The following is a 72,089-nucleotide window of genomic DNA, read 5'->3' on the forward strand; positions in this document are numbered from 1 at the left end:
ATGACACAAACCATATCCAGGTGACAATAGCCTTTGCGCATGGCAGTAGCATCAGTAAGGTGACAGGTGTATTGTATGCACCGTAGAAACAGCACCACCAGATAAGACTTCATTTTTTCCCTGCCTTTTTAGCTAAGCCACAACCACAAACTAGTCCAGGCTCCATTTGTACTGATGCAAAAGACTGTCCCAAGGACCTTGTTGGTATATTCAGGACATAGCAATGTCCATGTTGCCTCACCTCTCTCAGCCACAAGCTGTTGGTGGTTCAGAGGGCAGAAGCCAAGGCCTACAACATTCCAGTAATGCTGCTATTTGACCTGCACAGCTGCAGACTGGAACCGTGGCTAAGGTTTTGCTGAAAATTTGGCCCCAAATTCCAACCCAGCACTTATTTTACACTAAATTTTCAGAAATCTTCCTGTGGTGACTAAACACAGTGATGGTTTGTGAAATGAGAGGTGATAAAGGCATAGATGGGAAATAACTGGGGGTGGGGGGAAGGAACCACTATTACTGATATTGTATAGGAAGAAACAGGAAGATTTTAACTTGACCTGTATATTGGGATTTGGAAAAAGAATGCACGTGAGAAAAAAAAGGTTATGCAATGCCCAGTGGCAGAGGAAAGAAAGAGGACGTCGGGGGGGGGGTACTAAGAGCTCCATTTTGTCTGCGTTAAGCTTATGCTGATGGTTTCAAAAGCATAATTGCTTCTAAAATAGTCAAATTATGCATTATGAATACATTATCTCATGCATTTAGACCTCTTTTTCTGCTGACAAGTAATTCACAAAACAATCCTGATTTCTGCAAATGTGTCTACTTGAAGCTTAGAAATTGGTCTAAAACCAGATCTTTACAACACTGAGAGAAACACCTCAGCTAGTTCAGCTACATTGCTAGATCAGATAGACCTTCTATTAGACAGTCTTTCTCACACACACATACACACACAAGTCAGTACGTACTATCCAGTGTCTATATTATGGCAGCCTCCTGAACGTTTCTCAGCTTACAAGAGCAATTGCCATGGAAATGTTGTGACAATCCCCTCGAGGCAAATGAGTGGTCTACACAACAGCATTTCTGAGCTCAAGAGGTCCCTTTTCAAGGCTATATTGAATTGAGTAAGTCACACCATTACGGAGGCAGTCTCAAGACTGGCAGTGCAAAACTATACAGTGATTTGCCAGCCTTAATCGCTTTTCAGCTCTATGCAGCAGCCCTCTGGAAGTCCCAAGACATGCTTTTCCAACAGTTGCGCAGTATAACTGAAGCATCCATTGTTAAGAGGCTGTTTTCAATTTTTCTTAGCAGTCCCTTTTGTAGCAGGGTCAGCTTTTTAAGGAGGGCTAACACTCCTTCAGTGTCAAAAGGACCCCGGTTTCCAAGAAAAAGATCCCACAAAGTAAAAAGAATTAAACAGATTATTTAAATAAAGTAATATGGCATTATCACAGCTCAGATTATTTCTGCCCTCATTCTTCAGCACAGCTAAACTCCTCTATCATTTCATATAGCTTTCAGGTATGAGCCTTTTAGGGTTTTAGGATTCACTTTATCCTTTCCATTCTTTACCTCTTCACATTTTTTCTCCTCCCAGGGTTTCTCTGTCTCCTATCATTTGTGTGATACATAGTTATTGAAAATTACTGCATATCATGACCTGCCGTGTACCATCATCCTCCCACTGCACTAGAACTGATATAACCTACCCCAGTTGAGAGTATTGTCCTATATGGATGCATTTTATATAGGAGAGACTTAAACTTTCAGTGAATGCTTCTAACCAATACTCCTAGTAGATCAAAGTTCAGGAGCATTTGAACTGAGGAAGGGGAGCTTGCTGGTTGTATAGACTCACCTGCAAGCTCTAAATACATGTTTGCTTACACTTCTATCCACCTCCCAGAATGGAGGATAGTCTATGTCTCAGGCTCAGAGGCCATCTCTCTCTATAAGGGGATTAACTGCTTATTAGAAGTGTGAGAATGGCAATCTGGGAATTTAGGAGACTTGCTCAGGGACAGAAATTACATAGCATAAGTAGGAACATGACAAGGACTTCAGTTCATGGTATGTGTCAGTGCTGAGTTTGAGGGAACATGCCCATAGGAATGATACACTTTCATTCTGCCCTGACATGTTTGCTAATGTGACCAACAGCGCAGAGCATTATGGTGACAGCACTGATGTGGGGATAACCATCCCTCTAAGAGCCAGGCTTAAAGAATTCATTTCCCATAATCTGACAAATGGCCATTTCCACAGTCACAGCCCATGGCATGTACATGGAGGGCTTCATAATCAAAACACACTTACAAACAAACACCCTGCTCATACCTGATAGGAAAATATATACTTTCCCTGTTTTAAGGAAAGGAATAACAATGACAACAAATGCAAATAAGCTGCCCACAAGGAATTTGTTCTCATAATTCACTCTCAGTATCTGCCTCCTGCATTGTCAACAGACCAGTCTCTCCTCACCAAGTGGCAATGACTTCCAACATCACAGCCCAAGAAAGACCTGCCTCCCCCTTCCCACTCAGCAGAGATATGCAGCAGACCCCTCCAGTGTCTACAAAGCCCCCCTCTGAGGTGGGCAGACCTGAGACAGTCATGACAAGCTCCATGGTCCATGTGCCCTCCACCAACACTCATAGAGGTGGTCTCAGCTCAGCATATCCAGCCTCTGCTTAGCCAGCACCAAACTCCAACCATTCCCTGTTGCTCTGAGCTGTCATATGCCTGGTTCCACTGTAGGCAGACTCATGAGGAAAGCATGGGTCCATCTTAAAGCCATGAGCCTGCTCAGCTGTCCCTCCCCAGAGAAACACATATCACAGAATCAGAGAATCATCAAGGTTGGAAAAGACCTTGAAGATCATCTAGTCCAACAATTAACCTAACACTCACCCTTCTCAACTACACCATATCCCTAAGCACTATGTCAACCCGACTCTTAAACAGCTCCGGGGATGGGGACTCCACCACCTCCCTGGGCAGCCCATTCCAACGCCTAACAACCCTTTCTGTAAAGAAATGCTTCCTAATATCCAGTCTAAACCTTCCCTGGTGCAACTTGAGGCCATTACCTCTTGTCCTATCACTTGCTACTTGGTTAAAGAGACTCATCCCCAGCTCTCTGCAACCTCCTTTCAGGTAGCTGTAGAGGGTGATGAGGTCTCCCCTCAGCCTCCTCTTCTCCAGACTAAACAACCCCAGTTCCCTCGGCCGGTCCTCATAAGACCTGTGCTCCAGACGCTGCACCAGCTTTGTTGCCCTTCTCTGGACACGCTCGAGTAATTGAATGTCCTTTTTGTAGTGAGGAGCCCAAAAATGAACACAGTAATCGAGGTGTGGCCTCACCAGTGCCGAGTACAGGGGTAAGATCCCTTCCCTGTCCCTGCTGGCCACGCTATTTCTGATACAAGCCAGGATGCCATTGGCCTTCTTGGCCAGCTGGGCACACTGCTGGCTCATGTTCAGCTGGCTGTCAATCAACACCCCCAGGTCCCTCTCTGACTGGCAGCTCTCCAGCCACTCCTCCCCAAGCCTGTAGCACTGCTGGGGGTTGTTGTGGCCAAAGTGCAGAACCCAGCATTTGGCCTTATTGAAACTCCTACAGTTGGCCTTAGCCCATTGCTCCAGCCTGTCCAGGTCTCTCTGCAGAGCCTCCCTACCCTTGAGCAGATCAACACTCCCACCCAACTTGGTATCGTCTGCCAACTTACTGAGGATGCACTTGATCCCCTCGTCTAGATCATCAATAAAGATGTTAAACAGGAGTGGCCCCAAAACCGAGCCCTGGGGGACACCACTCGTGACCGGCTGCCAACCGGATTTAACTCCATTCACCACAACTCTTTGGGCCCGGCCATCCAGTCAGTTTTTTACCCAGCAAAGCGTGTGCCCATCCAAGCCTCGAGCAGCCAGTTTTGCCAGGAGAATGCTGTGGGAAATGGTGTCAAAGGCCTCTCTAAAGTCGAGGTAGACAACATCCACAGCCTTTCCCTCATCCAGTAAGCAGGTCTCCCTGTCATAGGAGATCAGGTTTGTCAAGCAGGACCTGCCTTTCATAAACCCATGCTGACTGGGCCTGATCATCTGGTTGTCCCACATGTGTTGTATGATGGTACTCAGGATGAGCTGCTCCATCAGCTTCCCGGGCACCGAAGTCAAGCTGACAGGCCTGTAATAGAAACATTTCTTGTTATCCTTGATTGCTCAAGCCATATTAATTTCTAGCTGGACTTTAGACCTCCTGATTTCCGCCCTGCATAGCCTCACAGCATCTTTGTAATCATTGTGAGTGGCTATCCCCTTCTTCCAAAGGCTGTAAACTCTCCTTTTCTCCCTGAGTTGCAGCCAAAGCTCCCTGTTTAGCCAGGGTGGTCTTCTCTGGCGCTGGCTTCTCTTACAGCACCTGGGGACAGACTGTTCCTGTGCCATCGAGACTTCCTTCTTAAAGAGCGCCCAGCCTTCCTGGACCCCTATACCCTTCAGGACCATCTCCCAAGGGATCCTGTCAAGCAGGTGCCCAAACAAGACAAAGTCAGCCCTTTGGAAGTCCAGGATGTCAGTTCTGCTTCCCCCTCTCCTGGCCTCCCTAAGAATAGAGAACTCTATTATTTCATGATCGCTGTGCCCTAGTCAACCTCCAACCACCACATCATCCACCAGTCCTTCTCTGTTCACAAAGAGGAGGTCCAGCAGGGCACCTTCTCTGGTCGGTTCTCTCATCAGCTGTGTCAGGAAGTTATCTGCCACACATTCCAGGAATCTCCGGGACTGGTCCCGCTTTGCTGTGTTGTATTTCCAGCAGATGTCTGGGAAGTTAAAATCTCCCACAAGAACAAGGGCAAGCGATCATGAGATTTCTCCTAAGTGCCTATAGAATATTTCATCCACCTCTCTGTCCTGGGTGGGTGGCCTATAGTAGACTCCTGCTACAACATCTGCCCTGTTGGCCTTCCCCCTGATTCTAACGCAAAGACACTCCACCCTGTCTTCACTGTATTTGTGCTCAAAGCAATCATAACAGTCCCTAACATACAGCGCCACCCCACTGCCTCTCCTTCCTTGCCTGTCCCTCCTAAAGAGCTTGTAGCCATCAATTGGCACACTCCAGTCATGGGAGACATCCCACCATGTTTCTGTAATAGCCACGACATCATAATTTTCCTGTTTCATCATGGCTTCAAGTTCCTCCTGTTTGTTACCCATGCTGTGTGCATTGGTATACATGCACTTCAGATGGGTTGATGTCCCCAGCACCTTTTCACATTTAGAGGTCTTAAGTCCAGCCTGACCTTTCACAGGTGTTACCACAGTTACTGGTCCGTCAATATTCCTTGTATCTTTGTTGTGCTGCATGTCTCCATCCCTTGCCTCCACTGGGATAGCAGGGTGAAGGGCACAACAGCCCACAAACTGTGGTAATCTACCCTGGGACTTATGTCTGGGAGTTCCAGTTTTGTCCCCTTCCCCCTTCAAATCTAGTTTAAAGCTCTCTCGCGTAGCTCCACTTTCTGACTATAAACAACATGCATGAAGAGGGAAGTGGAAACCAGTTCAGACTTCTGTGACCAAGCTTGGACTTGCTCTTTTCTGATGTTTCAAATTTGCCTTGCCTGCCCAAATCCAATATTGTTCTTGCTGAGAGACCCATTGCTAGTGTTATAAACCACACTAGCAAATAAATGTACACATCTCATTAATTACTAGAATGACTGCAATGAAACTGCTTCCTCACGTCTTTCTGTCGTCTTTCTTAGCTCTGCACATGTAATTTTCCATTCTATTGTACTTGCTCTGAACTCCACTTTGAAGAGCTTTTCCATTTACTGAAATACTAAACAGTCACAACAATTTATTTGCACTGCTATTGTGCCTGCCTCCCCTCAGAGAATATCAGCACAAATTACAAACATCAGTGATTTTAGCCTCCATTCATTCCAGCAATATAATCCCTAGCCTACAGATGAGGAAACTAAAGCGTGACTTGTCCAAAGTTGTATAGGAAACTCACTCCAGAAATCAGTGGTGTCTTGAGGATGCTGAAGGCCATGGGTACTGTGAGTATGTGCAGCAGAGACACTCTGTGTACAGGCAGTGAGACCAGCTCCCTGAGCAGGAGGTGTGCATTCTCTCCATCTGAGTCTCCAGACTTGCAGAGCCACTGCCCAGAAAGTCTGACCTATTTGGCTGCAGGGTGGCTTTTGAAGGAAAGGCCCAGAACCTGAGCCATATGGTGTCATAATTTAAGACAGCACTGCTAAAAATAAGAACTTAATTTCTGCACAGGTCCCTGCCTGCAGAAGTTTTAGGCCACAGTTAAGAAAGTGGTATGCACATCAATAGAAACATTTCATTTCAGTTTCTTTTCCTGCTATATGTGTCTATAGTCTTTCTATCCCTGATACTCACCAGTTGGCTGGAAACAATGTCGTTAGGCTATTAAAATAGAATCTAGCTTGCTGATCTTGGCCCCTAATTTAAGCTTCAAATATTAGGCTTATGATGAGGCATTCCTCCTAAACTAAGTGTTTTAATCCCTACACAGCAAATACGGAAAAGTAAAGGCTTTGATAGGGACATGATGCATCCAACTCAGGTGACCAAATATAGATGAACTACATAACTTTTTAGAGTTTTTTCAGAAACACTCATCATTCCCAAATATCAACACAGAGGGCACCCATATAAAAACATAGTTAATTACTACAGAAGGATCATTTAACAAGCGGCTTGAAATTTAAACTAAAGTTAAATACGTAAAGTAGGAGGACTAGACCTTGTAAGCCAAGTTGAGTTTCTTTGTGTTTTCAATTCAAGCAAAAAGTTCAAAATTATTTCTTTAGAAATTAAAATTAGTTTCCATTCAGAGTCTTTTCAGTAAAAATAATTATATAGCCAACCTTTTTAACACAAATATTGTGGGAGCTGAATTTTCAGTCGTTCTTTTACCATGTTGAGAGTCACAGAGAATGAATTATCATCTTCTTCTTACGACTGAATTCACACTGTGCTAGTTTTATAAGTTGTCTGCTCACACACCAGACATAGAGCTATCCTGAAAATATAGGTGAATAATAGATTTGATAAACTATGTTGTTTTCACATGATAGAAACTATCTAAATTTGATTTGCATTTATTTGACATTTCATTTGAAAAAAACCAGGAATGAAACTTTCAAAATGGCACAACATTTCATTTCAACATTTTCAAAAGGAATCTTTTGCATTTTTTATTTTGAAATGCCTTTTTCATATCAAAATTGACCTCATTTAAAAATAAGGGGATTCAACCATATACGGAACATGTGGTTTTAGCTGACTAAACATTTTAGTTATGCCAGTAGGGAGCAAATCATGTTATTTTCCATCCCTGCATCTCCCCCCCAAAAAAGGAGAGATGCTCCAGTTTCATGTGAGCTGAGCTAGGATTTTTTTATCACAATTTTTTGTCTCAGCCCTCAAATTGTAAACTCTGCTACTCATTAGAAACAAAATCCTTGGGTCACATTCATCCCATCCAACTTGATTCCCCCCAAATGCAACAGTGAAATTCAGATACTTACATGTAGATGTCCAGCATGCAGATCTCTACACACAAGGTGCACTTCCTCTACGAGGCAAAGTGACTACAGCCAACAGAGTCTAGAAAGCACAACCTAGAGTAAACACATCTGATCAGATAAAGAAATCTCTAGTTTCATTGACCATGACAACTGAGGGACACACATTCAGGGATTCAGTTGCAACACACTATAAGCACCTAGGGCCATTTGAGAAGCCCTAGAAGAGGTCCCTATGACACAGGGGCTATAGGAAATGTTTCTCACTAGACCAGATATATGCAAGACAGTATACCCTAAGGCACTTCAAATGGCCCTAAAAATATCAGGGTGGGCCACAGAATTAAACCCACATGTTTAATTTAATCCACTTAACATGCAACAATACTCCAGAGTGTTATCTAGCCTACCTATTTTTACTATTTCATGTTTTTCCTTAAGGAGCAGGTGAATCAGAGTTGGTCAGTGCCTAACTCTTTCTATGGATAGTGCCTATACAACTAGCTTAGAGTAAATTCATCTTACAGATTGATAGAGATGCATAAAATAAATTCCGTTCCATCTGATTCATGTGGCTTTGCAGTATAATAGCAAGTGTGAACTTCAAATATTCACGACAGACTCATCACACTGAGAGGACCATGCATGAAACACAGCCAGTCACAAAAAGTATTTCATGAGCTATTTGCTAACAGTTTGCAAAAAGGAAAAGTGAGTTCAGTTCTATAATTAAAGCATCCATGCCAAATCATTTGCTCTGTTAAAATAAAACTACTCGTTATAGTGTCATAGACAGCACTTAGTTTCACTTGTGGAAGCCCAGGCAGTGTTCTAACTGGCACTTGGGGGATTCACATTGCCAGCTTTAGGCATCCCAATGAAGTACCTAAATTAGGAGGCCAATTTCCCTGGGCTCCCTGCATAATCTACAGAGAAAGAACAAAAGGAACCGATCTCCCTAAACGCTACCTAAATCTCAAACAGCAATCCATTTTGTAGACTTTAGACCCCTCCCAGCCCTATAGATGCTTAAAATCATTAATAAATTAGTTTTTGGTTGTTCTTACGTGTGTATTTAGGACCATGTAAGATATCATGGGGTATCATGGCTATCACATAGGAAGCACAGACGCCTCTGGAATGGCTGTGGGGACTAGGCGTAGCACCTTAGACAGCTCTAGACCTACACTGCATTAAGGTCTAAGTGACTTCCTACTTCACCTCAAAATCCCCAGTTTATCTTTAATTACCCATGCACCCTGAAAAGGACCTCTGTTTTGACGCTAAGCATTTACTGACTGCCTAAAGCTCTATTTCAATCCAGGATTAGTCAGACAGGTGACATTCAAGAGACTAAGTCTCTTGGAAAAGCTCAAGTTTATTCTGGTCTGGCAGAAATTCCATGGGAAGCCAAACGTCCCTCTTGCTGAAAAGGCTTTTTGGTGGCAGCCGAGAAAGGTAATGTAATGATTTAACGGTAATATTTGAAATTCTCTTCACTGTGTTTGGACTTGTTCCACCCACAATTGCCTCCCCCTTGTCTGGACTGAACAATCCCCCCGATGTGACTATGGAGGTCCTTGAGATGTGCACCATATTTGGGACGAAATAATGCTATTATCATACAAATGATGCTGAAGAGCTGCCTCTGTTGTGCAGGCTACACTGAAAAATGAATGAAAAAAAGATTAGATTCTGTGAGATCCTTCCTTGCAGGAACAATGTATTGTAAAGCAGATTTGCTTCATTTCCTTCAAAATCCCTCAGATAATGCAGGACAACGCTTTTCAATGGTTCCCACTATAAGCACTGCGTGTCTAAGTAAATGGGAACATGGTACACTTCAGAAATCATTGTAAAGAATTACTGTTTATCTGGATAAGGAAGGGTAGTCTTGAGACCTGATTATGCCTACTGATCCAAATGCATTGAAAACCCTGTTCTCATTTTCACATTCTTCAAGTAGCAAAACTTGACATCTGTGCAAAAACTGTCCTGCTGAACAAAAAATATGGCTGCTGGTGCAACTAAAAGGGCTAGAGTTTGTTGCTAATGAAACTTTCACCACATTTTTATCTGTCCTTCAGAGGAGTTTGTGGTTATTGTTTTTTTAAAGTTCCCACAGGAAATCTCAGCGGTTTTATCTGCACTTTGAGGGTCATGTAAAAGGTTGGGGCGTGTTTGAACACTGAAGAAATTATTCAGAATGCAGATTTGTAAACGAGAGCGATTATTTACTCAGAACAATTGAGCCCGGGCTTAAAAGCCAGGAAGCACATATACAGTGAGAGGGCTAGATGCCAACTCTACGTGCTTGCTGCCTATCTGGGTTTCTGAGCAGCCGTATCTCTCAGTCAGTGACACTAATGAGGGATGAGGATTTTCAGCATCTCACAGGCTCTGACTGCTGCAGGGCTGTTTGCATGGACCATCCTGGGGTTTGCATGCTTGCCATAGTTCATGGAAATACGGCAATGGGGATATATCACCTTGCACCTGGACCTCTGCTGTAGCCTTAGATACATGGCACTGGTTCTGACTGCTGTTATTTGCTCATCTCTTTAACACTAGAACTGCCACAGTTGCAGTTATCCTGTATAACTTGACAGTATCCTGGCAACAATTTTTGTTAAAGGACGACAACACTGAATTTTCCTAAACAGCCTTTCCATCCTGTAAAACCTCACACACATGCACAGGACACAGCTGATATCTCCCTGAAAGATTTGTATCTGTTTCATGTAGAGAAATGCTGAAGTCAATCATTTGGTCATTTGTGTAGTGAAATCAGTTGTCGACCGTAGTAGGGAGCTGGCTGCAAACAGTGCTGTTTTCATTATGCACAACAAGCAGGTATTGAAATGATGGAGCATTCAGCTCTGCCTCCTAAAGATTCCCCACCACACAAAGCAGAGTAATATAATTGTTAAGAATGGAGGGGTACATTTTCAGAGTGCTTTGCTCAGCAGTTTATTCTCCTGACTCTGATTAAAGTTAATGGGAGTCATGCAGCTGAAACCCCATGGATTGCCCATGGTTTGATGACACAATACAGCTGCAAACGAAGGCAGGATTGTGAAGAGTCAGGTACAAAATGGCAATTTTTGCTCCATTTAACCATCATCTCTTTTCCAGCTCTCAGCACATTAACCACTTTTCCGCTGATCATGTCTGCAATCTCTAAAACTAAGCAATGCTCTTTGGAGCACCCTGTTTCAGCAGTAAAACTGAGACCTTGTCAATACAGCCACTAGCACCTATGGTAACACCTATCTTGTGTTTTTTTCCCAAAATAGACTTTTTTTACAATATGGGCTAATGCAGGATGGTTTTCACCCTGTTGAAGATTACTAATAATTCCTCACCAAGATACATGAAGGAATAACTACTGGGAATGCTCCACAGGTGCTACTGCTAAACCCTGTTCTGTGCATTGTTCGATTAACAGCATTTTTCATTGTATGAAATAAACTTGTGTGATTTATGGGTACAAAATAATTCTTGGCCAAAAATATATTGTGAACATATTTTACAAGCTGTAAACACGCACTATTTATTTAAAGGAAAAATATGCTAAAAGCTTACTTAATACAGTATTTAAGTGCCAGGAAATTTTGATCAAGCATTATTTCTATTGACAACTAGAAGTCCAGAAACTCTGTGGTCTGTCCTTGTTATTTGCTCATCCCCAAATCCTTTCAAAGTGAAGCCATTCAAAACCCTTCTTTCTCTTTTGGTAACATCTCGGTATTTACAGCTTTCCCTTTTATCCTGTTAATATCATCTTCACAATACCTTGGACATACCACTTAGGACATCCTGTCCAAAATCCCACCATAGGCTGGCAGTGGAAAAACTTCTAGCTCTTGTTTTCTAGATATATTTCATACTGAACTCAGTTTCCCAAGCTGAGAAAAAGCGTATCCATGATCTGCCTGTGAGTCAGAGAAATCCCCATGCTGGAAGCTGAAGCTATGCACTAAGAGAAGATCTATACTAGTAAGTAATGGAGGATGAGGAATCATGATGGACTGCTGATCATCCATATGGTGTTTCCTCACTCCCTGGCTCTGCGCTGAACCTCTCTAACTACATTTCTTCAAGACTTAGCTATGAAAGAACTGGGAGCTCTCTCCAGTACGGACTAGTGTCAGTCTGTGCCACTTGGACTCTATTTCCCTTGCAATATAGACAGTGCCAGTTATTTTTCTGAGGGTTGCAAAAATGGATTTTTGTGATCTGCTTATGAATCCACAATTCCCTTCCCAGGACATGAATATGTGCACTTAAAAAGCTATTGATTTATGAATCTAACTATATTAAAATGCTTTTAGGAAAGCTAATTTGCAAGAGAAAGGAGTTACTTACTCATATTTCTCCATAGGGAAACATGAAGAGTTAACACTCGGATAAGCAAAAAATCAACAGAAGATCGTTCTTGTAATTTAAGATTATTATGCTGTGACCATCACCCCAGATTCTGGACATCACTCCAAAAGATCAAAAAAAGAAAAATAATTGCCATCCTCCCTGAGCCTGATTCTGTGCCTGCAGACGCACCTCTGAATTTCTCTGGGCCACTTCTCTTACTGCCAATACAAAGGGAAAATCAGAAATTAGTCAGAGCTAGGGAAAAGAGAATACACTTCCCATCTCCCACAGACACACAATTAAAGCCCCCAGGCTCTCAATAAGAAGACATCAAAGAATCACTTCCAAAACATAATCCGGTTCCCAAAGATTTGCACTAAGAAATCCCTGCAGGAGCTGGCAATGCCAGAAGCAGTACCAATCCCCATCCCAGTTCCTCTCCTGCATGACAAGACGCAGTGTGAAGCTGCACAGATTGCACCCCAAAGTTTTGAAGGGAGTCAGGTTGCTTGAAGGGAAAAGACCCCAGTAGTCAACATAGAGACAAAAGCCCAGATGTACACATTTCATTTGACCTACAGAATCCTGACTGTCCCCCATTCTGCAAAGCTGCAGATTCCTCAAGGGGAGGGAAGCTGTAAAAGGAATGCTCTTCAGATAAAGAGAGCTTTCACAACTTCCAGCTGACTTTTTCTCCTTCCCCATTTATAAAAGCACGGAATTTAGCACGAATATGAGGAGTATTATTTTATCTTCCCCTTCTTCACATTGAGGTTTCCATGCTAAATTACTGTTAGTGAAAGACTCTGTAGCCCACAGATAAAAGACACTATATGAAGAACTAACCATTATTATTCCCATTTAAAAAGCCAAATGAATCTCTTTACCCTTTAAAACACACCAAAGAGGGAGATGCAAAAAATGTTAAATCAAGGTGCATTTGATCACTCCAAACTTTCCTGAGTTCCAAAGACGCAGCATCTTTAACGTCACTGTTTCTTGGGGGTATTTTTCATTGCAATAAAATGATTCAGCAGAGAATGTTTCCATTCAAAATGTTTCAAATTGCTTTCCTGTCAAATGTATAAAATGTCCTGCATTATGCATAAGAAGGATTTGTACCTCAGCTTTGCTAACATAAACAGTATTTCTAGCATAGGCAACTAATAGAACAGGTTAATGCTCTGGGGTTTGTTCATAATACAGGTGGTAACAATAGAACAACCTGGTCTAGTGGAAGGTGTTCCTGCCCATGGCAGAGTGGTTGGAACTAGACAATCTTTAAGGTCCCTTCCAACCCAAACCATTCTATGATTCAATGATTTGTGCAGCTTATGTATGTGCTTCCCACATAAACATCAAGAACCTGAGTTCTTTTATGCCAATCTTTCAAACACTGATCTACCATCACACAGGCAACAGCAGCAATCCTCCATCACCTCAGTCTTTCCAGAGTCTTCTTTGGCCCTCCCTGATTACAAATCAGGAGATAATTAATTGAGTCACACAGATGCACATAAAATCAGCCAAGAACCCAGTAGGTTAACAAAGCTATGGCTCAATAGGCAAAAGCACAAAAGGCATTCCCACATCCAGTTGCAGAGTGCCCAGCAGTGAGGAAATTGCCGGTCGATGTACCCACACCACACTGCACAGAGGAGTTTGTCAGGTATTTCCAAACAAGCTGGGTCATTTCTGTGGCACAGTGCTTGCACTCTGGAATCAAGTTAGTCACATTAGCATAGCCTGCTAGCCAAGTGATCATGTTAGCATCGTGCTAAAACAGCTATCCTGTTTTTCAGCTTAAAGAAGCTGTCTATACTGCCAAAAGAAAGATGGCAAAGAGATTTCTGTCCTTGGTCCAAGAGGCACTGGCAGCTTTACATCATCTCAGCTTAGTGACTCAAGTGTCACTGTAAGAAGTTGCACCACAGGGCACAGACATATCCTCAGTTCCCCATACAATACAGTGAGAGACCTGCGTTCTAAGAGGAGGATGCAGAACAACTGACACACTGAGCCAGCCAGAAGGAAATGCCAAAGACTGAAATCTCCTAGTTAGTTGCCATTGCAACATTAGGAGTCAGAGCCAAACCCTGTACAAATCCATATATCCTTCAACTCTCATTACAGCACCAGCAGGGAATAATACAGGGGCTGGGCTGTGAGATTTGGGTGCAAATTCTCCATCCCTCCTCTGAAAACTGTATCACCATGCAGGCAGGAATTCAATATCCCTGAAGCCTGAAGGATATTGACAGCCCAGTTCTTCTGTGACTCTCTGATGAAGTCCCAGGGCTGGCTCCTATACCTTAGACAGCTTCTGTGTATCTCACGAGCACCATTCATGAACATTTGACACAAGAGGCAGGCCGTGGAACTCTCCACATTCAGGAAAGTTGCTTGGGCTGTGGTGTTAGCCCTCTTCTCATTTCTTCTCTTCCTGGCTCCTTAATGCTTTCCTTTCAGACCAGATGGGGCCCAGCAGTAGCAAAGATGATGCCATTTCAAAGTGTAATACATGAACTTTACAGGTAACCAGTCCATTCTCCTCAATGATGATGAAAAGAGTTGTAGGTCAACTGAAAGGAGAGATCAACACAAACTTTATAAGGTTTAGAAAACATGACCTAGGAGGAAGGGGTGGGAATCTGGGCTTTCTTTATCTAGATATATGAAAAGCATTTTCCACTTACACAGATAAGAGTTAACTTTGCTTTGAATCTGTTGCAGACAGACCAAGAAAACATTCCCAAACTTCAGGTTAAGGAAGTCCAGTGGCAGGATTATCACTGCATCCTTGTCCTGCTCCTATACACTTCTCTGAAGCCTCTGCTATTGGTCAGTGTTATGTAGAGGACACTGGGGCAGCTGAGCCTTTGGTCTCAGCAACATAGTCATGCTTATCTTCTTAAATCTGCTTATTTGCAGCAGAGAAAGTTTATGAAAAAGTTCCTAGTTGTGAGGATAGTTAAGTGCCCAAAGAGGCCACCTAGGGAGACTACAAAATCTCCATCATTAGCGGTTTTAAAGAACAGATTACACAAACAGCTGTCAAGGGCAGCTCAGACATATGTGATCCTGCCTTCAAGCAGAGGGTTGGACAAGGAGACCTCCTGGGATCTCTGTCTAGGATTCTGCCCCTCTTCTGCACAGCTGCAGCCAAAAGCAGCACACTCAGATGTCTTCTTCCAGTGATACCTTCTGCCATCAGTGGATCCACTGGCTGTATAGAAGTGTTGTCTATCTCTTTCCCTCTCCAGCATAATACATATACCAAAGGCAGAGAGATGTATGTGGGATATGGCTGTGTCCCATTACTCGCTAGGAATCACACGTAGCAAGTAGAAGATAAAGAAGTTTGGGAGATGCTGAGCTGCGGACTGAGCCACCACTTTCCAGTCTCATTGCTAAGGATGGTTTAAAGCCAGATATGCCCTCGCCCATGGCCCAAGGCCAAATACAGCCCAACTGTCCTGGAGAATGTAGGCCAGTGGCAGGAGCCATTCCCTGAAGACTTGAAAGAACAGTTGCCTGTGCAGCTTCCATCACTTCATTTGCTTCCCCGTACGTGGCTAACAGCTTGCAAACTGGCAGAAACCCAGGAAGCAGAGGGGAAGACAGGATTCCTGCTAGACACACACATTCGCCCTCACACGTGCTCACTTTTACAAACCATAATGTTGCGATTCCTTAATTCTCATCTCTCCAAACCCAGCTCAGCTACAAACGAGCTTTTTGTCCTATTAGAAGAACTCCTAGTCCTTCAAAATCACAGGTTATTTGGCAGTATGAAAAAGATCATGTCTGTAGGCTCTGTGCGTGGTGCACACTTGTGCCATTGGTCTCTGGCTTTCAGGAAGCAACTGTTGTGCAGTCACAAAAACTCAAAGAAAGAAAGGAAAGAAACCAAATATTTACAAGAGGAAAAGTGATCCTACCCCACATGGTACAAATTTAGGGATGCATTGTAGCTACATTATGTGCACATAGCTACTGAAACAGTTTCCAACAGAATGTTTACACAGTTGTCTGGAAGCATATTGTTTGCCTACTTTTCAAAGCCAATTTATATGCAGCACACATAGCAGCATGCATGAAAATTCAGACAAAAACACAGATGCATGCAACAATCCCTGGCCGGCTCTTGCTGCTTTTTATTGTTTGTTGCTCAGAAGTACCTAGGAGAGAGGAGGAAGGTAGCAGCCCATTGTGGTAGGTGCTGTACTACCCCAAACTAAAAGACAGGTGTTTCCCTTGAGGAACATACAATCGCCATTTAAGACAAGATATTACAAGTGAATGTAACAGAGAGTGAGGGAGTGACATACGGGAATGAATAATAAAAGAGTTTATATGTGCCAGCTTTATGCTTTCATGTGCCAGCTAATTGAACACATGATGCAAATAAATACCCATCTCCTACTAAAGGCAACAAGTTAGCTGTAGTCAGATGGCAATTTATCAGGAGCTTCATGGAGAAATTAATGAGAAATTTGGAGGAGCCCAGGGAAGGTGATACATCTGTTTGGAGAGGGCATCCCAGAGAAAAGTGTCAGTGTGGGATAAAGGGAAGGGTGTGTGACAAGGGAACAGGGGAATGAAAGGCATTTGGCTTTGCTTAAGCAGCAAAGCAGGAAGGCTCAGTGAAGAAGTAAAAAGATGTAGTACTCCCTCTTGAAGTGCTCCTTTGCAGAAGATCCCTCTCTCCCCACGTGCAATTGTTGCATGGATGAGAGCCAAGTCTCCCACCTCAGGTGCCTCGAGTTAGGCAGTGTGAAAACAACTCATCAACGAAATTGCATCAAAGTCCCTGTACTGCAGTTCCCTGTGTCACCACACAGACAGATGTCCTCTCCTCCAGGCTCTGTGGCAGGTACTATTTATGTTCAATATTGTTTATATACCCCAAAACCCCCAGAGGGGGATGCCAAATCAATAGGCCAAGAACTGAAGTATAGTCATTTTGTGCCTTTATTTTTCTGTTTTTAAAAGGACAATGGTCTTTCTACAACTTTACAAAGCCACTTAAACATTAACAGAAGTCCTGCCATCTGCCAGGGCCACAGGGGCAATTATGTGCCTCCCTACCCACTGTGCCCACACCCCTGGGGTTTCCTCCTCCCCTGCCCACGACTCCATATCAGCCCCCCAGGGCTGGCAGCCACTGCCCCAGTGATGCCGCAGCAGGGCCACTGTCCAGCTCCCCACAGCCCTGCCCTGCCTGGCCATGGGCCAACCCATCAGCCCATGTCCCAGCCCGGCCTCAGCCTGTCCCCATCCCCAGGGAGGTGCCCTATGCCCAGGGCTGGGGCTGCCCTGGTGTCCCCTGGCTGCCCTGCTCCTGGCTGGGGCACTGGAACATGCCCTGGCTGCCAGGTCCTGCCCTGATAGACCACAGGGAGCCCTTGATGCACCCTGGAACCAGCTCCCCGAGAAATATTAACACAGGACAAAAATCAAAGGATGAGCTCAGCCTTGCTAGGACTGAAACATCTTGACCCAGTGCCGCCACACAAGATATTTTAAGTTTTTATAAGTGCAGGAGTGTTTCTTCTTTCATTCTGGTACTGAGCCACCAATGTCTAACCTGATTGTGTTTTATCTTCTCTGCAGTGATATTGTGTGGTCTCCTGAAAAGATGGCCACTGCTGCTACCTTCCCAGGTCTAGGCCACCTCAGTGAGGTCCAGCTGGAGCCCAGGGCCAGGTCACGCAGGGTCTGGACCACACTGCTACTGAGCATGGCGGGCAGCCACAGCATCCCCACCTCCACCTGCCACCATGGGAGCCTCCAGTTCAGGCCGACTGCTGTTTCCAAAGGGGAGGAGGCTAGATCACAAGGACCTGTCCCCAGGAAGAACTTGAGAATCACAGTCAGTTGACTAGAATTGATCACATACATGCTGAAATCAACTCCCTCCCTAAACGGTGTTGAGCTGCAGAGCTCAAGGCCCATGCTGGCAGCATTTCTTGGTAATAAGTGGAGAGCTGCTCACCTTCCATGACACACATTCAGATGTAGAGGGAAAAAATATTCTTTGCAGTATTTGCTTCTTCCTTTCTCAGCCAAATCCTTACTTGGGCTGTTACAGATTATTCACACAGCAGCCCTGCCTCTTCTGACTGATCAGATTACTGCACCAATGCCTCCATGGCTTTCAAATTCATTTCACAGGTTTCCAAGAAACAGATGCTGATACCTGATAAGTGGAGCACCTGGCTTCAAAACGTGTCATCAGTTCATCAACTTCTGATATCTCGAGTAACATCACAGCTTGGCAGAGAAATGTTACCCTAACCAGCTAACATATTTCTGTGTGGGGAAATAAAGCTCCTCTTATGTACTTGTTGACATACTGATTCACACCTTTGCATTGTTCCCAGAGCTGTTTAAGCACACGGAGCCCAAGTGAGTGCAATGATCCTGTTTCAAACATTTGGTGCCCTGGCTCCTCATTGCATCCCAGAAGTTACCTATTTGTCACAAGCAGCTTTACATGGCTCTATAGCACAGCTGAGATTCTTCGAAATATTTTTTTATTAAAACAAAAGCAATCATTTGCATACGTATTGATTTTGATTATCAGAGGACACAGATACGATTGCATAGGTAACAAGAAAATTAACCACATGAACTGCTTACTTCATCGTTGTAAAGCTCTGAATTTCAGTATTTCAGCCTCTTTCTGACATGATGCAGGTAAGATGTTGTTACAGTGCACACACTCAGAAACTATTACACAATACCCATTAAAAAAACCCACATCATATATCCAACTAGTTTGATCAGACTTCTGTCTTCCACAAGACCTCTTAACTTGCTATAAGACAAAATTACCCAGGGAACAAATTGGACTCTATACTAACAAGGCTTTTAGGAATCTAATTACAGAACGGCAAAAATGTTGAATAGAGGCACATTAAATAACACAGCTGTCATTCTACAGCAATGTATGATATACACCTAAGAGCCACTCGTGGCCAATAAAGTCAATGAGAGGATTTGCATCAGCTTAACAAGAGCATAAAGGAAAGAAAAACAGTGTCTCTTGCACTGTAGTGCCAGGAAAATGGAGCCATGGTGATGACAAAACATGGCTAGATTGCAGTAAGACCATTTGTAAGGCCAGGTTTAGGCACATGGAATTGCTAAGGGCAGCAGAATGGAACAGAGGGAAAGCTGGTGAAAGTCTTGCTGCCAGTTTTGCCCCCACAGTCACTCCAAGAAGCCAGCCTTATGCTGTGGCAGCTTGGGAGAGGGCTGAGCTGCTAGGACCCAGCTACAGGTGGGGTCCCAGGGGTGGCTGTCCCACTGCATCAGTGATGACAAGGGCAGCGACCTCTGTCCCTGCCCCAGTGCCTTGTCTTCCCTCCCTGTGTTAGGACTTCAAACAGCAAAGTGCATTACTACCCTCTCTCCTGAAGCCTTGAGCCAAATACTACTGCTTCCACCTAACAAATGGGTTGCTGTCTTCTGACCAAGTCTACTTCCTATACTATTTTAATCCTTCAATTAATTTCTCTGAGGCCTCAATTCACTCTGATGATGATCAGTGGAAATTCATTCTCAGTTTCTGGGTGCCTTGCCTGTGTTACACTGACAAATATACATCAGTGGGTAATTAGCTTCTTGGTAGATAGGCTGTGCCCATAAATTTCTGTGAACAAAATGCACTAAATCTATGCAGCAAATCTACCCTTAGAGGCAGGACAATTGTAAAGCACCGAGCACCAGTAAACACCAATCAAAACCTAAAGAACCCAGTACTGCCAAACATGGCTACCAGCAATACTACTAACCAGAGGGGTCAATTCCTTTAAAGAGTATAAGTAAGATATATAACAACCACAGATACAGTACATTAGACTAGATGAACTTTAAACTGGCAATAACATTGTTTAAAGGAGTATCAGATCTCTCTTTTTAGTTGCTGCCAGTTTTACTGCATGATTATGTCACTGAGACATTAAAGCTGAAAGGTCACATCATATGTTAGAAGGTAGCCATCATTGTAAACATACAGTCTCTGATCTGTGGGGCTATAATCAATACTCTGGATTGTATCTAACTTTTTATCCATAATGACACTAACACGACCTTCTTGGCCAGTACTCGTGTCATACATGTAGAAGATTTCCTCTTTCCTAGTGCTTATTGGCCTTGTGGCATACAGAACACCACATACCATAAAAGCATTGGAAACAGATGGCTTGTACTGTCTTGTCTGCCAAGTATTTAGCACATCAAGTGTGGTCTCATTGAGTCTGCTAATCACAATGTTGCCCATGCTATTTTCTTTTGAATATATTACCCATAATCCACTTTCATCCACGGCAAAATCTATGTCTTGCCATGATACACCTGCATAAGAGAAACGGTTACCAGTAACAGCACCTGGAAGCTCCTTCCTCAAAACCTCTTTGTTTGTTTTTAAATCATGCTTCACCATATTTCTTGAACTATAAGCATGATAGTACAAATAATTATTATAAAGGGCAGCACCACTTCCTTCCCCATATGTTATTCTACTTTCATATGTGGGTTTAAACAGCAGCAAATCATCAAAGGAACTATAAATTCTGTAGTATTCCAAGTATCTCCCATTTGTGTTCAATGGTGCAACCCAATAGACTTCCTTCTCTGGGTTAGAAGGAGAGTAATCTCTACCCCAAGAACCATATTTGTAGGAAAATCCTTTCCAGTTCAGCTTTACAATGTAAGGCTGGCTAACATTCAGCAGTCCACGGTGAATGCAGCTACCTGCAATTAAAAAGAAAAAAAACAGGTTTTCCAATTGTCATTGTTAGGAGAGAGGTTTTGCATCCTGTAGCCTCTAGAGTGGGATTACTAGGGATTAGCCTTGTGGCAAAGCACAGGCATAAATGCATAGCTTCATGTGTAAAAGGCTCATTTTGGGCCAAGGTCAGCAACTGGATGGCACTAAGTGTTCCAAGTTGACTCAGAAAGTTAATAAAATAAAGTAGAGTGCATGTTATTACAGCTATTGGGGGTAGGGGGGGATGAGAAAAGAAAAGGACATCCATCCTCAGTCAGGATTAATTAGTAGAAAATAAGTGCTTACTGCGCTGTTCCAGACAAGGGAGAGATTTCTGTTTCTACCTATTTGATGCACGCCAGCCTGATGCACTAGGAAATCCCTTGGAAAATACAATTTCAGAAGCATTTTAGGTTATTTTCTACATCAGTGGAACTGAGAGCATGGAAGATGGGGAAAAAAGAAAGAGGAACATCTGATTTCTGTGTGTTTCACTGCAGAAGGGAAGGAAGAAGCAGCAGTAGCAGTAATTCCAGAGTCACATTTCAGATTAGCATTCTGCTGTCAGAATCACAGCTTTACAACAGTGCATCACTGCCGCATGGTGCCTTCCACCTCAGGCCCTCAAAGAAATCTGTAGACAGTAACAATCACAGCCTAGGAAATGTAGACAGATATTACTCTGAGTTTTCATGTGAGGCAACTCCAAAGAGAATATGACTTCAAACTGAGTCAGAACAGCTCTGTTTTCCACATATCAACTATGAAGCCATTTTCAGGATCATGGAAAAATGGATTTAGATACAAGAAATACTTTCCTTTTACTCATAGTGACTGGCAGTGACATTCCTGTTTCCTGATAAATTCTCAATATTGTAAGTCACAAGTGGCAAAAATCCTCCACTCAGAAATGCCCATGGGCCTCTGATGAGTCCAGAGCTGCTGCTGGCAAAAACCAGCATGCTTTTTTCCATCTGTTAGCATTAGCTTTTTGTGTTACTGACACAAAAGTGCCCCAGATTTTTCATTGTAAAGATATGTTCACCTGAGGTAACGGAGACAGAGATTTCAAGTGACTGGCACCAGCTGACAAGTTTAGTGGTACTCCAATGTTTCCCAGTTCAGTGGGGTGCTCTAGCCACTAGACAGCCTTCCTTATTAAAGACAGAGTATAATATGAATAGACTCAAGTCTTGCATGTCAATTAATGGATAAAGTGATGGCCACAACTCTTTGATGTTAATGATGCCTCCCTCAGCATAGGAACTCCGTGTACCACCCGCTATGGTGTCAATGATGAACGTCAAACTTATCTTTTGAGGTTTTAATACTTTGCATGGGTACCATGTCACAATTGCTTACAGCCCGTATGAAAAGAATGGCTGTTCATAAACTCAGTCATATGAAGGGATGTCTAGCATATAAATAACCTGTGTCTTAGCACAAAGAAGAAAGAGAAATAACAGAGAGAGAATTTACTTTTCGCTCTCAAAGCTGGCCATCCCTAAGCAAGGCCAGACAATACTTACGGAGCTGAACTGAAAACTCCTAAAGCCACTGACAGAAAGAGCATAGGAGGTATCTTGTTCTCAAAGACATCCTAGTCTATCCCACAGATAGAGGGAAATGTGGAGACAGACCGATCTGAAGTAGTCTACTTGGAAAAAAAGATATTTGGTGAAAAATTGACAGTTGCAAATGCAAAGAAATTTTTTTCTGATGTTTTGCCCAGGGGGAACATGCTCTGCCTCTGGGACAAGGAAACCTGTGACCTGAATGTTAGAAAAGTCCAAGCAAGAGGATAACATTTGTGCCAATGTGTAAAGTCGATTTTGGCAGTGAAGCTTTCCATGTCTCCTCCTTTCTAAAATGTAGTATTGCTCTCCTACTATTACATAACACCTTCACCCCTCACAGTTTTGTGCTGTCTTGCACTAGTGACTTGGGGGACATGTGATTCACCCGCAGCCTCCTCTCAGCATCTATGAGGAAGGTGGGGAGAAACATTATGTTAAAAATAAATCACTATACTAAGTTAAATCTCTGTGTCCCCGGGCCACACTGGCAACTTTCTTGGGGTCAGTATTGCCCACGGGAGCAGCTCTGCATCACTGACTGTCCAGCTTGTGGCAGAGAGGGTGAAACGAGTTGTGAACAACCCTGTCTCCTCCCCCAGTCCCTTTTGTGTCCTGGGATTCTTGCCACTGAAACGTGGGATGACCCTGGTTGAACGCTGCTTCCCTCCGTGCCACCAAGAATCTATGCGAATTAGCATTCTTAGCTCGGAGCAGATGAGCATTTAAGCATGCACTTAAGTGCTTTAGAAAGGACAAGGCCCTGGAGCAGAAACCTCATTTCCAAATATAGCACACAAGGAAGGCACTGCTATATGGCTAGCCAGGCTGTATCTCTGGAAATGGCATGTAGCATGGCTAGTAACATGGCCTCAGCACTTGGCACAGATACCAGCGTTTGGAGGTGTTTATACCTCAGCTCATGCAAAGGAAGAAAGCTAAGGCAGACAGTGCAAAATGGCTTGCAGCTTGCCAACTCCATAAATCAATTTGAGCTGTTTTTTTCTTATATCTCTATTATGTATTGTTACCTCCAGCATGAGGGCTTCTTTCAAGCTGGTGACATATTGAATGTATTACTGTGCTTAAATCACAATAAACTTATCTCAGAATTAAATGGTTATTAAATGCTCTAAAACTCTTGATTTGTTTAGAAAAATACAGCACCAAAGCTTGCAGGTAGTGAAGCACTGCTAAGCTCATCTATATGCGACCTCAAATAATTTTTCATGTCATTAAGCAGAACACAATTCCAGATTTATTTTAATAATTCATACATTGTTTCATAAATAAAAAACAAACGTGTGTTCAGCAGAGAGACCTTTTTTTACAAAAGAAATAATAAATTATTATTTCTTCCCTTAAAGAGATCTCTCTGCTGAACACTTGTTTGGTTTTTATTTATGAAACAATGAATTATTAAAATAAAGTTAGACGCGTGTTCCGTTTTAATGACACCAAAAATTGTCGGAGGTTTCTATAGAGTATGTGCTTGATTTTGATTTCCTTGAAAACTCTCCCAGAATTATTTTTTTTTTACCAAAAAACTCTGGTAGTCAGGGGGTGATCTGTCTTCTGCACAGGTTCAGAAGAATTCATCGTTGTTTATTTAATCTAAACTTGCCTCCCTGTCTGCATCTTGTGGGAAAAAAAATGCACAGAGGAAACAAAGTGTCATGTAATTTTGTAAATATTAGAAGGTACTTGAAATAAATCCATATGCATTATTCAAACTTCCAAGTTTTTAACTTCTTTCTCCACTGTTTTGTGCCACTGATAAGTGACGTCCTGGTACTTTTGCCTTCCCTTGTTTCATGCTTATGTAGCAAATAGGCAAGAGGACGACTAACATAGGTACATACACACATAGGTACATACACTCCTTCCCCTACATAAAGAAACAGTATCTCAGCTCAGTCGTTTACTAATCCTGATTCATCAGAAAAGGAGCTGGCACTTAGTTGTCAGGACTGGAGGGAGCCTGACTTGCTTGGCTAACGGGTTGCAGAACTAAGCATGAGTCGCATCCCGTTGGGTATTGCTTCACCCACTTCACTCTGAAGCACTTGCAGAGCACATAAGCCTCTCACTCCAACAATACAGGTGCCAAAAAACTCCGGCAGCCATCCACCACAAAGCAGCTGCATCTGATCACAGAAGAGAAGGGACCACATTTTGCCTATGCAGCCAAAGATCATGAGACAAGGTGGGACCCACATTTAAAGGAACTCCCATGAGGGGCACAGAGACCAGGAGCGGGCTGGTGCTACACTCTCACACATGCTCCCAACCACCACATGTGCACCCTCCTCTGCCATCAGATGAACCACTGCATCCAGATGTGTGAGCTGTTACCAGCCTTACGATGGCTTGAGACACAGGAGACAGGGTTGCTCAGGGAAAGGCTCATCTTGGCTCCTACTGTCTCACTGACAGGAAGACCCACACAGACACCTCAGTCTTCACCAGCATCACAGGGTGCAGACACAGGTACACAGCTCCAACAGAGAGTAGTTATGATGTCAGCATCCAGCAGAGGGTGAGGTGGAAGCCTGGAGTTCATCTGACCTACCTTCAGGCAACTAAAAGTTCAGGTGCCTCAGCTAAGCTCCCTCCATTGCCAGTGGAGAAATGCATGTGTCTCCAGCGGCAGTTCAGGGCCAGCTCTTCTCAGGTGCCTGTAGGCATGTCTCTCTCTTCATGTATGGATGTATTCATTTCAAAACACAAGCCAAAACACACAAAAAGCGCATCTCAGGTACATAGGAGATAAAATATAAAGTAAAAGTGAAATCACTATGAGTCCCATAGGATTTCCTGAGTTTCAGCATTAGGTTACACCAGGTCTTCCTCCTGCTGAGACCTATTCACCAGTAACTTGAAATCCTTAATTTCTAAATGTATAAAAGCCAGAAAAAACAGCTTTGGTCTTCTTTTCCTTTCTTTCTTTTTTGCCTTTGAGAGTTTCATCTGACTCACTTCTCCCTACTGTGCCTCTCAGATCATTTCAGTGAGATGTGACAAAAAATCTGCTGCAGAGTCCTCAGAGAACCATCCTGGGGTCTTTTCTCTCTGTACCTGCCCTGATGCAGCCAGATGAGATCAGTGCAAAAGAAAAACAAATGGGTAAATATTTCTTCCCACTAGAGTGGTGATGAGAGAGATGTCAGGAACTGCTGCAGATAGGAAAGCCAGTGATGCTGATGAGGAAAATTAACTATATATTTACTGAGCCCCATCTCAGACACTTGGACACCCATGTCTCCTGTTGGAAGGTAAGGAATATGGAGACCAATGATTTCTTTCTGCTATGTTGTTTGAGAACAGGCCTGCTCACTCTGAGAAATACAGCAGCAAAAGCCTTGGGGGACAGTCAGAGGGGCTGAGTACTACAGCACTGAGAAGCAAGAAGCTTTAATTAAACTTGCCTTTAGACTCATGGTCTTAGACAGCTTGGGGATTAACCAAACTCTCTCTAGTTCATGTTGGCTACCCAAAATATGCAGGAGAGAGGATGAAGGGGGAAAGAAAACGCAGTCTGAAAACAGGACAAAGAGTCGGTTTAATACAAACATTATAAATATAATATGAACTAAAAGCAGGCCAAGGCCAAATGGTTTGGCAGGAATTCAAGGCATTCAAGCTTGCTGAGAAAACGTATGGAAATGGTGTTCAAATGCATAAATGAGTGCTAGAGAGCTTCAGAAGCCTAGGTGTGAGCATCCATGCAAAGCCTCCAAAATGACCATGTAGAAAATGCAGGTCTCTCACATACTCCATCTCCTCAAGCAGTAACATCTTCCTACTACTACTTATTTTCAGATATAGTCTGCAGGACATGTAATTGCTCTACAAAGTTCTCTGCCCAGAGAATATTTGCTCCCTGCCAGGCACACAAAGTCAGGATATGCCACTACACCAGTCCTGTGTGGATTAGCAGGGATCTGAGCCTACATAACACCTGTGTTATCTGTATAGCTGGCATCTCCCAACAGGCAGGAAACTGGCCAGCCCTCCGCAGTTGCTCTGCCATTCCTTTGTGCCAGCCTCAGGGACCACCCTCACCCTAAAGGTGGCCATGACAGTACACCCACACACATCCTCCAGCCCCCTGCATTCCTATTGCTGTGGGCAGGAGATAAACTCACAGATAACACCAGAGGATGTCCTCAGATGATGTCAGTGGTGGTAATTCTCTGGAAGTCAATAGAGCTATTGTTGTTCATACCACCTGAGGTTTTGGCCTTCTTCTAGGTTATTTTCTGCTCTGTGTGATTCCCACACAATGCAGTGACATGCAAAGGTGCCTTGAGCTAGCTGGCACACCAGTCAGGAATAAGGCAACACTAAAGCAATACCATTTTTGTCCCAGATAAACTATATCCACTACCTCATCGTGCCCTAAGAAGCAATATTAAATAATTTATTATGGTCACAGTGCTATGCAGTTACATTTACCTGTCCCAGAGCTATCATCCTGCTCTAGGTATGACTTGCCTATCCCTGCATGAAGCTGCACTGTGAAGCATAGACCTCCTTTTCCCACTCTGTGAAAGCTCCTACATCCCACAGACGCTCACGCCAACCACCCAGGCATAAAAGCAGCCCCTTCCTCCATCACTCATGGAAGGACACAGTATTCTTGTTCCAGAGCTCAGTACTTTCTTACCGAAACAAAGGCTTGCTGTAGGCTTGAAGAGAAAGAGGCTGTTTCTTTCCACACACCATCGCCCTCAATAAATCAATGAGATGCCCTTCAAATAATTCTAAAATATTGCTGCTTTTTTTTTTTTTTTCATTGAAACATTTTAAGCCCTTCCTTAAGGAGCAGAGAAGGGCCTTGAGATTTTGCAATGCAGGTTTTTGTTTCAGCTTTCTCTCCTGCCTGATCCCCAGACAAGGTGTTACTCGCACATCCTGTCAGAGAAGCACAGCAGCTGTCCACACCACCATGAAGCCCTAAGGGATCACAACAGAAAAGGCTGCCGACCCTAAGGGAAGCTTGTATTTCTGCCTCTCACCTTTCCAAGGAGACATTTGAGCTAGATGACACCAAGGTGATGAGAGGAAAATGCTGGTAGGTGCAAATCTGTGCTTCTTGCAAGCAGGACACCACTTCTCCTTTTTTATGGGCTCCTCTAACTGATTGCTAACCAACTTATGTGAAAAAGCAGGATCCTTCCCCTGGGTGTAGCATACAACAGAGCACTTTCTCTCTTACAATACTCTGTCAAAAGGAACCCCCTGTGTATAAAACACTCAGGGGATCAACATAGTTTAATAAATCCTCCGGTCTGTTAGCAAGTGGCATGCTTGACCTGACATACCTAACATAGTGGTTCCTAAACAGTTTGCTCCAGTGTATCATATCTGACTCTCAAAATTCCTCAGACTATGATTCATTCACAATGTGATTTTTCAAACTGAACACAATGTCAAGACCAAAATTATTCCATTTTTAAACTATTTACCACATGCCCCGTGACTGTTGATACTTTTATCTGAACTGCACTCTAGGAACCACTGATCTAAGCCCCAGAAGGCAACCTTTCCTAGTTGAGAAAATGATAAAAATCCTAGTTCCACTGAAATCAGTAATAAAGCTCCCACTTATTTCGCTGAGACCAGAATTTTCCCCCAAGGTTCTTGACCTTCTGATTTAGAAGAATCTTTTACCTGTGAAGCAAAAGTAATCTTCATGCAAAGCTACCTTCCGGAGCTTGCATACCAACAGCTTTAGTATATCAACTGTTGCTCATGCATTTCCCAAGCAGCATTAGAGCAAAATTGCCATGACACAGGTCACTTTCACAGGAACTATTAAAAATCAAAGCTGGTCAGAAAAAAAAAGCATAGTTTCCCACAAGAAAAGGTAATTGTTTTGAAAAAGAGAAGGAGGGTAGAGATTCACTTTTCATACTGCAGGTGAGAGGAAGATTACTTTTTCCAGTTGAAAACAGCTACTGTGTCTAGAAGAGTTTGTTTCCTGCCCTCATTTTCCTTTTGAACCCGTTGATGAAACATTAGGAGCTGTCTGCTCAATTTTTCAAGAGCTAAGTAGTATCTTTACAATTGTATTGAATATTAACAAAGGGAAATCTCTTCATTTACTGTTCTACCCATGTATTAGGTTGTTTCTTATCTGATATACAACAGAAATGCTTACCTGGTGGGAAATAAGGGGGTACTGTAGTTTTGTTTCTGTCCTCTTCACACTCTTTCAATCTATTCTGCAGAGACACAATTTGTCGACGAATTGCAAGGATATTGTTTTTGTCCAGTGATTCTAGTTCATTTACCAGTATAGTCAGATTTGTGATCTAAAGAAAAAAAAAATAGAGCAAGTTTAAATTTCTGTCAACTTTATTTTACAGATATTTGCAGGCAGTGTTTATTATGCACAGAAGATGTTACAGAACAGGCTTTAAGAAATATCCCTAAGAATAGGCCTTATCCTGCTAGCTTGAATTTTACACTTCCAGCAGAGGTATGTGACCACAAGGAAACGCTTTAACACTCAGTTGTATAACATAATACAAAAATATAGTGTTATTTTATATGTAGTATAAAAATATCCAGTAAGTCTTAGGTGAGTACTAGCTATTATACGTAAAAAGTACTTCAGCCTTACAAAAGTATCTGGAAATTTTATTTGCAAAGATAAATATTGTTCTCAATCACCTACTTGATGATGTAGAGGACAATGGAGAAAATGATCTTTCACTTTCCATCTGAAGTAATTATTCTCTCTAGGTGAGTGATTAACTACAATTTTGAAAATGTGATTTATAGTCTGCTGGGAAGGTGCTAGTCTTTCCCACTTCTTGATTTCATATTGATTGGGCCAGTGCCCTAGCAACCAGAAGCTAATTTTTTAATTACCTAAGTTAAAGCACAGAGGCTTTCAAGTATGGGGGTCTATAAATAAATATTTATTATAATAATTTAATCAGCTCGTGCTTAACACTATGCAAAACTGTTAACTTTCACACATATATTTGGCAAAAATAATAAAGTGGTCTCCATTTGTTTTGGGGTTTCTTTGCTTTTCTGTGCTCTATACCAAGGCAAAAGATGTTAATACATTTAAGGTCAAGCTTTCTTTTAATTTATGCTGATGAAATGCAAAAATAATTCCACTGGCTGCAATAGAGACAGGCTACATTTCCTCAGCCTAAACACTAAAGAGATAATAGTCTATCTGTATATTTGAACCCTCTGTGGCTAATTAAGACTTTGGCAATACCTCCAAATATATTTGCTCAACGATGACGTTGCTTCCAACAAGGCTGGATTTCAGCTGTGTGACCAGTCTCTCTAGGTCACTGATTTCCACTTTCAGTAACTGGAAGTCCAGTTCTGTGTAAGATACACTGCTCTTCTCCATATGCTCCACTCTGATGGTTAGATTAAGGATTTGCTGCTGATACAGTTCAATCATTTTTGAGTACTCTCTAACCTTAAAGAAAGGAAAAAAGGTACATATTCAAGTCCAGGTTAGCAAATAAGACAAGCCCGTGTGACATCTTTATTATATTTCTGAGTACCCCATGCATAACTTCCACATACTTGTCATATATGATCTTCACATACATAAAAAATGCAAAATTTAACCCTCATTTACTGTTGGCAGTTCCGCAAAGTCCCCTCAGGAATGCCTGGGGATAACTGATGGCAGAATTTTACTTGCAGTCTTCCATTTTTTTAATTTTTTGCCAGTATTGTCTCTGTGAGCTAGTTTTATCCTTGGTATGCCAAGAACTTACACTGGCGAAAATTTTACTGGAAATGTGCAGTGTATTATCTCACAAAAGCAACCCAAGGAAGCTGAAAAATGCAATAAAGGATTCCCAAGTTTTTCAACTTCATTTCCTATTAACTCTAAATCCAAACAGGATTTTACCCTGTGCATACATTTGAATTGTGTCAAAAGTAGGCAGAACTGGTTTGGGGTTTGTCTTTGGGCAGGGGGAAAATGTTTAAACATAGTGTTAAAAATCAAATCTGGTTTAAATGAAAGTGTAAAATATATTGCAGGTTTTATCTAAAGTAATTTACATAGCAGCCTTTTCAGCCTTTGAACCATTAAGCAGTTGTCCAGATAAATATATTTTCACACATGTATCTGCTGAGGTAAAGGTCACAGCACAAGCGTTGTGATGCAGAATGTTAAGAATATTATATAGATTTGGGACATTTCTTGGAAAATGTTAGTTCTTTGAAATTTAACACTTTGGGAAAGATAGATAATTTCTCTCCCATATGCTTCATAAAAGTCATGTCTCTTTTCCCTTAAATCAATATAATTATATCACAAAAGGTAAGAAGTAGGAATAAATATAATTAGTTGTTGCACCAGTAACTCCATATTTATACTCTCAGATGGTATTTGTATTACAAGTCCCTCTCTCTACAGTACTATGATTTGCATAACTATTACTTCTTTGACTGATTTTTAGCCCACATCCTCTCAACCATTCTTGCATTATCTTAACGTGAAATGAAAGTCAGTCTTTTTCCCCACTGTCTCTGTAATGGTGTCTAAAATCCTGTCATGGTGTGAAGACCATGGAGCCCCTGTTTTCCTGTTCTGGCAGCAGCCCCTGGGACCGGGACCCCAAAAAACACACTTATCAAACAATTTCTTTCAATTTTGGTTGAATCTCTTCTGTACCAAAGAGGAGGTATGGGAGCTCATGGCATGGAAATTCATGAAGGGCAGAAAGGATCCTTTAAGATCATAACATACTCAGTGATATGGCTTAAGGAGAGCCATAAGAGAGAAGACCCTCTTTTCAGAAGAATAATGTCCATAGTGGCACAACTACACTATAAATCTGAAAGAACCCACTACCAGACCTCTGCATGCACGTGCATAATGTACACCAAAACCAGGCTGCTCAATCCCATGCATTTAAATCAGAGTTTGAAACAGATCTTCTGTTCTAAATGTGTGCAGCCAGAATTTGAGCTGCTCTGATGTAAACTGGCAAGTTTCCATAAGCTACAGCAGAAGCACCCTGACTCATAACACTGGATTGCTCTAGACCTCCCAGGTCAAGCTAGGGTAACTTCAAGCTAAGCTATTCATTACAATTAAGAATCAAAAAATAATAGCATATAAAGACTTAGACCTAGTTCCTAGTAACTGGCTGGCAACAGAGACAGCTGGGATCCCTTGTCCTAGCTGTTACCATCATCTGTTCAGGAGGGAATAGTAGGAAGAACTGGACAATGTTCTTGGAAAAGGCAGTTGGACCTCACACTTTCACTGATCACCAAAATCAGTTTGGAGTTGTAAAGATGTCCTCAGAAAAATTCATCTGAAAAAAATCTTCAAAGTTCAATGTTTAAACTGTATGTCTAGAGTTTGCACAACAAAAAAAAAAAAAAATAAATATATGATTACAGCCTGAGAAATATAAAGCAAACCCGTGTCTGAACAAAAATTGTACTGCTGTGTGAAGCTATGTATATCATAGAGGTATTTGGAAATCTATCTAGATATTAATAACCTTTCTCACAGTAATACTGATAGTAATAATAATAATAATAATAGTAGTGCAAACAGACCAAATCTTCTACAACCCACTGAAATAAACAGACTGCTGGAATTAGTGATGGCTATTCATTAGTGAGAAACCTGTGAATGTGGAGTTTTCTCCAGGGTCCTGAGAGACTGGACAACATGCTAAGGGCTGGAACAAAGCATACGGAGTTATTTCAGCCCTGATTGCAGAGTGCTTCAGGACACAGACCTGAAGTTCTTCTCCCACATCAGAGGGTTTTCACCCAGTCAACCATCTGAGTCATTTAAGGACATGTCCACACCATCCAGTGGAGTGCAACTGAGCGATATCTATACAAGCTGAGCCTGAACTAGTCCCAGCACTCTGCAGTGCTCTGTACAGCCACTGGACAAATATATTTTTTTCAGCAGTGCTGCTCTAACAAGTCTATACTGCTTTTGCAGACAAATCCAGCACATATGTCAAGCATTACAATACCCTGTGTGGACATTCCCGCCTGCTCAGATCTGGCTTAGGCATTTCTGTAGTTTAGAAATATCAGCTGAAAAAGAAACATGATGTTGCTCTGTTGCTTGGCAGAGAGATTTAAGCATCTTGTAATCCCTGCTGTTCTACTCCATCTACCTGCTAGGGACTGGCTTTTGTCTCACAACAGGCTGGCACAGAAATTCTGTGCACATCCCATATTTAGGGATACAAACCAATAACTAATATTGATTGCTGTCACATTTGTTGTAAAACCTAAAGTAAGGTATGATAAGTGCATAGCGCCTGTATTAGCCCTTTACAGGAAGAGAATGGAGCCATGTGAGACACATGTAGGAGAAAAATTCCTCAGTTTCAGTTTTTCCTCCTTTCCAAGCATTGTCACCCTCATGGAATGAAAAGGGCAGGAAAAATCTGCAATGCTCATTTACTGTGTCGTTTACTTGCAATTGGTATTTATCAAAACAGGTTTTGCAGCATGCAAACAGACACTTCTCCAGCACATATTTGGAGAGTACAGAAGGGGGAACAAAGGCCCAAGATGAAGATGTAAAAGAAAAAAAGTGGGAGGACTGAGGGAAGATAAGAAAGAAGTGACAAAACCACAGCTCTATAAAGTCATTCAGCCCAGGACACAGGCTTCAGGCAGGACTGACCTCTGCAGATCCATAAGGAGCAAGGTTGGCAAGCAGCCTGCAAGCTAACACTGAGAAGAATTCCACTGTAGGTTAACCTATTTTGAAAACAGCTGTTCCTGGCAGAGGGCAGGCATGCTTTTTTTCTCTTGTTTTTGTTACATGAGGATGCTGTGGCCGATGTGAGCCAAGTTCTGAAAGGCACTTTCTCTCCTTGGGACCACGTGCTGATCCATTTCTGTTACGGAGGTGTCCTCTCCCCTTTCCTATTGAGAGGAGCAGCCAATTCCCGCTCTGCTTTGAAAGGTTAATTTTCTTCTGTAATCATAATTATGCTGGCAAAGGTTGATGTGACAGAGGAAAAATTAGTCTGGTATTTTCAGCCTACGGTTTGTACTCATTTGGCACATGAGAGCATCTCTTTATCTGCGAGCTTCCTTGCCTGCTGATTCTATAAAAGGACCCCCTTGCTTTTTGAATTAGCCTACAATCAGGCAAAAGGTTAACGATTCAATCAGGCTGTTTATCTGGGACTTCTAGCACATGGAAAGAATCCTTAAGAGGGTCCAATCTTGCAGCTCTCACCTAGGAAAAGCTCCCATGAGCTTCAAAGGGTGTTTTAGAAGAATGACTAAAGCATGGATTCTCAGAGTCAAAAAGGAAGCACTTGGTAGAAATTCCCACCCCTGTGGTGAGACTAGGTTATGTTTGACTAGGAATTTGCTCAGGATCGTTTCTAATAATGATCAATAATGAGAGCTTGGCTTTCCTCCATTTCATTATTTCCTTCTTTCTATGAGTATTATCATGACTAAAGTAATATACAGGATTGTATAAGGAGGATTTCTTTCCACAACTGGAAAGGTAAAGAATTTTTAAGCATGGAGACTCATGCATCACAAGATCTCAGATTACTTATGTTCAGATATCAATAGGGCAATGCTCAACAGCTTTCTTCTTTCTACACAAAAATAATGTCATAACTGAGAAATATTACACACAAAGAGTTACACCAAAATGCAATCTGTTCATTTCTGACCAAAGTGTCTCTCTGCCTATATCACACGAAGGTCTATGTCACACTTTATCCTACTAAGTGCATTGTAACACTGCTTTGCTGATTGGTCTCGACAGGATGAAATTCAGTGAAGCCTGAGTTAGGTCAAGAAATTTCACTGTCTGCAGTGAGAATTGAAAGCCAAGGTCAGTGTCTACACTGTGGTACACTGCTGGGCACCTAAGAATGACAACACAGTTACACCAGTTGACACCAGCTGGCAACCTAGACATTAAAGTCTGTGGTAGGGATTCAGCTTGTCCTGAATTTAAAGGTGAGTTTCAGACACCAATCTGGACATCTAATTTTAGGTATCTATAGTAACCTGTGTCTTTATATGAGCAAGGTGTCTGAACTCAATGGAGATGTGAGGTTGTCCAAACAGAGAGGTCAAGCAGCAGATCTGCAGATCTGCATGGCACTAGCAGATAATCACAGGTCCTAAAGTAAACATGCACCATTCTGAGGAGAGTGCTGGTAAGAGACTAGTTACACCAGGGCAAGTGACTAGGAAAGGTGGTACACAAACACCTTGAAGAGTCATGTCAACTTTCTGGCTGGGAATCATGCCCCTGATCTGTCCCAGTGCAATTAGCTTAAAATGCTGGCACTGACTACAGTGAGAATAGTATGGGGACCTGAAATCTTGGTGATTTTCATGGATCATTAACTCTGAGCTACGCCACCATGCTGCAAGGGATCGGGTAACTCCTGTGCTTGGAGGCAGTGGGACTTCTGTCAGCCTGCCCTTCATATCCCTGCTGACAACTGAATGTGTTTCATTGTTAGCTCCAGTTCTTTCAAAACAAATGATTTGAACTGAAAGATCTTACCACAGGATTCTCTGCTTGCTGTTGTGCTTTTTATGCACAACTTCTTATCTCTTCTTGATTATACCAGAGGAGCGTTATGAATATTTATGGTTAGAATTTATAATTTAATGCTGTGCCTTTTCTGCTGATTAATTCAAGGACACTTCATTTCTTAAAATGCTTGGTTCCTGAAGAAAACACTTTCTGCTGGACACCAATCTGAATCCTGAATATTTATCCACTATCAAAAGCCAAAGACAGATTTCTGTCTTCACAGGCAGCTTCACCCAATGCGCTGCAGCATGCGTAGGTTTGCCAAAGTTCCTCAAAAAATGGATCTGAATTCATGCAACAAGCAGCCAAAGTAGTGTAAGGTGTGTTTGTCTTCAACAGTAATGCATAATTCAGCAGTCTCACTGCCACAGCTTCAGATGTTGACAAGGAAGATATTTGATTTTTTAATGTTTTTTAATCTGTGAGAGCAGAAGAAGTGAAGGGGCAAATATTCACCCACTTCTTCACTCTGGGCTGCAGTGACCTTTCTCCTCTTTCCCTTCATTTCCTTCTTACAATCTGGCTGGCTTGATACAAATAATAACACATGAAAGAGCAGGAGGCTTCTCTTCCTATAGCTCTCTGTAGCAATCACAAACCAATAAAACTGAGCCAAAAGAGGAAAAACATAACCATTCTTCCAAAAATACCATATGCCTCTAGCTGCAAAGGCCTAGAAAAGAGACCTAAGGATAATCAAATGTATGACATGTTACAGTGCCAAAGATTTGAGATTTAATCACCCTTCTCCTTGTTCTTACAGAGCCCTCTTTTCCACTGTTTGAAAGACATGTCACAGGAAAGTACTGACTGCTGTGCTTTTTCACAGGCAACCATTTTTCCACGAAGATACAATTGTTATATTTATGAGAAAAAGGACACCTTACTTGGGAAAGCTCTATCTCAAATTTCTCTGAGAGCGTTGCAGCTATAATTTCCAATTGTTCAGCCTTCTGCACTGGAAAGGTGGTATCCGGCAAGTACACAGAGCACTGACAAGTTCCCTCGTCATCCACAGAGCCAGACACGTTAGCAAAGAGCTGCAAAAACAAATCAGTAAGGAAAAAAGTGTTAATATTCATCTCTGGAATCAATAGTTAATGTCTGACAATAATATGAGCTGTGACAATCATGAGATCAACAACTTAATTACTAGACATCTTTCACCTTTTTCTTCCCAGGAACTCAAATTTTTATGACTCAGCCCTATAAATCTTTCTGAAAATAGTTAAATATTGCTGTAAATATTTTACCATTGGAAAAACAGAGACACAGAATAGTCCTTACTTTCCCAAACTTGTGGACAATGTTCATAAGATAATGAAATAACTTTTCCAGCAGATAGAAAAGCACACAACAGCAGGAAAACAATAACTTAGCAAATTCGGTCTTATAGTTGTTGTTCTGTGAATCTGAATTGATCCGATCATCCAGTCATTTCCATCCATAGCGATGAAAACACCTAAATAGAACTAGTAACAGGGAAAGTTTTGAAAAGAAAAATGCTTCATTTGAAGTTTCTCAGGCAGCCTCAGCATACAGACATATGCATTTGATTATACAACACTGAAAGGTGACAAATTAAATATGCAGGCTCAGCCTAAGGTAGAGATACTTGTTTTGCTACAAAATATTGCACATAACACCCACACATCATAGCCTGCTCATTCACTTTTGTGGATAGTTTGCAAAGCTATTGCCCATGCCATTAGCATGATTCAGCTTGTCCTGGCTGTCTGCATGCTCAAACCATCACCACTGGAGCAATGTGTATGGTGTATGGAAAGGTCAGGGCTGGCAATTCATGATCTTGCCATAATTTACAGCCAAAGCACATAATTTCCTATAAACACTGGGCTGAATGCAGAGTATGCTTGGAGCAGTTCTTTTTTGTTTGTACACAAAATGTTTCCCAGTTCATAAACCCATCACAAATTTATTAATAAAGATATTTGATGTTACTTTAAAATATTCTGGCACACACTTCAATGCAGCTTCATATTTTAAAGCTACAAGCTTGCTCTTTAAATACACTCCTTTCCATAATCTCTCCTCCTGCATTGCAGAAATCTCAGTGTTATTCATGTGTTTTCTCTTTGTCTCTTCCTCCCTCTTAAAAATAAACAAGCAAACAACAAAACTATCTACTGAAAGCTGACATTTCAGCACTTCTTCCCTCACTTTTTCACAGTGATTTCAACTAATTTCCTCACCACCAAGCCAGACCAGAGCACCCATTGATGGCCAGTGGCAAAGCTGTCTTGATCTGTGAGCCCAAGAACAGAGCAGCAGAGAGCAACAATGATCCCTGTTCGCACTTCTGGCAACCTCTTTAGCACAGTCATAACAAACATCATGCATCTCATTTTGGAAAAAAAAAAAAAAAAAAGCATGAAAAGACATTTTATCTGTGTTATTCAAGCATGATGAGCCTTAAAACTTCACTCATAGCCAGACTGCTGAAGACATTTAACATGAAAGGAAGCAGAGAAGTATCTCACCACATTCCAGAATGTTCCAGAACATAACTTACATTGATGTCCCTGCCAGATAGGTTATCAAAGCACTTCTGAATATCCCACTGAGAACATACTGCACACTACTTCTAAGTTTCCAAGTACTTTTGAAGATACGGCTATCAGCCCTTAAACTACTATGAAAAATAGGTTCCTAAGTCACTTAGATGATTCTGCACCTCTGAGTCCTCTGTGTATGGGCATGACTGGGATACAAAGTTGCTCAGCAGTAACAAAAGAAACATATGGGGGGAAAAAAAACCCAAAATAAATAAATGTGGCTTAGTGAGTACATGAGACTTTCTCTAAGACAATTGCACACTGGCATGATAATTTTTGTGTAGAAGGTATTGCATTCTATCCCTTCTGTGTATAACACAAATATAATATCTATGTGTATATGTATACCAAGAGAGTCTACTATACATAGTATACATAGTATGTACTATATGTGTATGTTTCCATATTTAGTATAGTGAAAACTATACATTGTATACTCTGTTATACAGTCCTGTCTATATATAGCTATCAGTTTATCTAAGAAGTACCATGCTTACTCCATATGCTAAATAAACCATTTATAAACATATTCAGATGATCTCCCAAAAAACTCCAACTTGTGCATTTAAACTCCCTATGAAAAACAATCATTATATTTTAACATTTGTGTTAGGAGAGAGCCTTGAGTTGAAGGCAGAGCTTCACTGCAGTAAGTGCAGCTTATGTCTAAGCCAAGAGACGGTTTTCCCAAAGGAGCAGACAGTCTGAGCCAACAGAACTGCTTCCATTCTTCCACTGACATTACAAACATTGGGACCATGATGTTGATGAGACCAAGAAGTATTGTTTAGTTAAAAGCCCCTTGGGTAAGCTTCATTCAAAACATAATACCAGCCAAATAACAACCATACAACAAAAAAGTCTTCCTTCGTCCTGTATAAAAATGCACAAGATAGGCTGTTACTTTTGATGGAGTTGTATGTTTTTTAAAGTTTAATAATTTACACTGAATACTTAAAAGAGAGCAAACTGTCCTAGCCCACAGCAAGGACTTGACAGCAACATTTCACTCTGTAAAATTAAGCTGTTACATATACATATTTGAAGCTATGAGAAGTGTTCCTTTTCCACATCCCTTCAACTTAAGAAAGAGAGTAGGAGCCAGCAGTTACTCAATTTTCTGAAAACCAGGAAATTTATTCAGCTGCCTAAATGTGGATTTAGGATTACATCTTCAAAACAGCCTAGCCATTTCAGTGCTTAATTTCCAGCTACACTGCAACTAAGTGGCATTCACAGCTCTGAACTAGCTACTCACTCATACTAAAACAAAGAATGGGATCCACAGAAACCACATGGCAGGGACAGAGGCCACAGCAGGAACAGAGGCCACCTTAGCTGGACAAGGAGATGGATGAATTTTAGGTCCTGCTACTGAGACTCAGAGAGAGACCCCTGACTCCATTTAACTTTCTGAACCCTCTACTGGAGCCAGAGACTTAAATCTCTCTCAGAAGAGGTCCATTACACATCCCAGGTGCCACGCTGGGATAGCCTGGACAGCAAAGACCTGCCATCAAGATGTCTACCATCTCTGACCTGATCTGGAGCTGTGCTTTGCTTGATACTAGGCTGCAGGACCATTCAGAGCAAATGTGTCCCATTGAATCTGCTCCAAAGCAAACATGTTATTAAGAAGTCACTGACAGAGAAAGGAAAATAATTCAAACCCTGAAATCCACAGACTATGTACTTGAGCACTGTACCAGAAGGCATGGAAATCAGATTCAAGTCCCTCTATCAGCAAATAGTTGAATAAAATTTGAACTAAGTAGAACAGGGATAATCAAGATTTTCTCACTCCCAGCAACCACAAGTGGACACTTCTCAGAAGACAGTTTCAAGGCCCTCTTCTGGTTTACATGAGAAAACAGAGGTGAAAAGAAGTCTTTCCTCCCTGGAGGTTATAACCACCAAACTGTTTGGTACATTACCATCAAACCCTCATGGCCCCAGCTGTTTCATGTCTGGCATCCTGTCACAAGGGTAATGCTGGAGCTTTGGATGTGAATTAAGGCCAATGGCATGGCACCAGCACTGATGATTTTGGGAAATTTATTACTGCCTAAAATACTGGATACATAGCACCTAAAGGCTTTTCCTGGGCAGCCTAACTGATGTACCTGTATCAGGTTTAAGTCTCTGAGTGACTCTGTAGCACTTAAAAAATGGGACACAAGTTCCTAATTTTGCTCTTTTCTGGAATTTACTGAAGAACTGTAATGATTATACCTTTGGGGGAGTGTGCAGGTTGCCAGTCGTCTTGCTAGGCTGAGTCAGATACGGAAGCGTTGTATTGAAATAAGGGATCTAAAAAACAAAGGAAAGCCTTTTTCAGTGTGAATTCCTGCATATACCATTGTCCCTTCCCCACCAGCTAGCCCCCATCCTGCAGCTCTAAAGCACTTTGATTTTATTATGGGAGCCATACCCAGCAACAGTAAAATTAATTGGCTTTTCTGATCTGCTGCTGAGGTGACTAAGGTTTCCCTGGACACAGTGTCACTTCATAGACACCTCTTCTTGAAGAAAGGCTCTGTGTGACCCATGCAAGGCAGGGGACACAGCCTGCCCGGGAGATGTGAGCTGGGGCTCTGACAGGCAACCCTGGCAGATGGCATGGCAGTCTAAAATGACAGTACCATGCCCCCCTGCCCTAAATCCAGAGACTACTGTCCTCCCAGCAGGAACATCCACTCCTTGATGCCCAGCTCATTCTCCAGCCTCTCAGCACAGGACTCGCTGCCCCTTTCATGCCAAGCTGTCAGGCTATGAGCTGTGATGGCTGGGGCATTCGTCCCGCTCTGCTACCATCACAACGGAGGGGACAGCATCCCACCTTAGGGAGGAAGCACTGCGGGAAGGCACCACACTGCCAAGGATACAGCCAGGTCTACCTTGGGAGTCTTTTATGTAGTAAGGCTATATACACCCCCTTTAACTTTCATCTGCGGCTGACACCTGCTTTCCTGCCACATCAAGGAGAGTGGCTGCCCCCCTGGCAGTGAATTGTGTGTTCCTAAAGGTCTATCCCATGGCCACGCAGTGTGCAGAGCACGGTGCATCACCGTGGTCTGCACACTGTCACCCATAGTGGGGTCTCACCAAAATCTGTGGCAAACTGGGAACTCCAGCAAGACACCCTCAATGTCAAACGGTGTGACACACGGAGCATCAAATGGGCTTCCCCCACAACAGGACACTCACCCCTGGGTCTTTCTGCATTTCCCAAATCCCAGCCAGACCCTCATTCCTGAGCCAGGGAATGGTGGGGAAATCCAAATGGCCAGCAAAGGGCAGGTATTAAAGGGCACAGCGTAAACAAGCTTTTGTGGGACAGTTTGTCAAATAACCCATTTGAACAAGCATTTGTGTGCTCATATTACACTGAACATGGAGGTGGGGAGCAGCTAGTAGCAATTAACAGTGGTAGGGCAGAGAGCATCACAAATTGTGTAAATTACATGAACTGGGGACTAGCTTAAAGCTAAGAAGACTGAGGAGAAATGTCTCCCATATTAAGCTTTCTACCCTGAGCTTATCAACATAGATTTACACCTCCATCTTGACTTTTGCAACTTTCCATTCCTTGAGCAGATAAAAGCACCTTCCCAGGAGATGCTGACTTCAATGCCTCCATCCACAGCACTCCCAAACTTCAAAAAATATAACTAGAGGCACGCAGGATTTTTCTGGTTGGTGACTAAACCAGACAAATCAGAAAGAGTCATTGGGAGCTAAAATAGGTTTTTTCTAAATTTTAACTAAAAAATACCAAAAGGCAGTCACTTTGAGTCAAACCAAAATGTTTTGTTTCATTTGGAAGAGCTTTTAAGCTATTAGCAAACTTTTTGTTCTGATAATTTAAGCCCAGTTTTAAATTTCTTTTTTTTTAAAAAAAAAAAAAAAAAAAAAAAGAGGCACTACAAAATCAAAACATATCTTTCATTAAAGTAATTTTTTACTTTTTAGGTTTTTTTCCAAAGTTTTCTCTTCTCCCTTCCTTCCTGGGTTTGTTGTTGTTTTTGTGAGGTTTTTTTCTGATTGATGCCTTTGATTTGAACTTCTTTCTTGCCCAACCATATAGACTTTTAAGGGGAAGAGGGAGAGAACCCCAGCATTCTGGGTGGCTCAGAATGGCTTCGTGTTCCTTGGGCACAGAGTATGACAGCAGTCATCCCCCACCTCCCAACTCCTTCCACATCAAAGATGTGGATCCTTTCCTTCTATAAGCCCTTGCTAATTAATTAGAAGCTACACAGAGCATTTAATATCCACTCAGATCTTCACTGGGAGTTGCACTCGTCTAACTAAAGGCAGAATTTGACTCTGATTTTAAACCTGTGCCTCACTTTTACATTTATTACCCAGTCCCTATACATTAGTTGGGAGGAGGATGGAGGAATACTTTAAACTTTCTCCATGCAGAGATCTCAACATTTGCCTAATAATTTTCCAGTAATCTTAAAAGAATTTTCAGCAATCTAAATTACCTGAGAAGCAAGAAGGCACCAAAGCTCAGGTTATGAGACCCCCATCTTACCACTTCCGTTGCTGCCATTGTTCCAGCCAGAGCAATCACGCCTTTCATGAGGAGCAGCACAGCCACTTGTGTGTGCTTCATCTTCTCAGCCAGAAGATGTGACAGCAAAGGGACAAAAGAGGTCTCTTATAGTAGAGACTGGGGATTTCCCCAACCAAACTTTAAGGAACTTGCATGATATTTTTTGAAGTTTTCAGATAAGGGATGTAATGAAGTCATATAATAATAGGTGCCAAATTACTAACGTGCAAAGAACATACGAGTTACAATCAGAAATTAACTACATCCAATTTCCTAACAGGAAAGCTTTCCCATACGGTGCAGTATCTAATCTTAATCTTGGTTATGCAGAACATCACGTGCTTGTTTACTAGGATGGTAGATAGACATTTCCTCTTACTCAATCACAAAAATTCTTCTAAGTTATGCAGACAATACAGGTCTAGGTGGTATTTATTGCTTCTTATAGGTACAGAGAAGAGCAAGTCGGGTTAGACTGTTCGCACACCAGAAACATCCTCCCTTGTTTTCAAAGGCCAACAGACTTCTGACAATAAGCAAAATGCGAAGGGGTCTCTAAAGATTTTCAGTCCCCTCAATTCTCACATAGCACAGGTGGGACACAAAAAAACAGTGTCCTCCCATTTTCTCCCCAGCAGTTTTATGTCTCCTACATTAACACTATGTACCCATTAATCTTTGCTCATGCATTAACATTGTGTACCCATCAATGCTTACTCACTTGCTCTCTTTTCATAGAGCTGCATACCACCTGACTGCAATGATTCACTGTCCTGTCTCTAGAGTACTGATGCAGAGATCAAAAAAGGCCACAGGCAATGTCTAGTGTGGCCCCCACACTTCCCAGCTGTACCACACTACCATAAGACAGGCAGTGAGCTGCCTGCAGTTCCCAAGGCATCCAGCCCACTGTGGGAACTCCCCACTTCTAACAAGCTACCACCTTGGTGGAGTCAGTTGTAAGCCTCCACCTGGCACAAGAGAAATTAAAATGTCTCTTTAGAGTTCTGTGGATCACTGGGAAAATGAGTTTGGGGTTTGGGAGGAAGGTTCCAGTTGGGGCTAAGGGGATGGCCATGTCTGTGCACTTGTAAAAGAAGTCCCTAAACCGTCATCTCTTGTCATTTCCTGTGCCTGTATCATCAATGCAACATTTGCTCTTTCCTTCTTCATTTTGTCAGACTTAGTTGTTCTACTGGCTCAGCAACAAAAGGCTGCATTTGTGTGTGAGTAGAGAAAGTGGTTAGGAGACCCTTATTCCCATCCAACGTTGGAGGCCAGAGGTAAGGGCAGGAGCTGCAGCACTTCTGAGCAGCAGCATTGCCTCATATGAAACTCATCTCCCAGGTGAGGAACTCAGAAGACTTTCTTGTGTTACCATAGCACTATCAGCCTCAGGTGGCAAATGGAAAAGTTGAGGCTTAGGGCAGATCCATACTAGAACATTCTTCAGAGAAGTCAAGTCCATTGGGGTGACATATTTTCACTACAGCTTCACATGAGCATAAGCCTCCTGACAGATTCACAAGGCTGGCAGCAGCATCTTTTTTGAGGAGTAGCTCATTTTGTAAGGAATGGATATAATATGTTCTTGCAAAAACACTTTTTCACAGCAGAAGCTGAATCTCCACTGGAGGATTTCATGGCTAATAACTCATTGTAAAATAGATAAGACCTGGAAGGCATATGATAATGTCTAAACAAAAAGAACCAGAGCCATGGTGGTAGATCAAGAAAACCAATCCAGACGTCTTCCTCCCAGGTTATAACAGTCTGCTTTCCTGGGGAAAATCACAGTATTTTCAAGGGAATGGAGAGATTGAAGCTGTAATTACAGTGTCTTTGCAAAGGCTCAAGCCCTGAGCTCCAGTCCAGTAAGAGCAGACTGGCCCACTCTAGAGCAGAGTTCAGATGCAAACCAGCATATATGTATTGCAGATAGCCATTAAGCCTACACTGCCCACCAAGTTAACTCCCAGTTTACTCTCAGGTTGTGGTATCCTGATACTGCCTAATTACCACTTCCTTCCCAGCCTCTTTTTTGGAGTGAACTAACTGATCTTCTCCATAAAAAACAGAGGGAAGTCCTGGAAACAGATCACTCCCAAAAGGTGGCATTGATGAGGATCTGCTCCTTATCAACCCTGCATGATCCTAACCAACCTTCCAACAATATCCCACCAGGTCTCTTACTGACAAATTCCTGCAATTAGCCCTCCTAGCAGCCCTCCCTTGTTATGGAAATACCACTCTGGTGGGCTGCAACCCATACCTTAGGTTATTTCTGATGCTTCAAACAAAATGAAGAAACCAAACCAAACCAAACCCACACAGAAAAGCAATGATCCCATCTTAGAGCCAAAGAGCCCAGAAGAGACCCAAAAGGACAAGTGCTTCACCGTGTGGATACAAGGGAAACCACCAGGCTGCTGTAAAGGAACCAGCTCTGAGCAGGGTGCAGACAGGCCACTTTTCCTGTGGACCAGGCATCATTCCCGGTGTGGATGCATTAGCCTCAAGGGAAAGCCTAACACAGAGAAATAGCGAAATCAACCTGACAGTACAGATGCATCTGTATGTACGCCGACCCCAGATGAGCATGCCCCATCCATGCAGCAATGCCTTGACAGACTACAAACTGCCTGAAGGCAGCTTGCTATGGCATGTACAAGCCCACTGGCCTTGCTAGGGCACCTGGAGTCCTGCCGGCTACAGAGAGGGCAACCTTGCAGCACACACAGCCACACTCACCAGCTCCAGTGCATAGCAAGCAAGTGCAGTTTTGAAGGCAGCTTTGTGCAGTCAGCATAGGCAACCTGTGAGTCTGGCACCTGGATCTCTAATCAGGAGAAAAACCTGTTTTCTGAGCATAACAGTGAGTCTCTGTTCCTTCCAGAGGCTGGTACTGCAAATGACCCACAAAGCACAATAGTTTCTCACCAGTTTTTCTTTTATGTTTAAAAGCCAGTTCCAAGACAGGAAGCAAATATTAGCTAAGTAATGATAGTTAATCAGTTAATCAGTTGCTTTGGCAATTTCTCCCATATTTCTGTTTGCACATGACCTCACAGAGATGATGGGGACCTACATTTTCATTCCTAGTCAAAGCATAATTATTACTAAATAGAAATATCTTTTTTGGATCTATGTAGAGCCCTTCATCTGAAAAATAAGTCAGACTCATTGTCTGAATTTTAGAGGAGAGAAACTTTACTTATGTCATACAGGAAAGTTGCACTTATTTAGGAATTTCCATTCAGGAAAACAGCAAAATACAAGGATTTTCTCTTTGTAGAGCTGCACCCACCAGTACTTCCTTGTTGTGCAACAGACCTAGCGGGAAATCCAGTGCAAAGTCCCTGGGGCCCAGACCTTCTCTTTGATTTCAGTGTGAGTTATACATCAAAATGTCTTTGTCTCTCAGAGGGCCTGTTCAGTGGAGGCCTTCTCAAACACAACCTAACAAGCATTGTGTTTATTACAGCAGAGATTATTGTGATTATTATTCATCAGAGAGACAGGTGATTCAGATCATCTGCTCTCTAAAGCTACAGGCTCAGTCCAAAGTTACTGGAGTCAAATATTACTTGACCACGTTTGGTGGTATGAATATAACCCTCTACAACTCAGTTTCCCACCTACATTTGGAAAAGATAGTATTTCCCTGCCTCAGAATCATGTTTTGAGATTAGATGCATTAACAAGAATAAGCACTCACTATTACAGGAACAGTGAACACATTAAACATGCAAAAATAACAGCAAAAGAAAGGATATAACTTGTCTTAGCTTAGTAGGCTAATGACAGGATGAAGAATTGAATGTAGGTAATGTACCTTGGTTCTATCTATCAAATAATCATTAGCTAATATATTTATTCTAGCTGATTTAACAATTTCAAATTCTCTCTGAACTGTTCAGGATATTCCCAGGACAGGATTATGACTTATACTTTCTTAAAACAAAAACAAACCATAAAAAGAAGATTCAAAATGGGGTGTAGTATCTAATCGTGCTAACTTGACAGAATGGTTCAGACAGAAAATACTGCACTGCACGCTACATTTTGCAAGTCTAATGTAAAAGCGTTTCTACTCTTTGCCTGCAGACGTGATAAGACTCCAAGGCTCATGGAATCAGCATTCCAGTGCATGTCGTCCAGTACCCTGTATGCTGTGGATTTAGCAAAGCTTGCCTAAAGCTTGTTAAATCCCCCCTCCCACCAAACTCTGTATTTCTGAAGTAAAGCCAAAAAGATGGAGAAAATATTAATTCAAATTCATCCTGTGGTACAAGAACTTAACAGCTAATGTTCCTTTTTTTCTAAAGGTGGCTGCAAAATCATTCTTTCTGAAGCTAACCAGTCTGGGCTTCTTTGGTTAGAGCATCATCCTGTAGTGAAACAAGGAAGTGAGGGTGGACAGCTCTCTTCGGTAAGATGCTGCGTAACAATTGACATAATGAAATCCTACTATTTCACAATATCAACATTCAACATAAGCCTGTTCTACTCTGCTAATCTCTTTAAAAATTGCTTGCCCTTTTCCCTCTCCAAGTGATTCACATCCTTATGCAATATATTTTGGTCTCATCTATCATAAAGTCCATCTTTTTGGAAGACATTATGCAAATACTTTCATTTAATCCCTTTATCAGTAGAATGTCACGTAAGTGTTTTAAAAACCATCCCTCTGGGCCATGTCCAAAATAAGAAAGTGTATGAGAAATATTAACACCTAGTTTAAAAAATTGTGTTAGTAAGGGTGAGCCATAGTTTTCTGAGACTGTAGGAAAGGGGCATCTTCCCACAGCAGAATGAGAAACTGAGTACTATTTGCAGAGGACAAAATTTCCTTTACACTTTTAAAAATACCACTGACACAAACTGAGCTGATTGAGCTGCCAAAACTGAAAGAAAAAGAACTATCCATAATGTCAGAAAAGAAAGATTTTTACTAATAAAGACATAAGAGGAAGACAGCAGGTGAGGTACATGGCAGACAGAAAGATGAGAAATGGCTGGCCACAGATTCTGTGGCTTGTCAGAAGAGCTTGTTACCCTGAAACAAAGCAACCTAGAGACTCTTGGATAAATCAATTATGTGTAGCTATAATCTGCTTGTGAGTTCAAAACTAAAAGAAATCAAGGAAGTATAGCCCTAGTCTGCAAGAAGGGGAAGACAACAGGCAGAAGGAAGAGAGGATGGCAAAAAGGAGAGAGCATAGATGAAAACTGGCGTTTTGTTAGAGAACATCAAAATGCATGAAAAGCAAAATCTAGAAGAGGTGTGAGTGTGTATGTATGAAACAAAATATGCAGGGGTGGTGAGTAAGAATGAAATCCCATTGCAAGGACACTTAAGGAAAAGCAATAACTACTTCATTAAAAGAAACCAGAACAAAATCAGAGAGTAAGATATATTCATACAACATTGCAAAGAAAGGCAGAATAAAAGATCCCAGAGAAGGAGGGTCAGAGGACAGTTGGGCTAGGAAAAAGGTGTACTGTTGTGTTGGGATTATGATAGATTTTCATGGACGGCTAGCCACATGTCTAAGGGCAGGAGAAACTTGCATGCAAATGCTTTTAAATAAGAAAGAATAATTGCTCAAGAATAACCTGGGGCAATGACAAGCCAGGGGGCATGTTATTGCCAACAACAGATACTGTTCCTTCAAAAGGCATCTCGGAAACAGAGCTAGCATGACATTGAAAGGAATTATTTACTTTGGTATTATGTTGCAGATAGATTGATTTTCAAAAGTAAAAGTTGACACACAATTAGGAAAGACCCCAGCCTAACAAGGGTTGTCTTCCCATCTGAGCAGCTATTTATTTAGCACTTCAGTACACTGCAGTTGAAACTTTCAGAGTCTTGCATTTAGTTCCTGTCCCTTCCTAAAAGCATATACAATGATGAGAATACCTACTCCTTCAGAAAGACTTGTCCTTCATACAGATGTCTCCAGTCCCAGGGAACAGAGGAACATGGTCTGGACATGGTCAGAGTCATTAATACCAATCTCAACACTTACAGGCACCTATATAATAAAGACAATACAGAAGGGTCCTTGAAACATCTGCATCACATACCACCATATCACAGGTCCCAACAACAATAAGGCCTTTATTAAAAAAAAAACAAAAGCCATTTCTCTAATGCCTGCACATGTTTCTGGTTGGTGAATATAAATACAGCCACTTGGCCAGAGGGAAAAAGCTCCCAGCTGCTTTTATGGCTCTGCACGTTCCAGGCAAATTGCTGCCTATGTCAACTTGCAGAGTAGCACCAGTCTCATGCACTGATGGCCCCAGCTGCTCCATGAGCAAGAAATGTGGCTAACCCAGGCAGGGGACACCAAGCTTTTAGTGACCACTTGGCTAAGTGTGCTGTGCGGAGTTAAGGGACAGAAAGAAAAAATCTTCTCCTCCACAATAAACCCACATCTGCGTGATGTGGTCCTCTGTTTCTTATTCCTTCTACCTATTTTGAATCTCAGCCCATGGTTGCCTTGACCAGCCTAAGGAGGTGATGAGAGAAATGGGTTTTCGTGGCAGTTCTACTAATACTTTCCTTCACACAGGTACAAGGAGGATCTCTTCCCCCTGTATGGGCCAAGCAATGTAAAGTGCAATATGTTCATAGAATCATTTCGTTTCGAAAAGACCTTTAAGATCGTTCAGTCCAACCATTAACTTAGCACTGCCAAGTCCACACTAAACCATGTTCCTAAGTGCCACATCTACACGTCTTTTAAATACCTCCACAGATGGTGACTCAACCACTTCCCTGGGCAGCCTGTTCCAATGCTTGACAACTCTTTCGGTGAATAATTTTTTCCTAATATCCAATCTAAACCTCAATTGCACCAAAAACATTAATGACCACTTGCTCTTCAAAAGACAAAATCTTCTGGACTTAGCACAATAGCAAAAAGGTCCTCCTTCAGGACTTCATGTTCAGCCAGATATCACAATGAAGAGGATATAGAAAATGGCTGAGTTGGAATAAAAGATGAGGAAATGTATAGACTATCAGCTGGATACAGCTGCAGCTTTATTTAGTCATTATTATTGTGAATATTTTCACATTAATATTAGATATCCCTAACGAGACCCATAACATGTATTTCAAAGGCCTCATTACCCCCAGGCAAGGAGAATATTCTCATGCCTTTCCTGTGGCATGCACACAGAGTTAAACCCACCCTACACCTACTCAGCCTCCTTGGAGCACTGCATCATCAGAGCATTAATATATCTAGGATCAAGGTGTGGCCATTGTATCTTCAAACAGCCCGACATTGTGCGGCGTAGACATGCTGCGTTCATGAGAAAGGATATATAGGGATGACTACGATCAAACAGACTAGATGAGCAGTTATTCACATGAGCAGCCCCTTCTCTTCAGCTACGTCCATCACTTGGGGACCAGCAAAAAGAAAGCTCACACATATATAACACTTGACCCTAGAAAAAAAAGTCATCATTTGGTTTTATAAACTATTCAAATGTTCTATTTTGCTGTACCTGTAGACATGGACACATGTGCTTTGGGCTTTGCAATGGACACAATAATCCATTCTGATCAGATATGCACTTTGCATAATGGTAACTACAAGCAATGCCAAAGCAGTCCTGCTCTCCTAGAAATAAATAGATGGACCACAGGAGAATGTGCATATTGGGCAGCATGAAAGACCGTCATGCTCAGAGATGTTCTCTGCAGCTGACTGACCTGAACTGTAACTATAGTGGCAAGTCAGATTTCTGCAAATCTCGGGATCAGATAGGCTCTGCATCACCTGCAGTTGCTGGTACAACTGAGCCTGCTTCTCAAAACATATTAACATACCCACTTTCAACTTTTGAGACAGCTGAAGCAAGAGAGTCTGAAGAAAAGAGAGTCGCCCAAGCAGCCCACCCTCTCCCTGCCCTGGGGACCCATGAGCAAGGAAAGCTTTCCTACAATAATGCTCACACTGTAACATGCATGCTGATTGCTTTCCCCATTGCTTTGACTACTGCAGGCTTTCTACAGGCTCCGAGTTTATTAGTCCAATCCATCCTCAGCTGCAGTGGGCTTAATTCTGTCCTAGTGAGAGAACAGGTAATGACCCCTCTATTAAGGCATTTACCAGGGCAAATGCCTCATTTTCAGTCCTTTGTAATACAGTCAGATTTCAAGTGTCTGAGCTCAGTGTTTGCCTTAATGTTTTTTTAAGACTCAGGAGGACCAGAACAATTTTTTGTTGCTGTTGCTTTGAGAACAAGGTTAAAGGAAAACAGACAGTTCTCCTGAATGTTATTTTTTGACAGAATTCTGAACAGCCTCTCTGGTTTTCAGAGGAACCTGACATTCAAATGAACCTAGTCCAGGGGCTGAAAGAGCTCTCTTGATCTCAAGAAAAATCCAATCCAGTTTGACCAAGATATAAATTCACCTTTTACACAAAAATACCAAAGACACTACGCAAGGTCACTCATACAATGATGGGGGAAAGAACGAAAGTCTGTAGTGCCCAGACCCCAGGGCGAGCTACTGAGCCACGTTACCTCTCAGGCATCTTCTGACAAATCTCTGTGCCTGGTTGATCTCACTGCAGCAGCGGAAGATGCCCCCCTGCAACAGTTTAGCACCCCAAAGCAGGGTCAAAGGAACAGAGCGTGCATCCTCAGCCACATTCCAGTTCACAGTTCCAGTTCACAGTCCAGTGTAACTCATGAGTGAAACTGGGTTTGTGCTAAGACAAACCGGTGTCCCTTTGAACTGGAGCCGTAAAACTTCAATGAGCCGGTGCTCCAGTCTGCTATCTGCCACCCTGGCAGGAACTTCTGACAGAACGGCTGTGATAAATAGCAGAGAAAGTGGGGAAGTGATAACATCTTGAATTGCTGTAGGTTGAATTGCACAGGAACATGAGTTGGAGTACTCACAATAGCTTGCAAATGTAATTCAGAACACATGGCATGCTCCCGAGGGCTTGTTTACATGACAAAGTGTATTTAGACTGAGATAGTGTCAACTTTAAAGAAAAATAAGTCTTTCCTCAATCAATTTTTGGATAGGCTCTCTTATTTCAAAAAGGGAGTGACCTAGTCTGAATTAGTTTAAGCCCACTCTGACTTGAGCTAAACTAATTCAAAAAAAGACACCCTATCAATGGAATTAGAGCACCTGCCTAGAGAATGAATAGCTATTAATAGCTCTCTATGTAGACAACTCTGGAGCAATTTTTCAAAACATATCAAAAACAGGTGAGAATGTAGCACCAGAGGAAATGATGGTAAAAAGGAAAGAGGAGCGGAGAGAAAACCCAGGTTGTAAAAAAACGCAGATTTAAAATGCTAGCTTATCTAGCTATTAATTGCTGTAAATGCACTTCTTCACATGACTTTCTGAATAGTCAAGAGCAGTATCTGCAAAAAACACCCAAATGTTTTTTCACAGATCCTGCCTGTGGAACCCATTTTTTCTTTACAGTTTGGATTTCAGCTTCTCCTGGAAGGTAAATGAGTGTCACACCATAAACTTGACAAGGACCCATGTGCACATCTACATATTAAAAACTCAGTCCTCTTCCCATAAGACATACTCCCAATCACTGTTTTAGTAGAACAGCAGCTAATTTCCAATAGCCTGTGAAAGTTTGCCATTGGGTTTGAAATTTCCTGCCAGGCTGGTTTCTGCGAGTTTGTGACAGTATTTGCGCTGCTTTATCATTATGATCTCCCTAGGAGTCTGAAGCAATGGTAAAATGTATTTACACAGAAATAGACCTTGTTTCCTTACAAATACACTATATGATATATTTTGTTTTGTTTTGTTTTGTCCACAAGAAAATTATTAAGTCCACCATCATGAGTGATTCTCTATAATAATCATAAATGAATCCTTTAGTTTTTCTGTTTCAGTAACAGCTTTTAAAGAACAGCATTAACATCCTAGTCAAACAGGAGCTCTGTTCTGATCTCTTCAGCTGTTTAATTAAAAAGTAGCTCTTCACCTTTCTTACATATTAGGTTATAAACTCAAAATGAAAGTAGAAAGTCTGCCCCTCCTTTAAAATGCAATTCAGGTTTATCAACTCATTAGGTTTGTTTTCATTGAAGTAACATTGCTCACGGGTTGCTTAAAAACAGGGGTGAAGCATCCATCTTCTTACATCCCTTGTTCAGTATCTGCCTGTGTGGACACTGTTTTCCTTATCAGAAGTCTATCAGAGGGATGTCAACAGAGCTTCACCAGTGCAAATCTGAGGAGAAAGAATAACCCTCACCATCTGTACATACCAAGATAACCTGAAGTCTCTGATAGGCAAGTTCTGGCAGTTCTTGCCATGACACTTTCAGAGGCTTCTGCCTCCAACTGTCCATCGCATCACTTTGATGGTAGTACCAGGTGGTAACACAGCAGGATGTGTGACACTCCCCAAGCTTTCTCTGCTCACATCTCAGCATCTCAGCTTAAATGGCTGAAGGAGGTGGTGTCCACATGCAGGATGTGCTACCCTTTGCTTGCTGCCTCTTTTTGGTTGGTGTGGGGCAAAGGAGAACATGAGGCAGGACCAGCAGTGGAGAAGTGACAAGGACTGCAATGCCCCCCACATGGGTGACAGCAATGGACTCAAGCCTGCGTGAAACAGGGTGTGCAAGAGGGAATGGGAGCACCTGAGGCAACACAGCTCTCAGAATAACAAGGTGCAGCCTGAAATGAGTCTCAAAAGGGGACTCGCTTCCCCGGTTGGTTCAGATGAACTCAGCTGTGCTACCTGAGCCAGGGCAAAACCACTTCACCGAGCCCAGTAACACTGATATCTGATGGCAGAGCACGTGGCAGGTGTCAGACCATAAGAGGGGAGAAGCACGGCTGAGAGATGCTTCCCATTTTGCTGTTACGCTCACACCAAATGCTGTATAGATATTACAAAAACAGCTTCCCTTCTGTTGGATTTGCTTGCACCTGTTATAATCTAATTAGGAGGAAATTGGACTTCTTTTGCTCACATCATAAACAGAGGCAGCATAAACATATAAATCTTTCTCTTAAGTTCCTTTTTCTTCTTTCTGAAATGCCAGAAGACTGCCCTGTGAACCCAATGTGCAATTCTCTTTTGCATAGCATGATGAATAATGGATCAAGCTTATATCTACCACAGATGAAAATCATGCCTTTCTGAAATCCATTCACTGCTTCATGGACCCCAAATCCTCTAGGTGCTATACATTGCAGCTGTCATAAATCCATGTAATGTTCCTGTGCATGACACTATTCATTTAGACCACCAATTTAGTTAAAATGACAGATGTGAAAAAAACACATGTAACCAAACAACTCCCCAGCGATCACACAGCTGCAGATGCTGAAGGGACTGTGCTTTATTCAGCCATAGTCAGGCACTGCCATACACATTTACCACCTGCTGTCAATATAATGTCAGGTGGAGCTGTGCAGTTGTCACTCAGCTACTTTTATTCAAGACATTCTCCTTATGGTTTTTGCAAGCAAATTAAGTGCAGTAGGTGGGATCCTGCACCCACTGCCCCTTGTGGCTCGTAGGAATCTCCCTACTGTTGGATCAGGGCCCAGAGACCAACTCTTAAAGATGAGGAAACCTAGCAGCTGATCCTCATTTCATCTCTTTCTTTGCAAAAAGCCCAAAAAGAATAATTCAATGTAAAAACAGAGAATAGCACAACACACTAAACAAAGGGTATCTATTACCCTTGTCTTTAAAGTCTAGATTCACACTACAGTCCTTATTCTCTAAGTAATCCTGGGCATCCTCAAAGTAGTTTAGGGACCTTCTCAAACTCAGCTAGACAAGGTATAGCAAATTAGGCTATTAGGCCCCAATTCAGCAATGCCCTTAAGAAAAAACTTATGACCCATTAATGTAAATAGCCAAGCACTCTGATGAATTGGGTCTTTAAACAACAAGGAAGCCATATTTCAAAGTGGCACCACATATCTCTAAACTGAACATATGGCTCAATGTTTTCTGAAAGGCTTTTGTTTTACAATATGCATCAATTTATTGTGCAGTATCCAGTTTTTCTCAATTTTTAACATAATGAAAGTCATCAGGAAAAAACTAAGCTTTCTTTTCTGATAGAATGAGCAAAATGTCTTCAGATTATATTTCTCTTTGGCATACGACAAAGAACAACCAGAGGATGTGCTTTCTTCACAGAGAATTCACCATTGTCTTGATATGAAATGGAAGAAGTACATGTTTTTCTGTTCAAATCACTATAAATCAGCTTTCATAGTGGACTTTGTGCGTAAAATTAGCCTGCCCAACCATGTAAACAAATAAATGAATCAATGTAACATTGTTTTTATATGGCATATTTTCATCATTCATTAGTAATTTAATTCTGCATGTGTTCTGCAGTTTGATAGACAAGTTGTGCACAGGAAAAAAAAATAACATTCTTAAGACTTTGGCACCTACAGCTAAGCTATTAAATTCATATTAATGCGTCAAAATAAGTAATCAGCAACTCTGAAAATCAGGTCATTCATTTTTGTGCCTAAATATAGATCTAGATGACTAACTTTAGGCATTCACAGTTGAAAAATGTTCATCCAAATGTGTCGTCAGGGAGGGTTGAATAGATTTCTAGAAGAAACACTTGAGAGAAAAATTCTAAACGATAACAATTTAGATGATAAACAGTATTATAATTTATTATTCATACAGTTCTATTGGTGTGCCTGGCATTCTAAAGGCAAGAGAAGAAATACAGCTAAATATGCTACTCTAAATATACTTTAAAGACTAGAACTGAGGCTATAAAGATTTAGAACACTATTACTGGTGTTCGGCTGATTGTAGTATTTTTCTGAAGAAAGGATTTATGCAGAGATTTTTCTCCTCTGCCCTGTGAAAATAAAAGGTACGATGATACTTGTGAACTTAGAAACAGATAGAAACATCATAAAACAAAATTTTCCAGTTTAGACCTAGATCAATAAATCAATTTAGATGCATAATTTCTATGTCAACATCCAACTTCCCACTGACATCAAGGGGAAAACAATGGGGAGCAAGGGTGGGATTCACCACTAAAATCAGTAGAGAGAAAGGTAATTCCAAAGAGTGACTTACATGACACTAAGGTAAGTGTCTTAGAAGATTTGTAATATGACTCTTCTTCTATTAATTAGAGAGGTAAAAAGGCAACTAGTTTCAACTGGACATCTGACTTTTGGAGGTGAAATAAATCCTTTTCTTGGTGCCTACATCAAAGTTGTTCTTCATATTTCTTTTGGATTGAGGCACTCAAAAATTCCAATATTGGTAGATGCTGAAATCTAGGAATATACAGCACCCAAAAATCCCATGGCTTTGTATGAAAATACACGACCTCTCATGACTAAGAATAAGGTAATTTAGCAGATACTTTTAAAGGGCCAAAAAATTTTGTAAATGGAGCAGTCACACTCTTGACAAAGTGAAAAGCAAGTATTCATTTGAACAGAGGGGAACAGGTATGAATACTGAGAAAAGAAGTACTCCTTTTTAAAGATGTGTTAAACAACTCATATATTCCCGGTAAATCTGACTCCTGGCAGGCTGTGTAGTAAGCAGATCGTGACCATCTGAGTTTCATTCTGTGCCAGCTTCTGTATCTGGCACCCTGGCCAGTTAGTACAATGGATTGCTCTTCCTGAGGATCTAACAGCACTAATGAAGAGCTACTGATCAAATTTAAATGCAAAAGAAAATATGTTATAGCAGGAACATTCATGGAAATAACTTAATAATAACTGACCATTTTACAAAGAGGGAGATGGATGTTGTTTAACAGGGTCTTTTTTCAGTAAAACACTCTTTTTTGTCCCTCTAGCAAAATGTGTCATCATATGTTACAGAGAACCCATTCCTTTTGTGTCTAGGGAGAAAACAATTGCAGTGTAAAAATTTCCCTTGAAGACAGCAACGAGGCCAGAATCTAGAAAGCACTTTAAATGTGCATGCCTGGATTACATTAAAGAAAAAATGTTCACAGATTAAATTCCATCTGTGCTACCACTCCCTGACATGAGAATGGCAGCAAACCACCTCTGAGTCTCTCTTCAGCGGTGACACTTGAATCTTTGTGGAGTGTTTCAATGTTGGGCAGTACATCTTTTTAGTCTGGTCAACACAGATGGCAAAGCTGAGGCTCAGGCTCTGGTAACTATAAATGATGCAGCCACCAAATCCTTTCATAAAGAATGGAAGCATGAGATGGTTCAGAGAGGGTCATGTCTATGTAAAACAGGCTAGATGGATCACACCTCTCTCTCTCCCCACTGGCAGTAGAGTCTAGAAGCAAGTTGTCTAACTAGTTTAGGCTAGACACCTAACCTTTAGACAGTTACGTTTAGGTAAGACCAATGCAGGGAATAGCCTACAGCAGGGAAGAGCCCTAAAGCACCAAGGTCTAAAAGAAATGCTGAAAGCTTAAATGAAGTTGGCTATGTGGAGGTAACTTAGCTCCTTGCTGCCTCATCTGTAGAGTTCCCCTCTTGGTCCTGTTGTGGTAAGCCCTTCACCCTTAGTCCACAAGAACAGAGCAGGTTCCCCAAATGGTAGTCAACCAGGAACGTATATGATTTTCACCTGAATCTGAGGGCCAGTCAGAGTAAAAACAGCATCTTTAAGTTTAAGAAAGGTGTGTTTTGCTGAAACAAAAGTAATTCTTACAATCTGTTTTCTGAAGCAAGAAAACACATGCAAAACTTCAGCAGTAGTGAGGCAAACCAATATATGAGAAACATACATTTAGCCAGCTTCACCACCACAAACAGCATATAAAGGCCTGATACCCTCATCTCACAGCTAAACAAGCCATGCATCAGCTGGTTACCAAATCTGAAAAGCACAGGCTGTCAGTGCTTTCCTGACATCTCAAAACTTCTGCAGGACTCCTACCATGTCAGCGGTGCCTCTGTCTTTGTATGGTGCGTTTCCCACCAGCAGGTCATACAGCAGTACAGTTGGGGGGGTGCGATGGATACAATGCCAGCTCCTGATCACCCCCGTCACCAACAAGATTGACTACCTTTCCACTGGTCCCAAGCAGTCCCTGATGAGGAACTCCTACTGGGAGTTGTCATTTTGATAGAAGGCATCAATGACCCGCTTTCTCCCCCTGACACCTCTGGCAGAGGTCCCACTCTTCCTTCTATTGTCTCTGCACATCCTTAACAAGAAATATCAAACTCTCACGTTCTCAGAGTCCTCCCCACTCAGGCCCTCCTTGTAGCAGGGTGAAATAACAATAACGAGACTGAATAAATCTCTAATGCAGTGAATATCACTTTCCTCAGGACTGCTCAAGAGCAAGCACAAAAATAGATTTGCATCCTGCAGCCTCCATCATCCTCGTGATTTGAGTCCAGCTAATCTAGGCCCAGAACAAATATCATGTGTCAAATTTGGCAGACCACCCCCTCCCCATGACAAAATCAGTCAGATAAACAACTGATCTCAGAAACAGAAAAGAGTGTTTGAAAACTGTAATGATATGTTTACAGTAAACCTATTAGGGACAGCATAGAGAAGTTGTATTTAATCATATTATATGTTTTACACCATTTTTACTAACTTTTCTCATTTTATGGACTGGACATTTTTTGATCACTTGCAAAGGCAAATATTCTTCCTTAACCTACCCAGTGTTGATGGGGAAACAGAATAAAGAGGATGTTTGCAATTTATGGGTACATCTGGTGATGCTGCAGCTCATGAGCCAAATTGATATTATTTAATTGAGTGCCATCTACTACCAGTTAAATAAAATCCTCACAGTTCCTGTGTTAAAGAGCTTGAAACAGGGCATATTTGAATCAGGGTTTTAAATTTAGCCCTTCTCATCTTTCCAGCCATTTGAAAAGAAAATTGTAATTTACAACCATAATGGGTTATTCTGCTACCAAGCCGCCAGATGAAAAGGAAGAAGTCTTCATATTAGTAGGGCCTTCACATAGTTAGAGCACATAACCTCAGTGACCTGCAACATCAAATGAGAAAAGACAATGCTCAGTGTTTCAGATATTAGCTTTAAGCACTTTGAATCTACAATTAACTCAGTTCTGAGCATCTGGTCTTTTTAACCCCTTACATTCGAAGGTCATTTGATCTTTCAGCAGTCAAGATTTGTCGATATGACAAACATCATTTCATAATTATTAAAAAAGGAGACCAGCTCATGACATGGGAAATTTCCTATAGTGGGGTTATATGTTTTTCCAATCCTTCCTGTTACTTACAATTTCATTGAAATGCTAAAAATAAAAAATTTTAATTAATTCTGACCATTTGTATGACACGTCCTCTATCAAACATGCAGTATGGTGCATGACAGAGTTTACCATGCTGATGAGAGTTACCAATCTACAAGATGCTCAAGCTGCCTTTTGTCTTTCCTTCGAGCATTTATCATGGAGGTTAGTTTGGTGTGATTGGTTTGGTTTGAGCCACTGCTGCTTTTCTAACTCTGTTAGGTTCTGATGCTGATGAAAGCAGGTCCCTGCTGCCACTGAAGTCAATAGCAGAATCCTGAGATCTCCGACCCATACAAATAATTGGCTGAGGCACAATTGTGACTATATTTTCGCACTAATATTCTGTACAAAGATGAATCCACCTCTCAGAATCCCAATGCAAAATTCAAATCCAAATTTCTACCCACTTCACCAATACCAGGTATAGTGCATCTGCTTGGATCTCTGCTCAAGAGGAGTGATAAAATCCAGGTTTCTGTCCCAGCATTTTCAAATATGAAGCTTTCTGACACTAAGTGTCTGGGATTCATTTTAGGCATATCTTCAATTCTCCAGTATTATGAAAGTATTTTTGTGACTGCTTCAGTCACTAAATGAGTCAACTTGAACATCCATCCAGCTTGCTCAGAAATGAACTCTTCAGTTTATACTATAAAGCTGGTAACTATAAAAGATCCACCACTCTTACAGGCATTTAGACTTTCTTTAACTAACTCACTGAAGTCAGTCAGACTATTAAGTGCACAACTATAAGCACTTGAGTTCAGCACCTTATTTAGAAGCCTGGGAAAGAGGTGAGAAAGAAAGAACCAATTTCACCTAATTTGAGACAACTCACTGAGGTAATAAATAGGGAATTCAGTAATCTTAAATGATTTTATACAATTAATAAAGCAAAGAAGATATCTCCAGAGAGCAATTCATATTAAATCACTCTTAACTGGCGTTGTCATACACCCCCAGCCCAATACTTCAGTGCAGGATTCATAAATAATACCAAAACCTAGTCATCTTTTTCAGTTGCTTCTTGATTACCATTCACACCAGAATTAACATATCAAGGTAGGAAGAGATACATGAATATTTATTATCTCCATTCCTACATGGAAGCTTAAATGAAGAATTTGCAACGATGTGAGGGACAGACCTACAAATATTATTTATATGCTTAAGTTTTGAGCTAAAATTCTGATGTCTCAGTGGTGACTTTAAAGGCAGTGAGAAAGCCATGTCTATGAGCATGTTACTTCTGTGGATATCACTGAAATAATGGCAACTACCCTAACTGACTGTACTGACAATGAGTGCAATCCATGGAGCCCTTAAAAACAGGCAGCTAGGAAACAAAGGGAAGAGCGCAGCTGAAGCCAGCTGAACAATGGCAGCGCACATGAGCCAGCCAGGCAAGCATTGCTTGGAGAGGTTTTGGGGCTACAGGGACACATGAAATCACCAGGTTTTCTTCCCTGAAATCTTTTAGTGGCAAAACTCCCAAGCACTGCCCAGCAGCTCGTCCCCATCACCAAGCCCTCCTTCCCAATCACTGGCACAGAGGACTGCAGGGAAAGCTCTACCAGACAGTATCATGAGCATCAGACTTTCCCACAGAGAGGTTTAGGGTGGACATTAGTCTGTGTCCATTATTCCTCCTCCTAGGTCTCAGACAGCCATAACCATACACACTACCTCAGCACCATATGGCCCTTCTTAGCCATTCCTGTATCTTAGAAAAGACTGGGAAATCTGGTGTACCACTGTGAGACTCCATTCATTTTCTTGAATGAAGAGAGGAATACTTATAACCCAGGAGGTTTTCAAAGGTGTCCACCTTTCTCAGGTGTCCACCTTTCTCCATTGATTAGAAAGGTGTTCCCTGCAGGAGGACAGGATTATCCTTTCTTCCCAGGCATAGGTAACAAAAACCTAGACACATCTGCATTCAGGTTAGGTAAATACCATAGTCATACTGGATCCCACCTCTAAATATTTCACAGGGGTACAATAATGTTTTATTACATCATTTATGATTGTCCTGTCATGGAAAATCCCCAGTTGATTCCTGCATTTTGCCCAGTAATCTGTGAATGGACTAAAAATAATGGTATGTATTCATCACATCAGAGCAGCTGGTCCACCTCAGAACAAGCAGCATCTGTTTTGGTTCCAACAGTGACAGGTACAGAGAGTATGATAAAAGAGAGTTTTCCAGGAAGGAGAAAGGGATGAGAGGGAACATAGAGAGGAAAAACAGAACAAGGAGGAGGATATGAGAAGGAACTTCACTGAAAGCAACTTTTACTGCAGTTTAAGATTAATGATTGCTCATCCACAAGCACTCTACAATCTGAGGTAAGTGGAAAAAACTGGAGATGCTACTCAATAGCCAGTGTAGCCCTTTGCAGACATAAAAAGCAGTACGCTGATGTTCCCACTCAGACATATAAAACCAATGTGATGTATGTAGCTTTTAAGTGTTGGTGCGGTATAAAAGTTTTATTGCTGCTTTGGCTTCAAGAAAGCTACAAACCTCAGTTTAGGAATTGCAAGCCCCTGTAAAAATGGTTATGAAAGGCATTTTTCCTAATCGCGTTAGCAAACCCTTCTCTCCATTTTCCCTCTCATTAAAAAGCTTAAATATTTTACAGCTATAGTGTGCGGGCTTATGTCCAGATTACCCTTCATTAAATGACTTTTACAGTAGCTGGATACAAGCCTTTTCTATTATTACACACAGCTAATTATGTCTCCTTTGTTTTCATTTCATCATTTTAAACAAAGCTTTTAGGGACCCAGTCACTCTGTGAGAGGTGTTGCCAAGCTGAACACATTTCCAGCAAATCCCAGCTGGGCTGCATTCATTTCATCTGATGATCATGAAGTAGCTTTCTGGAAAAAAAAAAAAAAAAAAAAAAAAAAAAAAGGAGGGGGGGAACAGGGAGGAATGAGAAGAAAAATAACGACAATGTCCAACCTGTAATGCTCTTATGGTGGTTTAGTGCAAAGACGAATTCTCACTGGGGAAAAATCCAGCAGCATGTCAGTGAAGAGTGAAAAATGATGTACAGTGATTCTAAACATCATAGCTAAGCTATGTGAACAACCTGTTCTATCAGGCATTTTCTGATTTCTGACAGCATTGCTGTTTTCAGATTACCCCAGTAATGTTTCCAAAGTGTATTATTATATTCATGGCAAGAAGAAGGGGAGGAAGGCTGAAAATTACTTCCCTCCTGGCAATGAATTGTCATTTAGGTCCCATGTTGAGCCAGCTCTTTGCATTGCCTGGGAAGCCAAGGGAGCCAGCAAAAAGATATGATTTCCCCAGAGCTGGGGGGCCAAGGGAAATGATCAGGCATCTGAAGTCTCCCCAGGGTGCAAAGAGCAATAGCAAAAGGCTTTGCTAAAGAGGAATATTTTTCAGTATCTGTGCAAATAAAATCTTCATTTAAATATTATTTTAATTACTCATTCTCATCCATGATACACTGAATAATCAAAATAGTCATATCGGGAATGGTAATAAGATTCATTATGTGTATTTGCATGTACAAGGCAGTATATCATTGCTGTGAACAGTATGTAAGATGGCTGGCCCTTGCTCCACAGAGCACGTGACGTGATGCAAAAGCCAAATGAGAAAGCAAGCTGTGCAGCACTTCATAGGAGTCTCAGTTCTCCTCTTTTTCTCATGGGCATTTGTAACTCTCCTTTAACTTCCTTTTGATTGTTCTTCAATTCTTTTAAGCCTTCCTTGACCATGTAGCTTTCTAGCCTTCCTTGAGCAGATGGTATTCAACTAGCCCACTGAGGGAAGTTTTACATGTTACTGCTATCCACATTTTTGGGGCTTGTGAGTCCCATGCTTTACTTTCAATATATTATAGAGAAAACTATTTGGCCACATATAAAGACTTCTAGGATTTAGTGGGTATAACATTCCAAAAGACATTAAGTTTGAAGATCTCCTGTTGTTATCAGTCTAGAAGTTTATAGGATTCTGAAGGGACTGTGCTAGCCTTTTTAAAAGTTTTTAGAAAAACATGTTACTGCTAAGGAATTCAGTAGAAAACTCAAAACACTGAAAACATGACCTTATCTCTACAGAGTATCACAGGATGGTTCATCTTCTAATGAAATCTGTGAAGTTTTTCTGTGATTTACACTGCCATCACATATTCTTACTATGTATCAAGCATCCCATATTCCTACTACACATCAACAGGGAAACAGTCCTGCTATGCCTTCTAACTGCTTTCCCATATAGACAGAGGAAGAAATGAGCTGGCAAAGGCAGCAGATATAACAGCCTTTCTTCAACCTTCATGTCTTCTAAAGAGGCTATGCATGGGTGGCTGTCTTCATGCTTTCCCATCCCAATTCCAGGTCATTCTTCAGCTAAATAGGATCTAGGCTAACCACTCTTCCCAAAAATCATCTCCAGCTGCCTAAATAGTCCATCATTGATCATCATCATAAATATTGCCACAGCAATATGACCAATACACTCACAAGATCAATAGTCAGTAAGTATAATGTATGCACTCTGCTCTGGAAACTCTCTTCTCTCTATCCACTTCATCAGCTCTTTTTTCTAATACCTAACTTGATGGACTGTTTCAAAAAGACCTGAGAGGTGAGAAGGCACAAGGCACCTTTATCTCCCACAGACAGAAGGTAAGAAGTCACCTCCCATCCTATTAATCCAAAAAGCTCCAACCCCATTTGCCTTATGCAACAGCAAAAAGTAAGTACAAGCTCTGTCCCCGTGTTTCAGATGCATGAAATGTAATAGGAAAATGAAAAACAGTTTGGCAGAAGTGTAGCTCTGCAAGCTCCCCAGCCAGGTTACCTTTCCAAATCATGCTTGTTTTTCAGAGATATTTGTTCATGGAATAGATATAGAAAACACACCCACTTCAGCCCATGTAGGTGTTGCCTTTATTTTCATCTAAAAAAAAAAAAATTCCTCTCCCTTTCCACCCCAAAGGGTGAGGGCTAATCATGCCACATAAGGGGATCCCCAAAAGCCTGTGTCCTTGTCACTGTCACGTTGCACCAGCTTTGGCAGTGCTATGGCAGGGGTCCACTGACGCTGTTGGAGAGCCTGCCCTGCCTGCCTGGCTTTGCCTCTGCTCCTGCAATTTTGCTACTACATATGCAGTATAAAAACCAAAAGAAAAACCTGTCAAGTAGACCATTTCCCATTATTTGGAAATTAGCAACCTTTATACTGTTCCTAAAACAAATTGTTTCCATTATCAGAATGTTGCAGTGCTATATGCATCCACAAGAAATCACCACACAAATATATTTCTTCCTTTAATATACTGTTCGGTTTTTTCTGTGAACAATTGGCCTCCCTTTTTCCTGAGATTCCATTCAAAAGAAATATAATAAGACTGTTTGCAATTATTTTCTTGTGTCCTTCAGTCCCAGGAGAACAATTTGTTCTCCTTAATTTCAAAAGAGAGCAACAATTAATTAAGCTAATAAGAATTACAGAAAAAAAAATGAAAAAAAAAAGTACTTCAAAGGATGTCTGACCTACGAAAAAATCTTTTTTTGGTCCTGATGCTAAAAAAACCCTTTTTCTTTGCATAAATAATCTTACTGAATCTTTATTCTTAAAACGTATTTCCAAGATTGCGGATTTGGCAAATGCAGGCTTCAAACTGCAGTTGCATTGATGAACTGATTTTGATATGTGCATTTTTTGTAAAGTCCTTTGTTAATGGAGGATATTATCACCAAACTGGAAGCTAAGACATAAGCCCCGGGTGCTAACCAGTAACAAACTGGGCAAATGTTTGTATTTTTGACAACAGAACACAGACATAGACTTTTTGACTGTTGCTTTACCAAAAAGAATTTAAAAAAAAAACAAAACAGTGCATTCACTGGTCCAAATATTCCCCTTAGCAGAAAAAGGCCTGCAGGGAAAACAAAACACATAAAAATTCACTGAAGCAAAGTAATGCTCCTTGAAGCTGGCTGTGCCCCTAAACTATGCTCCTGAGATTATATCCCGAGGCGGCAGGGGGCATGGTTAACAGCAATTCTCCCCGGCTCCGAAAGAATGAAGGCAAGTGTCAGCACAGCCATAAAATCAATTCATGGATGATTGCTCCCAGGATGTCTCGAAGCAGCGGTGACGTGAGTCTGGACATTGTGCTGGTGAGGAATCACCACTAATGGCTTTCCATCTGATCCCTGGCTGCAGGGGTCAGGTCAGCCACTACACAAATGCAGGGCTGAAACGCAAGGTCACAGATCCGACGTGTCAGCGTGCGGCCAGCTCGTGACGGTGACACTTGTTGCACTGTAAAGAGAAGGTTGCCAAACGGCATGGTGGAGTTTAGGATACCACACAAATCCGGCAGGCTTCCTTGTGCCCTGTTAATCCACTGTTTCTGTACCCTATAGAGCACTATTGTGTGGGGTTTTCCTGGTTTTGAGTTCTGAATTACAACTTTATCATGAGATCCTGTTAACAAGGGACAGATTAACATGTACCATCATAATATAAAGGGACTTTTTACCTTTATATTATGGCAATTACCTTGTCTCTGATACTCTTTTCAGTATGTGATAGCCTGGTCCAGAGGGCATGGACCAGAGAGCACAGTCTTACACATTACTAATGGCGTCTGTCTCCTTACTGCCAAGGAGACTGTGTGCTTGCTCACAAAATTTGCACTAGTATAATTAAAACTGGTTTTCAAATTGATTCAGGCTTTAGCTAGCACAGCTTCTCTCTGCACAGGGAAACTTTCATCAGTTTACCATCAGGTTATAGTAACTAGCACAGGATTCAATCCCATGAAGCATTCAAGATACCACCAGTTGCCATCTGTCAGATGAACCATGAAAACAGATTATAAACCCATTCCTGGCCTGCCCTAGTGCCCAATAAAATGCTCTTAAAAGCCCCACTCTGTCACTCCTCTGACCAGCTTTTCAAGACCACACAGCACCCTGGGGCATGCCAAGCATGGCTGGCACTTCTCCAGCCTGCTCTGAGAGTCAGCACAGCAGCCTCCCCCATTCCACTTATGTTCTGCCAACATGCTTAGCACCTTCAGCTCTTTTCCTCTACACTGCGCTATGCAACAGACCTGGAAATCAAGCCTTTGATGGATACCAGTGGCTATTAAGAGTGAATTGAGAATTCTGATTGCAAGCAGTCACATTGTGAATGGTATTAATTTCCCTACACTCCCTGAAGGACACCAGGAGGTGAAAGAAGGGAGACATATGCCCTGAAATCCCAAAATGGCAAAACAATTTCCTTCTGCGTTATATTCTGCATGAAAGAGATGATGAGAGCAGGATGGCCACGGGTACAAATGCACTTCTGCACTTGGTGGCATAGCAAGGACAGCGAGAGATAGATACTTACCCTGGATGTGTAAGTGGGAGGTGTGCTGTGGGCGGGTAACAAGCCTTCTAGTCTTCTGCTCCTGTCATCTTTCTGTGTTTTCCTCTCTCCAGTTTCTTGCATGTTCCTCTGGCCGCTCAGAGTAACCATTAGTGGCAGTTCCACCTCAGGCAGCAGCAGAAGCAACACGAGCCCAAGGAGGAGTGTCAGGGACAAGGGAGAGTCTGTTTGGGACAGACAGTTCTCACCATTTCTTCTTCATACACACATCACAGCCCTCAGCACATGAAGCCACCTCTGATACCCCGGCCTGCTGTCAGCACGGCAGCAGGAGCCAGAGGGTTTGGACTAGATGATCTTCAAGGTCCTTTCCAACCTAGATGATTCTGTGATTCTGTGGAGAGGAGACAGGAGCGGGCAGCAATAGGACAATGGCAGCTGTACACTGCAAGAAGCACAGCTGAGGAACCACATCCTGTGGACAGAAGCAGATCTTGCATTTCAGCCACAGAAGCCCGCAGCAGTGTAGCCCCCATCTGCACACAGAATACCTGCCACTGTATGTCATACAGCTACTGCGAAGCTACCTTCTATCTAAAGCTGCACTCCATGGCTGCAATGTAGACTTCTAGATCTTGTTGTCTGTGCTCTGACATGGAAAGTAACAATGTCAAACTAGACAACTCATCCTGATACACAAGGGATTATGCTGAAGAAGGATCTATAGTGGGATCCTAACATGATACCAGTTAAAATCAATAGAGACTTATTTTTAATTTAAGAACAGTAAGTGTGGCTTAGATCCTGTGAGCAGTGAAACATTCACATGGCTTTTACTCATGTGAGTAGTCCCACAAGTTTGGAAGATCACATTTCTCATGCAAGTCAGCAGCAACTTTTCCATTAATATTATCTGTAATTTTTAAATAGCAGTACCTACGTGTGAAGAACAGGATTCATCCCACTTAATGCTGAATGTCTAAAGCCAAGGTGTCTAGTCTGAGCTCATTGCTCCAGGCTAGCCTAGTCAGTGGGAAGAGTTAAGCACTTTCGGTTGGGTGAGTTGTCTCTCACACAGCAGGTGTCTAAGACATGCCCTTCGGCAGTGCCAGTTTCTTTCTGCTGACTATAATAGGTGTTAAAGGTGACTAGTTCAGAAATAGACATAATTTAAACCACAGACTTCTAGAGGCAGGTAAGACAAATCCTGTGCAGTATATTTAAAGGGTTGGATCTGAATTCTTTGAAAGCTGCCTCTATAATATCAAACCTGTCTGCTTTGACTCTTTCCAAAAGGACAATCTAATATTAATGATGAATAGTTTATCTGTGGAATTAGGTCAGGGTCAATTTTGAAGTGGCAGAGGTTCGCAGAGCAGCCACATTTGTGGTATGTTCCACTTCACTCCTACCCAAGTGGCTTCTCTCAGAGATCCTGTAAGCATTTTCCTTTGGCAAGCAGGATGGCATACCACACTTCCTTGCTTGTGACAGTACAGTCCCTTAGGCACATCCAAGATTGTATTTACAGGCTCAAAGCTCTGCTTAGCAGCCAGCCACCCACTGACCCCACTTCTGATACAGCATCCAGACATGACACATGACTTCGGAATGAGAAATTTCTGTAGTGCACAACAACCATTCCCAACAAGGACAGTAAGAAATAAAAATCTTCCTTCAGGAGTGCCAGAGACATTGCAATCAACATTCACTCTACCAAATCTACATCTCACCATCTACATCTGATCCACTAAAACAATCAGTCAGAGTGCCTTTCCCTTTCACAGACATGCAGCCTCACCATAGTGGGAGAGCTTTACCTCAACTAACTCTAGCTGCCAAAGAATGAGGCATCTGGTGTAAGCCAGTTGCTCTCTGGGCTTCCTCCCTCCGGTCACTGAAGAGAGACATTTCTCAGTGTTCATCAAAGGCTACTGACCCCATTTCTCTTACATACTTCCATCAGGACAGAATATGCCCCAAACTGGAGAAGTCTATTATTCTTCATTAACTGAAAGCAAAGCCTAGATGGCTACCTTATGCTAGGTGCTTTTTTGGGTTTTTTTAATAGCTAAAGCTAGGTGAGATGAATCCCACCTGAAATTTTGAAAGTAATTCAGCAAGATCTACTACAAGACAAGAAACAAATATGCTATTTTTTATTCTGTGTTTACTCATCTCCACATTAAAAAGACAAACCAATGTCCTCTCTTAGTTATAGAAAGTGAAGACCTTTAATAGGAACATAAAATGTTACATAAATACTAAGACTACAGATTTTCTACCTATTTTAGTTAGGCACTTATCATAAGATGTGACACTCAAAAATTCTCACTGTTCCCTGTCATATGCCTGTGTTTGTTTTCATAGGCTTTCAGGAAGAAAAATATTTCAGGACTGTTTTTGTGGAGTTGAGGCTTTTCCAAACACCAAGAGAAAAGAAAAAAAAAAAAAAAAGTTATTGCTAGGATGCTGAATTAATTTTTTAGAGGCAATATACTCAATTTAAGAAAAATAATGCTTTTACTATGCTGGATGGGAAATTCTGATGCAAGCCCTTTTCAGGTCACAGTTTAAAGATCTGCAAGGGAAGGAAGGTGGGAGCAGGCAAGACACAAATCAGCCTACCTGAATTTGCATTCTCTTCCTGTCACCTAGCTCCTTACTCTTCAGAGAGAGTATCTGTAGATCTAAGCTAGTCTGAAGTGCTAGCAGTCTAACTGCAGAAGTTAGCGACCTGCAGTGTAAGAACAATGAATCAACCCACACTAAGTCCAGTGCTGCTGCACCTATCAGCTAGCCCAACTCAAATTAGCTGTTTCAAAGGTAACTTAGGTATGTCACAGGTACTTATTAAATGAAAAAGCAATAAGAACACTGTTGGTGTTGCATTAAAATTCTTATTCCTCACAGTTACCTTTCCAGCTGGAACTCACTACCCAGAATCTAGCCCCTCATTAATTCCATTAATTCTTTAAGTTTGATGATTTACTTTTATCTTTAATAAGTTTGAGGACTTCCAAAGAATATCAAGCTCCTGCTTTTATTCTATTGTTAATTAGATTAGAGGTATTTTTTGTATTCAAATTAAGAGTAACAGATGTAGCTCTGTGTGGTAATGCTGAATCAGAAAGTAATCTTATAGTAAACAGTTAAGCTTTTTACCAATGTTGACTGTTCAAATCAAATTACAATATATGCATTTCTAAATTTCATTGTCTCAGTTCTCTTCATTTTGACCTGAATATAAATATATAAATCATGGATACTTTTGATATTTTGGCTGGTTTTAAAATCTCTTAATGCCAGTAGAAAAATTCACCTTTTAATGTGATGAATAATTTTTCCCTTATTATTTTTACATCAAATTTTTGGATAATGGTTATAATTAGGTGTTTGTACCTCAGCCACAGATTTACTCTTTCTGGGATCCAGTCCATTTCCAGGGTATTAGATTCCAAGCCAAGTTCTCTCCCCAGAAACCCATAACCAATACTGGAGTTTGGCGGGTTTTTGCCTGAAAAACACACATAAACAAAAACATTTGAACCCTGCTGGGTATGCTTTTTGAGGCACCAGGTATTTAAATGGCCTCTAGAATAAACAACACAATCTGCAGAAAGAAGTGCATTATCATACTTTGCTTTCTGAAAGTAATAGGTTTGTAGACAATACCATTAATGTACTCTGAAAGGGGCTTTGATCAAATTCCATCCATTCCAGCTAAAAACATAAAAGTTAATTGAAGCAAATGGAATTGCATAGACGGGGATTGAGGAGCAACCGCAGTTTAGCTCCTGAGCCTCCTTAAATGTCTTACCAAGTTTCTTCTATTTATGGACCTGATCCAAAGCTTGTTATAGCCACTCAAAAGACTTCCACTTTCACAGAATTCAAGAATTAACCTAAATACATAGGTTACCATCTGCAAGGGATATAAGCACATACTTGACTTTAAGGAAAAAAGTAGCCCCACTACAGTCAGTAGCATTACTGAGAAACTTCAAGACTGGCTTGTATTTCTATGCCTGACTGAATCAGGTCATCATTCCTAATTATGATCCTGATTATGTTCCTGAACTGAAGTCAGTGGGAATAAAAGCAGGGAAGTATGTCTCTGGAGAGTCACATCGACATAAGAATTAAATCAATACCGTGCAGCTCCACTCCGATGAAATCACTGGAGTTAACACCAGCAGAGACTGGAAGCATACAGTGATAAATCAGATCCAGACTCTGTTACATGGTTTTGACACATCTTTCAGTTTTATCAGAAATCCAAACACAAGACTTAGCACTCCGAAACATCAGTGGATTTTAGACGTTCCCTGAAGGGCTTTGAGTACTGAAATCAATGAATGGATTGCAATGAACTGACCTATAAATGTAGTTTTTCAGCTGTGACAAATAAAATATTGATAATGGTCTTCATTTTGCTTAACTCTTTCCCACTCTTTCAAAACATCATGTGTAATAGACCATAGCAGAATGGAATTACTTATAAAAACGTGAGATAGCTTGGCAGGGTTTCACAGAAAGCAACAATGATTTTTATTTCTCTGAGAGACATGCCACATACCATGAAATGCAGCAATATATACTGCAAGAGGCTGCAGCAATGATTGGTCCAGCACAGGGATTATTGATGGGCTGTATCAGCTCACAACTCTAACATACATAATTAGGTTCTTCATTTGGAGATTCATTATTACAGTGAGTATATGAGCCTTATCCAGCTATGAGAGTTCTCTTACCTGAATGCCTGTCAAGGCCACTGTGGCTTTACAGAGGGAGGCTCACAAAGCAACGGTGAGATTTACAAAAGGAGTTGGGGGCCTTCCAGGAACCTAAATGCTACCAGTTGATTCACCAAGGATTTGCCTAACCTAAATAATCTAATATCCTTAAGCGTTCAAAGCCGCTCCATGCATGTTTTAAAACACCTTCTTCAGGCATGGGCTTCACAGCTGAACAGGAGCTACTCCAGCTTTTTTGATCCCAAAGCCCCCCTGCTGCTGAACATGACAACATTACAGTACCTTTGTGGACATCCTCCTTAGGGACTAGTCTGAGACCATTCAGGAGGCTGAGTTGAAGCCGGATTTCCTCAGTGCTACCATTCTTACTAGACTCCAGAGGAATCTGTGGGATGAAGGAGAACTGATGTTTCTCAGTATAAAAATAACCACAATTCCATGAAAATCCATCACACGAGATATTAGGAAGCACGCTCTCTATTGCCTAGTCCACCCTAAACACAAGGTGAGAAACACCTAAGCACATCTAGTCAAAGGAGGCAAAATGCAGAGAGAGGACCATAACCATAGTTTCAAAGGAATTGAATATCAAGATTGGGCAATGCCACAGTGCAGGTCCCTGAAGAAGTAGGGTGGAATTCGCAAGTTAACCAGCCACATCTTCAAAAGCACAAAAATTATGAATTACCAGGCTGTCTCACAAAATTATCACTCTCTTTCTGTAATCCCCATCTCTTATTCTTTCAAATGAACTGGGCTGAGAAAGCAATCAGGAAATTAGGATAAAATAAATAAAAACCTTATAAAACTTATTCTGATCAATTTCAAATGCATTCCATAAGCCTCTCCTTAAAGCAGTATAATGAAGTTTCATTGCTGTCTCTCCACAATATAAAAGGAATCGCCAGACATGAAGGAGCATATGTAAAGTGGACAATTAGTGAAGAGCTGGCATGTTCTGAGCCACTATTCATTTATCGGCATGGATCTTTTTCTTTTCCCTTTTTTTTTCTTTTTTTGGAATTGGCTTTCAAAACGTTTCCATGGAAAACAGAGAGGAAGGCAGCTATCAAGAGCAACAACAGACCTTACCCAGCAATGTGCTTTTCGGACCCTCGTTTTTCCCCCCTCTTTTTTTTCCTCCTTTTCTTAAACTCGTCCGGGCTTAAGTTGAACAGTTTGCACCAGCATATGGCAAAGGTTGAGGTCAGACAGATAAAACGTTTCATTGCTCCAAAGAATGGTTAACAACACGTGAATGTAAATTCTAACACATCGTAAAACTGTTGCAAAGCAGGCTGAAAGGGGGCTTTAGTTATGGCAGGAAATCTGCTTCCCAGCTCCACCCCATCCCTTCCAGTTCATTTCAGGTATTGTGGAGCCTGGAGGGGCTTTTGAGTCCCCTCCCCTGGCAATCTGCGCCTGGCCCCTCCGACAGATTTCTAATGACTTTCCAATGAAGATTTAGGAGGTTTTGTGTCCTGGTACTGTGAAGGATTTCAGCCGGGCACCCCTCTCCAGCAGCCAGACTCAGCCACTGCTTTTGTCCCCTTCTCGCTCCACCGCTTCCCCCGGCCCCACGCTCTCACTGCGGATCGACCAAGCGGAAGGGGACCCCCCTCGCAACGCCTCCCTACTCTCCACCCGG

At 41.7% G+C, this 72,089-nt stretch overlaps 1 protein-coding gene across 1 annotated transcript; it reads right to left on the reverse strand.

The window, feature by feature from the left end:
- Nucleotides 1-18,479: 18,479 nt before the first annotated feature.
- OLFM4 (olfactomedin 4) lies at nt 18,480-42,084 on the reverse strand. Its single transcript, XM_074815573.1, has 6 exons — nt 42,004-42,084; nt 39,693-39,770; nt 35,772-35,924; nt 29,557-29,769; nt 28,477-28,630; nt 18,480-20,720 (listed from the first exon to the last, which is right to left on the reverse strand). The coding sequence occupies exons 1-6, from the start codon at nt 42,082-42,084 to the stop codon at nt 19,927-19,929; spliced, it is 1,473 nt and encodes a 490-aa protein (XP_074671674.1). The 3' UTR covers nt 18,480-19,926.
- Between the last annotated feature and the right edge of the window lie 30,005 nt (nt 42,085-72,089).

Source organism: Strix aluco, chromosome 2 (assembly GCF_031877795.1).
Source record: "Strix aluco isolate bStrAlu1 chromosome 2, bStrAlu1.hap1, whole genome shotgun sequence".
Classification (NCBI taxonomy): domain Eukaryota; kingdom Metazoa; phylum Chordata; class Aves; order Strigiformes; family Strigidae; genus Strix; species Strix aluco.

What these genes read in the sequence shown, in the direction of transcription:
- OLFM4 (XM_074815573.1), bottom strand. Translation starts at nt 42,084, where the DNA reads ATGAAGCACACACAAGTGGCTGTGCTGCTCCTCATGAAAGGCGTGATT. An exon ending in ACCTGCACACTCCCCCAAAG is followed by an intron (nt 35,925 to 39,692) that starts GTATAATCATTA and finishes TTGTTTTTGCAG; the next exon opens with CTCTTTGCTAACGTGTCTGG. An exon ending in ACCCCCTTATTTCCCACCAG is followed by an intron (nt 20,721 to 28,476) that starts GTAAGCATTTCT and finishes TTTTAATTGCAG; the next exon opens with GTAGCTGCATTCACCGTGGA.